General features: G+C 42.6%; 2 protein-coding genes across 2 annotated transcripts; both read left to right on the forward strand.

Moving 5' to 3' along the window:
• The first annotated feature begins 2325 nt into the window (after positions 1 to 2325).
• LOC147880098 (uncharacterized) lies at positions 2326 to 32135 on the forward strand. The gene is made up of 3 exons (XM_087371740.1): positions 2326 to 2928; positions 24757 to 24886; positions 31271 to 32135. Exons 1-3 carry the CDS (start codon positions 2470 to 2472, stop codon positions 31477 to 31479), a joined length of 798 nt encoding a protein of 265 aa, XP_087227866.1. The 5' UTR covers positions 2326 to 2469; the 3' UTR covers positions 31480 to 32135.
• Positions 32136 to 49839: 17704 nt separating this feature from the next.
• On the forward strand, positions 49840 to 52307 carry LOC147880099 (jasmonoyl--L-amino acid synthetase JAR4-like). Its single transcript, XM_087371725.1, has 4 exons — positions 49840 to 50370; positions 50448 to 50552; positions 50670 to 51499; positions 51601 to 52307. Exons 1-4 carry the CDS (start codon positions 50078 to 50080, stop codon positions 52140 to 52142), a joined length of 1770 nt encoding a protein of 589 aa, XP_087227851.1. The 5' UTR covers positions 49840 to 50077; the 3' UTR covers positions 52143 to 52307.
• The last annotated feature ends 19782 nt before the right edge of the window (positions 52308 to 72089 follow it).

The raw sequence follows: 72089 nt of genomic DNA on the forward strand, positions 1-72089 counted from the left end.
TTCTTTGTCTTTGATTGAAGCAGAATATAGGGCACTCATTACAGGTGCATGTGAGGCTATATGGCTCATAAGACTATTGTCAGAAATAGATTACTTTGATGAATCAAAGCAAAAAACAATGTACTGTGATAATCAATCGGCTCAAGCATTGGCCAAGAATCCAATATATAACTCTAGGACAAAGCACATTGATGTCAGAGAGCATTTCATCAGAGAAAGAGTGTTGCTTGGTGACATCACACTGTAGCATTGTGATAGCAAAGAGAATGTTGCAGATATCTTTACCAAACCACTCGGTAAAGAGCTTTTCGAGAAACACCGACTAGCTCTTGGTTTGACGCAGAGAAAGGACATTCCCATTAAAGGGGTGTAATGGAATGTAATGTTCAGTCCTTCTTCGATTCCCCAGAATCATCATCTTGAGGGAAGGCCTACTTCATGATGTTGATCTTGAGGGAAGGTGTTGAGAGTTCATTCTCAACATCATGTGATCATGTGTGCATAGCACCATCATGTGATCATATGTGCATAGCACTAACCCAATAGAGTGCTATAAAGGAAAGGGTTAGATGCCCTAACCCTAACCCTAAATGGGTGTGTATATATTCTACATTTTCAACTAAATCTAGTGTACAATTAGTCATTTGTGGTGTGCTCTCTAGCTGTGCCCTCTCTCCTCATCTCCCCTCTTCATATTTTGTCACACCCTTTACTTAAGCCTTCCCCCCAAGGCAGCCAAAAATCTCTCAGATATCGTTATGAAATCTCTCTCTCTCTCTCTCTCTCTCTCTCTCTCTCTCTCTCAATTTGTTTCATAGAGACTCACAAAGTAATAATACAAAAGAGAACCTCTCAACACTTAGAAAAGAATATCTCAAGTTGCTAGATTTAAAATTTGAGTTGTTTGAATTGAAACAGAGAGTATATATTCCTCTACAAAAAGAGAGTGGAATATTGAAGAATGCTTCACTTGAAGGAGGGCTTGTGCCATGACAATGCAAGGGCTTGTATCCATCACTAAAGGAGGACGACGGAGCTCACACCACACAAGGAGGCTTTGACACCATGTTGGAGGGATGGAGAGAGCAAGAGAAGGAGACTCACACACAAGATGAGTAACTTTACACTACATTGTATTCCAAATAAACTAGAATATATACATGGTTACCTAGTGTTTGTCCCATGAATCCTATCTTTATGGTGTAATTTACACAATTCTCAACAAAAGACAAGAGGGTGTGGGAATAGAGCATAAGGAGGATGACAATTAGAGCCAAGGTGAAGCATGCATATATGCACTCTAGGGTGAAAATCAAACTTCATGGTGTAAAGGTAAAACTTCTTTTAGGCCATCAGAATTGTTCACACGGGCATGGAGGACGCAGCCATAAAAAACATAGGAAATAACGATGGTTGTTTGGGATTTACTAAAGGTGCTCGCCTCTTTTAGACAGTACTTTACCTGTACTCAGTAAAGTTTCAATGTCTCAGGTGAACTTGTTACATGACCAACCTACACCAAGTTCATGAATTGTGAGCTGAATATTAGGGAGCTTGCATGATTCTAATGGTTGTGCCCTTAGAATGGAAGCAATAGTTTAAGGGCCTATGTCCATGCTACTAGTAGTTCTAGGGGATTGCCAGTTTGCACTAGAAGCTGGTTGGTTGGCTGCTCTGGCCCATTATCTCGCACCTTGAATGCAAGTTTGGTCCAAACAAAAATGTGAATTCAAATCCCGGAGTCTCACGCCATACTGAATAACACACGCGTAAACTGCCATGCTGGCAAAATGGGCACTTGGGTGCGTGCATTTTGCCCATGTGGAAAGAGGCCCTAAGGAGACTCATACGACTGGGTTCATGCCACTCGTCGGCCATCCTCTGAAAGGTTGTGTGAAGGGTTACCGTCCTAGTTGGCCCAATAGGAGGGACAGGTCCGAACACTCACACTAAAGATTCGCGTTCGCCGCGACCTATGAAGGCCGTCCACTCCATGGCCAACTCCTCCAACCATGACATGATTGGCTGATTCCATCTGCTTACCGATCACAGAAGTTGGTAAGATAAATTTTTCATCCGATGATCGCCGATGGTGTGAACCACCATAAGCGGCGGCCATCTTGCAATTTTCTTTGAGTGGGAGGGTGGTGTAAATCCACCCTAATTGCAAAGAGCAATCCAAACATGTCAAGTTTACACCCCAACGTCTCCAACATGATAGGTTGGTGAGAGACGGCAGGTGGTGACAAGTGGAGGCCATAGTCTTGTGAACTCACCTAAGTGCAAAGAGAAATCAAAACATGTAATGGTTAGACTCTTCAAAATCAATGAATGGGGGCAATGTAGAGAAGAATATGGGCTATCGCTCCGAGCATGAGGCGTGATCAGGGAGCATCCCTTCTTCTCATCATCACATTCTGGGCGAGGTGTCAATTCTAGTTCAAAATTTTGGCGACAATTTGAGAAGCCATGGCGCGTTTGCGTGCTGTCGCAGCTCTTGGACGCAAAATCTCGCATCTAGCAATTCCCATTTCCCACAAATTTACCCCTCCCGCATTTCTCCTCCCACTTTCCAAATCATTCTCCCAAGCTGCTGCACTTGTCGACGTCGAACAGCCCCTCCCTGACCTCCCTGTTCCTGATCCCAAGTTGGCCGAGATTATCAGGGCTGTCCCGAGAGATGGGGATGGAACTTCCGTTTCAAAACGAGAAAGAAAGGCAGGTCGAGTGCCCGGCGTTGTGTACAGCCAGGAAGATGGCGATAAGGGTGGCAACAAGCAGCTTATTTCTGTGGAGACTAAACAGATGGCCAGACTTCTGAAAAGGGTCGGATACAGTTTTTTCTTGTCTCGTACTTTTGAATTGGAGATTCGACCGACGATGGACTCGGAAGACATCATTTCCAGGGAAAGGGTTATTCCTCGCTGGGTAGGTTACTTTCCCAGCCAGTGTACATTTTCCTGCCAATAGGCAAAGTTCTTTTTTCAAATCAAAGAAAATGCGCAGACTTGCACGTTTTTCATTAGCATTTGTCAATGCAGTAAAGCCCTCGAATTCTAGACGTCCCCTTTTGTAAAACGTGGAAAACAAAAATACTTCTCTTGCTCCATTGTTTGTCCTAGGATGGGCAAAAGGCTGATATTGTGGCATTCTTTCTTTCATATATGTGGCAATTTTCCCGCAGCTTTTTTCTTCCACAAGAACTAATTGTATCTCCTTACGCAAAAGGAAATGTCAATTATTATTATCCCTAAGTGCTAGTCTTTTCATGTCTGGCTTTTTATGAAGTTTCCTGCTTTTGGATGAAAACTCCTTGAAGGTTAATGTGGTTGTAGATGCATGGTTTTTAAAGTGGCTGAATTAGAGAGCATAATTTGTGCAACAATCTACAACCAATGCGGGTGGTTGTTCATGATGTGGTGGGGATGTCGGGTGTTGTATTAATGGTGGTTTTTGTAATACCACAGAGGTCTGTTGTGAAATTCAGTCTCACAAATAGATGTAGCCAGGGATGTACACGAGCTTTTTGATCATCTTCTCCTTTAATGCTAGTGTTAGACTATACCAGAGAAAACTACATGAGTGTAACATCATGGACAGAAAGGTGTACAAAATTTTGCGAAAGAAAGGGAAAAGATCATATTGACATTATGCTGAATTGGACTCTCCAGCGGTTTCTGAGAATAGAATAGATACATATTACAGTACTTCTGATGTCCAGCAGCAATGCATACAACATATGCAATTCCAGAATCCAGGAGATGATGTTGGTATACACTGTTAGTTAGATCGCTACGGTGCAGAGTGAGAAATAGCTAGGTACATGTGGATGAAATTCGTGCAGGACATGAGAGCATGCTTTCTTCCACTGCAGTACCAGGACTGTTTGGAGACCTTCGAGCTGTCCTACGCAGGTTTCTAGGAGGGCGAGATACATGCCAGGTACAAAAAAGAAAACCGTTGCTATCATTGTCAAGTGCAAGGCTATGAGAAGCGAAATAACCGGCACACAAAGAAGCTCCATAAGGAGATGGCGATTCTACTTGGCAAGCAACCTCATCCCCAGCAAAGACAACATTGGCCATCATTGGGGAGATCGGGAATGAGCAGAAGGGGGAGTCTTATGTGTTTCCCATCATGTTTCAGTTCTATGGCCAGATCAGTAGTTAGTTAGGTCTTCATCTTGGTTGATTCCAAAGCAGCCAAGCACGCTCGACTTCTTCTTTCACCTACAGATGCAGACGCCTTGAACGGAGCATTTACCGGGCAATATGCGTTGAAAACAATGTAGGATCGATAAACGAGAGAGCAAGTACAAGGTACAAGAGTTGAAAGATAGCAGCCGTCACGTTCAACTAGAACTAGAGTTTTATGAAAAGAAAAGTACATAATACTTGTAGCTAGACCCTAGGACTAAGTCTCCTAGGTGTCACATAGGACTAAGTGTCCTATGTGGCATAAAAGGCACAAAATAAACTAAGTGCCTATAACTATGCCTACAAGGCACATACCAAGGCCCATAGGGCATCACTAGAACTGGGAGAAGATGGCCTACAAACCCCCCTCCATGGTATGGGCTGAAGTATTGTCTCAGAATACCTGGTATTTTGTGGTCATGGTGGCACATGTTCATCTATCTTAGCCACCTATGAATGTACAAGGTATGTCAGATCATGTAACAAAGGGAACCAAGTGTAAAGCCTGTCGGAAGACTTCGAACTTGGGACGAGGGAGTGCCTTTGTAAACAGATCTGCTATGTTGTCCTGTGTGGGAAGACAGGACAACTCTATGTCTCCTGCTGACAACTGCTCTTGAACATAATGATAGTGAACTTCAATGTGCTTGGTATGCGCATGAAACATTGGGTTACGCGCAATGGCCAAAGCACTCTGGCTGTCAGTGTAGACCATGGTGGAGGATGTCTGGCGAATACCAAGATCTGTAAGTAACTGTCGAAGCTAGACACTCTCTATTGTAGTGGTGAAGGCTGCCTTGTACTCATCCTCACAGCTAGATGTGGCAACTGTTGGTTGCTTCTTGCTAAGCCAAGAGATACATGAATTGCCAAGCAAAAAACAATTGCCGGTATGTGACACTCTGGTGTCGGAACAACCTGCCCAGTCACTATCTGTGTAAGGATGCATGGTAAGTGAACCCTGGTCACCATAGAAGTGGGCTAAATCTTGAGTGCCTCTGAGATATCTGAAGACTCTCTTCACTGCCTGCCAATGCTGTGAATTGGGCATGTGCATGAACCTGCTGAGTTGAGATACTGCATATTGTAAGTCAGGTGTGGTGTGACATAAGTAAATGAGACATCCAACAGCCTGCTGGTAAAGAGTGATATCACATGGTGGGCTCCCATCATGAGCTGAAAATTTGAAGCCAGGGTCCACTGGTGTAGAGATTGGCTTGCAATCCTCAAACTGAAAACGATCAAGGAGCTGTCCAATATACTTGGACTGTGACATCATGATACCCCCCTCAACATGAGCAAACTGAATGCCCAAATAATAGTGAAGTGGTCCCATGTCTGACATTTCAAAAACCTGCTGCAAATCAACCTTGAAAGCTGCAATATGTTGAGTATCTGGGCCCGTGATGAGCATATCATCCACATATAAAATCAGCACTAAAAAATCAGATCCACTCCCACGGACATAAAGAGTGGGTTCTGTGGGGCTATTCGGAAAACCAAGGGATAGTAAGTGTGCATGAATTTTGGCATACCATGCCCTGGGTGCCTGCTTCAAGCCATACAGGGCTTTTCTAAGCCGGCATACCTTGTTTTCAGAATTAACAACCTCAAAGCCAGAAGGTTGTGTGACATAGACTTCTTCCTGCAGATCCCCATGAAGAAAAGCAGTTTTGATGTCAAGCTGGTGCACTTGCCAATGATGATGGGCTGCAATGGATTATGGCAATGACACATCTAATGGTAGTAATCCTGGATGTGGGAGCAAATGTCTCTTCAAAGTCAATGCCTTGTTGTTGGGCATACCCTTTTGCAACAAGACGGGCTTTGTGTTGATCTATACTGCCATCAGATTTCCTTTTTAATTTGTAGACCCACCGGGTACCAATGGCATGCTTGCCGGGAGGGAGATCTACTAATTCCCATGTGTCATTTTTGGCAATGGATTGTAACTCAGCTTTCATTGCATCCATCCACTCTTTGTTGTCAAAAGCATCTTTATGGCACAAAGGCTCTTCATTGCAAGCTGTAGCAAGGAGTCCTCTTGTTTGCTGTCCCTCAATGTATCATGAAGCCATCTGGGAACTTGCCTTTGCTGTCTATTGACAGCTCTTCTTCAATTGGCTGATCATTGCTTGTTGGAGGGTGACACGTCCCAGCACTCCTGAAACCCCTGATCTGCAAAACAACCACACACAACATCAGAACTGAGCAGGCTGCTCACCACCCAACCATGACATCTACGGGATGTGATCCCGAATCAAAAGATGTCCCCTCCGAGCCACGAGTTGAGCTACTGGCACGAACTCCCAATCAGATCCAAACCAGCCTAGTGTCCCATACCACCAGGTGGCGCTGTGAAGCCCTGGATCTGTCACTGGGCCTTGGGCTACGCTAAGATGCAGGCGCGCGTCCGCGACTCAATCGAGGATCAGACCTAGCACCTGGGAACGAGACTTGCTCCCAACTGCACACTGAGAACTGAACCCCTTGGGCCTCTTTTATAGACTCGGGCCCCCCAACAACGAAGTATTGAAAGTACAATTACAAGAGAGTGGGCAGGTAATGACATTGACTGAAATACCTGTCATCGCGACTTGGTTTGCTCCCTTGGCTGCGGTACGTGGACCCGCCTGGAGCTTCGGTCCTAACCAACTTTTGGTTCTTCCGCTTAGGACACTCATTCTTTGTGTGGCCCCGCTCCTCGCAATAGAAGCATCGCCCTTCTTTCTTGAGCCTTAGAGTGCGAAGGAAACGGGCTTTATCATTCTTTCCTGGAGTTAAGCTTTTCCTGGAGGTGTTGTGCATAGACTTCGTCTCCGCAATACCAGTCGTATGCTGAAAGAACTTGCGTTTGTTCTTTCCACTCGTATCGGTAACTGTGGTTGCCTTGGTACCGGCCATGGTATCATCATATATGCGTGCATATGTCATGGCCTCCTGCAACGTTGTGCACTTGTTGTTCTTTATCTGCAACTTGTAGGAGTCTGGCAAACCATCCACGAAGAAACCTAACAAGGTTACTGGATCCATTTTAGTGGCCTTGGTTTGCAGATCCCTAAATCTTTGAAGATAAACTTCAAAGGTCAAGTTTAATTTTGACATATCGAGGGCCTTGAGCTTGCTAACGATATCGTAGTCATCCTCCTTCTTCAGGAACTTCTTCCTGAAGATGCCCTCAAAATCTGTCCAAGTATCAGGCTTAGGCTGGAGTTCTTTCCACCATAGCAAGGCTTTACCTGACATAAACCCTGCTGCAAGCTGGATCTTTTTCTCATCTGGATAGGGGTGGAATTGGAAGTGTACTTGCCACTTGTGTAACCAAGTGTCAACTACCTCCTTTGTTCTTGACTTTTGGTCACCCGGGAAAGGATCTGGAGTTATATTCGGGCCTAGTACTGAAGCCATGGCATCCACATGTGTGAGTGCCTTTACAGTACTAGCCAGAAGAGTGAGAGTTGCTTGTATCCCCTGGAGTTGCTGTGTCAACCCCGATTGATTAACATTGACCTGCTCGAATTTGCCATCAAGAGCAGTCGTAAATTCACTGAAGGCCTTTTTGGTTATCAGGTCGTCATAGAGACCCTGATCCTCCTCTCCCACAGGAGTGTAATCCAAGTCCTGCTCTCCCATGGTGAACTCGGGATTTGGAGCATCAGACATGGCTGAAATCTGATTTGAATACGAACTGAGAGAAATAATTGACTGAAACGAAGCACAGAGGAGGATGGAGCAGAAGAAAACCGTCCCGAATGATGCTGACGGAGGGAGTTGCTGGAACCTGGCGAATCGGAAGCCCACGAATCCCGAGGCCTCTCCGAACCCGCAACCCGGATGCACGCGCTGCTGAAGTGGCTGTACGGCTGCTGACGCAGGCCGTACAGATGCTGACGGAGGCCGTACAGTTGCTGACGTGGCTGTATGGCGTCCGTACAGTCTGCAGGTACAGGTGCACAGACAGGGTTCGCAGCAGCAGATGCAGGGCTGACGCAGCTTGTACGGTGCTGTTGCAGGGCTGGCGCCGGTATTCCATACAGTCCGTACGGTGCTGATGCAGAGCCTTCGATGGCTGTCGCAGGCTGACGCAGGCAGGGTCGGATGAGGCAGGCTGCTCGATGCAGGGCAGCGCTGAAATCGAGGTGCTGCCTCGAAGCTGTAGGCTGGCTTGTGGGTAGGCTGGTACCCTGCCCCCACCTATATAGGGTGCAGGGCAGCCTTATTTGGAAGCTGTGCTTCCAAAAAAGGCCAAGCCCCCCCTAGCTTTGGAGGGGTGCTTTTTCGAAAAAAGCACCCCCTGCGCAGGCTGCACGCAGCCCTATGCGCAGGCTGCTCACAGCCTTCTGTGCAGGCTGTACACAGCCTGTTGCGCAGGCTCTCAAGCCTCTCGTTGCCCCCAGCCTACTCCGTACCATCCCAGGTGCCTCTTCCACGCCTCCCGTGCTGCTCTTTTCCGCCCCTCTCTCCTGCTTTTCTGCTCTCTTTCCCCTTCCTCTAGCCTTCTCTCACAGGCCTTCAGAGATCTCGATTTTTTTTTCTCTCTCCTATTCTTCTTTCTTTTCCAGATATCTCTCCACCCCTTCTATCCCAGGTAGCCAGCAAAAACGCAGCAACAGATTTTCGAAATTTAGGGCATACCTGGAGGAGAAATCCGTCAAAAATTCTCGCATCAGAAGTTCCTACCTCAGGAGCTGGCTCTGATACCAACTGACACGTCCCAGCACTCCTGAAACCCCTGATCTGCAAAACAACCACACACAACATCAGAACTGAGCAGGCTGCTCACCACCCAACCATGACATCTACGGGATGTGATCCCGAATCAGAAGATGTCCCCTCCGAGCCATGAGCTGAGCTACTGGCACGAACTCCCAATCAGATCCAAACCAGCCTGGTGTCCCATACCACCAGGTGGCGCTGTGAAGCCCTGGATCTGTCACTGGGCCTTGGGCTACGCTAAGATGCAGGCGCGCGTCCGCGACTCAATCCAGGATCAGACCTAGCACCTGGGAACGAGATTTGCTCCCAATTGCACACTGAGAACTGAACCCCTTGGGCCTCTTTTATACACTCGGGCCCCCGGCGCCAAAAATAGCGAAGACCTATAAATAGTTCGTACCCTTGCCACTCAACCCGAGAATCAAGCCTGCCTAGCTCTAAGCCTCCCCAGGCTAACCTGAGCTAGCTCTGTGTACCTAGTACACGTCAGATACCAATCCGTGCACATGACAGAGGGCTTGCAGGAGGCTCATGTTGCTGGTCAAAGTCCCCTTTTGAGGAAGGTAGAGGTAACCAAGAGTCAAAGGCATCAAACATGTCAATTTCTGGCTTAGCTTTGCAGTCCACAAGAGGAGAGGCCGAATGTTCAGCAAAGATTACATCTCTACTGACAATAATCTTCCCAGTATTTGGTTGGTATAACCTATACCCTCTGCTCTCTTGGTTGTAACCAATAAATATGCATTTGATTGCCTTGTCATCAAGCTTATGTCTCAGCTGAGATGGTACATGAACATATGCAAGAGACCCAAAAACTCTCATGTGTGAAAGTGAAGGCTTCTTGCCTTTCCATGCTTCATAAGGTGTAACAGTCTTCAATGCCCTTGCAGGTGATCTATTCAGCACATAGTTGGCACACATCACTGTATCAAGCCAAAATTTATTAGGCAAGGACTTGGCCTTAAGCATGCATCTGGCCATCTCCATAGTGGACCTGTTCTTCCTTTCAAGAACAGGATTATGCTGAGGAGTGTAAGGAGGAGTGCATGAGTGAACAATGCCCCGTGAAGACAAAAATGCATCAAACTCCTTTGACATATACTCTCCCCCCCTATCTGTGTTGAGGGTGACAAGCTTGCATCCTGATTCATTCTCAACCATATTCAGCCACCTCTGAAAGCACGAGAACACTTCAGATTTAGCTTTTAAAGCATATACCCAACAATATCTTGTGAAGTCATCAATGAGAGTCATGAAATATTTGTACCCCCCAATGGCATTTGTCCTCATTGGGCCACAGACATCACTGTGTACTCGCTGCAATTTAATTTGTGAGAGTTTTGGACAATTCTTTTGAAAAGGAAACGGATGCATCTTACCCAAAAGACAACTCACACACATGTTTGGAAACTGTGTGAGTTTGAGGTACATCATTTGCCATGTCCTGTGAATGTAACTTGGCAAGAGCTCTATAATTCAGATGACCCATTCTCTCATGCCAAAGATGAGTTTCAGCAAGCTGTGAATCTGAAATAGCAAATGCTTCAATAGAGAGTGCAGCTGAGTGATCATCAAGATGATAAAGGCCCTTTTTCAAAGTGCCAGTGAGAACTATGGCATTGTCATCACGAAGATCATATACTAGGCATCTGTATCCATCAAAAATCACTCTGAAACCTGAAGTGGCAATTGCTGAAATTGAAATCAAGTTGACTTCAATTCCAGGCACAAAGAGAACATTTGTCAAAGTGACAAGATGGCTTGAAATGGTGTGAGTTGCACATCTCCAATTCCTTTCACAGCATAGGAGGCATTATTAGCACATGTGATAGTTCCCCCATGAGGTGCATTAGCTAAGGAATGAAACAACTGTTTGCAAGATGTGACGTGCTTGGAAGGAGCACTATCAAAATACCAAGATTGAGCATCATTAGTAGTAAAGAGTGCATCAACTTTGGAGGGATCAAATCAGCAATGGACAGCCCATGCCCAATCATCCTGAAGAGCATGTGCATGTGAAGCATCTTCTGGCTCGTGAGATTCAATTGCATGTGAGGCATTAACTGTCAATCCTGCTTTCTTTTTCTCCGAAGGAATGCGCTTCCTGCATTCTGAAATGTCATGTCCAGGCTTGTGACAATAGTTGCATCTTTTCTTCTTTGACTTATCCGCTGTATTTTTAGATGCATTGGAGGAATTGCCACTGCCATGCGCACATTTAGGCTTGCCCATGGGCTTGGAAGCCTTGCCTCTTCCTATCTGCTGTGAAGCAATTGCATGATCAGGAATAATAGCTTGTCTATTGGCTCGACTTTGCTCTTCCTGCAAAAGCAATGTAACTAGCTGATCAAAAGAGTAGTGGTCTGGATTACCTATGGCCACTAATCGAAGAGTTGTAGCAAACCCTTGATATGTATCTGGTAGTCCATTCAATGTGGTACTGACAAGCTGAGAATTTGGCACCACCTCATCAATATTGGCAAGTTGTTCCACGAGGTCCTTGACCTTTGTCAGGTATGCATCCAGAGTCACCTTCATTCATACCGACTTCCTGCAATTGCCGTCTTAAATATGCAACATGTGCCTCATTGCGAATCTGATAAAGAGAAGCCAATTCGTCCCAAGCATCCTTTGCTGTCCTGCAAGACCGGATGTGTGGAATAATGATTCTCTTGCATGATAAAGCAATACAGGAATGTGCATTTGCATCTCTGGCATCCCATCTTGATTGTTCCTGAGTTGGGGGAGCAACAGTAGGGGTGCTAGAAGATAAGGCATCAGGAGTAGTACCCTCTGCAGAGGGACCAGCAGTAGAGGCAACCACTATAGCATTGGCTAGCCTCAGATCAACCCCAGAAACAATATTCCAAAAATGCCTTGCAACAAGAATATGTTTCATGAGAAAGGACCACATCGGATAGTTGGTCCCGTCCAACTTATCATCTTCACGAAGAATGCCAAATAGATCATGATTGTTGCTAGCCATTGCAAATGGGATACCCTGAAAAAAAAAAAAGGGAGGACCTGAAAACACAAAAGCCTCAAGGCTATCATGCAAAGAGCTGGCCGTCCAAAAATGACAGCAAATGTCTACAAGTAAATGTTCTGCAAATTTCCAGCCCAAATCAAAGGGTAAATGCAAATTTGACCCAAATGTGACTGTGTCAAGCAATGTTCACTGCAAAAAACAGCAAATCTGGCAAAAGCCCCAAATTTAATGAGGGCAAATAGGCTAAAAAGAGGGCAAATACAGAAAAGCTCCAATTTTTGCTGAGATTTTTGCAAATGTGACCCAATGTATTGTAGTCTGACCCAATGTCCTGCAAATGTGACTCAATGTCCTGCAATTTGACCCAATGTAGTGCAATCAAACAAGGAATTGCAGACCAAGTCCCAAAACTCTAGTGTTCTTGCAAGAAGTTGCAACTAGAGGAGACGAAAGGTATTGAAAGCCCCAAAATTTGCCAAAGTCCTGTATATGACTTCACACGTGCCAAACCTGTACGGAAATCTCGAAACAAGTACGAGCTGTACGGACATCTGTTCTGTACGGGCGGTACAAAGTGCTCTTGTACGGATGTACGGAGTAGGTCCAATGTATGGTGTACGTACAACGTACATAGCATGTACTATGTACGATGTACGGCGCAAGTACAAAGTACGGAGAATGTATGTGGTTGTAGGGAATGTAGGTACGGAGCATAGTATGGAGCGCAGTACGGAGCAGGTACGGAGCAAGTATGGAGCGCAGTACGGAGCAGGTACGTTGTACGAAAAGCTTTTGTACGGCTATATGGAGGATGTATGATAGGGGTAACGTATAGACGTCCATACCAGTGTACGGACTGTACGGATGAAGGTATAGGGAGTAGGTGCAAATTCGGGGGTAGGAGACAAGTCGAACTGAGCTCTGATACCACTGTAGGGTCGATAAACGAGAGAGCAAGTACAAGGTACAAGAGTCGAAAGATAGCAGCCGTCACATCAACTAGAGTTTTATGAAAAGAAAAGTATATAGTACTTGTAGCTAGACCCTAGGACTAAGTGTCCTAGGTGTCACATAGGACTAAGTGTCCTATGTGGCATAAAAGGCACAAAATAAACTAAGTGCCTATAACTATGCCTAGGGCCCATAGGGCATCACTAGAATTGGGAGAAGATGGCCTACAAACAACATGGAGGCAAAATAAGCCATCTTAAAGATTTTTTGGGTGGGTCTATTGCCAGCCACTTAGGATTGCATTGACATAGGTAAAACATATCATCTTGGGAGCCTGTGATGGTAGTAGTTTGAGGTCGGACCCAACTATCAGACTAAGGTTTGGATCTCAGCATTCGAGCCATTGGTGCAAAGTTAATTTATGGGTGTTGAGAGGTTTCTGCACGACCATTCCATCGAGGTGATCAAGGAGCTCCATCAAGATGGTGAAGTTTTCTGATCTATGTCAACAATGTTGCAGTCACAAACCTACAACATGAAGTCTTATTTGCAGGAAATGTTTCACGTCCAGTATGCCATCATCCATGCCATCAGATTGAGCTCATTCCAAAGGCTCTCCACCTAGCAAGCACCCCTGTGGAGGAAGACCTAGTTGGAGTATTCGCCAAGGAACTGCAGACACTAAGGCAAAAACGGTGTTTAATGCTTGATTGACAATGCAAAGCATATCCAATGGGCACAATACTTTGCACACACCTCCACCCAGGTTGTATTGACTTGCGTACAAAGTGGAAGCCCCATCCGATAAGCACTTGTTCGAATAACACACCTAGGACCATGTTTTTTTATGGTTGTGCATGACGCTGAGGCACAAACGGTGTTTAATACTTGATATACCATGCAAATCATATCCGATGGGCACAATACCTTGCATGCACCACAACCTAGGTAGTATTGAGTTTCATGCAAAGTGGCGTGTCCATCCAATAAGTACTTGATCGGATAACACACCTAGAAGCGTGTTTTTTTACGGATGTGCATGACACTAAGGCAAAAATGGTATTTAATGCTCGATCGACGATGCAAAGCATATCCGATGGGCACAATACTTTTCTTGCGCCTCAATCTAGGTGGTATTGACTTTTGTTTAAAGAGGCACACCCATTCGATACGTACATGGTCGGATAATACACCTAAGAGTGTGCTTTTTTACAGATGTGCATATCACTAGGGGACAAACTCCCCATCTTTTTTGTCAAGACAGTTCAGCCAAGACGTGTATGGAATCTGGATTGCGTTGTGAACAAGATGACAGTTAAGAGTTGGTTTTCCATACCCAAGATTGACTACATCTTGGAGCGACTCAATGGAGCCAAGATGTTGTTAAAGATTGATTTGAAAAGTGGGTATAATCAGATTGGCATTCATCGGTCTGCATTGTTGTTTCCTACTAAAACAAAAAATGCTTCCATATCTTGAGGGCATGGATAACTGCAAGGTCATTCACTAAACACCAGGTCTCGACGGGGATCATCTTGCATCCTTCAAATGCAATCGAGTAACCAAGATTGCTCTAATAGCGTAGTCGTTGGTGTTGGTTCTCATATCAAATAGTAGGTCCCATCAATGGGCGGATGCCAAGCACAAAGCTATGGTAAATGCATTCTCCTAGCTAGCCAAAGGTTGTTGTAAATGCTTCCAGAGTGAAGCAGATGGGATGCTTCTTGTTTGTGATGGGTACCGTAACTTTGCCAAGTCTTTAATATGCTTCCTCTAAGCTCGGCAATTTCCCATGAATATGTGGACCTCCTATGCATTTGTGAACACCTCCCAATTCACGATGTGTTTTACCTTCGGAAGGTTTAAGTGAACACTTGTAGAATTGATGATGTATGTACCTCCTCCAAAAAGAAACTGCTTTTCTTGGCATTGATGTACAAGTGGTTGTCCTTTAGAAGTTGTAGGACCTGTCTAACATAATGATCATATTGAACACAATGATCTACGGCATCATGTGCTGAACGACACAAGTGCATCTGTGAAACCAAACACAAACTCGAACCGAGCTTTCTCTTTGGATATTTGGAGAGCAAAGGCTTACAGAGTAGAAGGAAGCATATTTTTCAAATCAATTTCTCTATAATATTCATAGGATCTCCCAGCAAATGTCCATTGATGCATGTGCAAGTTTGTACTGAGGAAAAGGGACAGAATGAAGTCGACAAAACTGTACATCTTGGTGCTGAACCATGATAATCCAAGGGGAGTCCTAACTCCCATAAAAAATATTAGGCCTAGTAAGTGAAAGTGAGCTAAGTGAACCCCAAATAATGAAGAAAGAACGGGTAGGAGGAAAACCTTGCATGGCAATTCTGCTATCCCAGTCCAAATGAACTTGGCACAACTAGTATAAGAAGAAAAGACATCAAGGCAAGCAATGTGAAGAGGATTGCTTGGAGTTGATACTAGATTCTAGCAAGTGGACAACTACCTTGCCCTTACCATGATTCAAAGTGCACATGTTCAACAAGTGACCAAGCTTGTTGCGTTTGAGTCCAGGCTTGGCATTGCCGACTCGATGGTTCTTATGATTGTTCTTTTTCTTAGGTTTCCCATTGTGACCGGCCGCCAAGGTCCAATCTCTTTGTAGAACTTCGTAAAGTGAATCAATTGATCAAGTGTGTCCAATCTGTTTCTCCTAAACCCATTCTAGGAATTTAGTAGTGATCTCTCTGAATTGCTGAATAAAGGCATCGAAGGGCTTCCCACCCTTATTTAGGATTTGGAGCTCTTAAAAATTGTCAAACTCATCCATTCTTTTGTGAACATGCCACAAAATTCATTTCAAGTCTTCCTTTTCTTTGAGGTCATGCCATGAATAGGTTGAATATGATTAGGATAATTTGTTATGGCAAAATGTGCCTCCCACCTATTAATCCAAAAGCAACACAATTCTGTGCACCCTCTTTGTTATCCCTTGAGTATGTTAGAAATTACGGCATCTCATGAGTGAGGGCTTCTATGTGGGTGTGCCCGCCCAGACAAGATTAGGGTTTTCGATTAGTTTAGAGTTTGATTCCGGCTGGATTTGGGGCAGGTTTCTTAAGGTATGGGGCCAAAATGGAGATGCGAAACAAGCCACCAGGATTGGTAAACCTTGGTCGGGTAAACTTGCCTTGGTCACCCAAGTCGGCTGACATGGGTTGGGTCAATCGACCTGACGTGGGTCGGTTGACTGGCTGGTATAGCCCCTTGGGTCAGCCATTTTACTGCCTTGTGTATAGGGCCCTCCTCCCGTATCAATTGTATCCTTTTCTCTCTCACACACACACACACACACACACACACACACACACACACACACACATGCACTCACACGCACGCGCGCACACACACACACACACACATGCACTCACACGCACGCACACACGCACGGTGCTTGTGCACAGTTCCTATGCAATATGTCATGGTTCCTTGCCTCATCTCTGATTTGCACTCTTCCTCTCTCTTGCTTTCTTGTGTTTCACACTTCCCTATTGGCAACGTGTTATGTTTGACATGGTATTAGAGCAAGCTGTTTGTTCGGAGCTTGGACCTAGAGGAGAGACGATTGCAGGCGTCTAGATCGAGGTTGGTTGTTGCTGAATCCAAGATACTGTTGCGGCCCACCCTCAATTGCATCGCCCATGGATGAAACCATTGCTCATGTCTTGATTGTGTGGTGATGGCACAATATTGTGGCATGGACAGCTCGCTGATGATCCTAGGGCAGCCCTTTCTCATGATACTCAAATTGTTCCTGCTTTCTACATTGAGAAATGCAAGCCCCCCCCCCCCCCCCCTACACGTGCCTTACCCAGAGAGGGCTTGTGGGGGGGAGTGCGGGCTGACTACAGCCCCACAACATGGTATTTGGCAAGCAAGGAAGGCTCAAGTTACACAGCTATGAACGAGATGTGTTCAGCAGTTAATTGCTTATGAGGTGCAGAGACTATGGACAGGTTGTGTTCCGAGTCCATTGATTGGGGTTGCTAGACGTGATGCTTTCACCAGGGGATATTGGGCACGGTCTGTGCGACGTGCTTCTGATGGAGAGAGATGCCACCAAAGACCCGAGGTGAGAACATGGAGAAACTATCCACAGCTCATCATTCTTCACCTGGTATTCACTGCACACTGACATGGGAAATCAAAGACATGCTGACCTCTTTTCCGTTCATTGTGGCATTCTGCTTCGAGGATCCAAGCTATTTAGTGCTGTCACCGAGATGAATCCATTATTCCCGGTGCTGGAGGGTCCATGGTTGCATCTTCATCAGCTTTCTTCTTTGGCATATCTGCTCACTATGAGCTGCAAAGAGGGTGTTAGAATCGTGAGTGAGGGCTTTTATGTGGGTGTGCCTGCCCAGATATGAGTAGGATTTCCGATTAGTGTCGGTGATTGACCCTGGGTCGGCCATTTTGTTTCCCTATATGTAGGGCCCTTCTCTCCTATCAATTGTATCTTTTTCACTCACTCACACACACTGCTTGTGCACAGTTCCTATGCAATATATCAGGGCTCCTTGCCTCATCTCTGATTCACATTTTTTCTCTCTTGCTGTCTCGTGTTTCATGCTTCCACATGTGCAACATTTGACAAGTAGACCTCAAAATGTTTGTGGACAATGTGCACATTCAGTTTTGACGAGACACCTTCATGCAGGCTGCTAAGAAGGAATGTTATGTTGTACAAGGCCATCTTATAATACCACATGGGGAGTGGAGCGGGCTTTTCAGATTTTGAGTCTATTGCAGGTACAGAGGGCTCTTGATAAGCAGTCCGATGAAGATAGAGGGGACTGTGGATAAGTACTGTCTAATGCAGGTAGAGGGGACTCTTAGTAATGGCAAGGTAGAGGGGACTGATGGATAAGTATTGTCTAATGCAGGTAGAGGGGACTGTTAATAATTACAAGGTCAGATTTAATGTAAATGAGATTAGTTTGGACTAAGATGAGCCATTTTCTTCCAGGGATTGGATTGCTATCATAATCCAATTCATTTAAAAGACCAGGCTCTTCTTCCATGTCTATGGAATATCACAATCGTGATTATTTAACATGGCATTCTATCTGATCAGATTATTTTGGTAAAGTTGCTTTGTTTAAAACAGCTCTGAAGAAAGCATCTCTTCAGTAGGGAAAAATTCTTGCCAATCGTGACTTCTCACTCTTTATGTGCGACCAACAAAAAAATATGACTCTTGTAGCAAATGGGCAAGCATGCTCGTTGAAGTTTCACGATGTACGTTGAATTCCTTTAAGTAGTCTGAAACCTCATGTCACAGTCCAAGTATATTGGACAGCTCCTTGATCGTTTTCAGTTCGAAGATTGCAAGCCAATCTCTACTCCAGTGGACCCTGGCTTCAAATTTTCAGCTCATGATGGGAGCCCACCATGTGATATCACTCTTTACCAGCAGGCTGTTGAATGCCTCATTTACTTATGTCACACCAGACCTGACTTATAGTATGTAGTATCTCTGCTCAGCAGATTCATGCACATGCCCAGTTCACAGCATTGGCAGGCAGTGAAGAGATTTTTCAGATATCTGAGAGGCACTCAGGATTTAGCCCTCTTCTATGGTGATCAGGGTTCACTTACAATGCATGCTTACACGGATAGTGATTAGGCAGGATGTTCTGACACCAGAGTGTCACATATTGGCAATTGTTTTTTGCTTGGCAATTCATGTATCTCTTGGCTTAGCAAGAAGCAACTAACAGTTGCCACATCTAGCTGTGAGGCTGAGTACAGGGCAGCCTTCACCGCTACAGTAGAGTGTGTTTGGCTTCGAAAGTTACTTACAGATCTTGGTATTCGCCAGACATCCTCCACCGTAGTCTACATTGACAGCCAGAGTGCTTTGGCCATTGCGCGTAACCTAGTGTTTCATGCGCGTACCAAGCACATTGAAGTTCATTATCATTGTGTTTGAGAGCGGTTGTCAGCAGGAGATATAGAGTTGTCCCATCTTCCCATAGAGGACAACATAGCAGATCTGTTTACAAAGGCACTTCCTTGTCCCAAGTTCAAAGTCTTTCGGCAGGCTTTACACTTGGTTCCCTTTGTTACATGATCTGACATACCTTGTACATTCATAGGTGGTTATATCCTTTTGGATGAACATGTGCCACCATGACCACAAAATACCAGGTATTCTAAGACGTTTCCAGAATACTTCAGCCCATATCATGGAGGGGGGTTTGTAGGCCATCTTCTCCCACTTCTAGTGATGCCCTATGGGCCCTAGTAAGTGCCTTGTAGGCATAGTTATAGGCACTTAGTTTATTTTGTGCTTTTTATGCCACTTAGTCCTTTGTGACACCTAGGACACTTAGTCCTAGGGTCTAGGTACAAGTACTATGTACTGCTGTTTTCTATTACACTAGTTGACGTGACGGCTGCTATCCTCAAGACTCTTGTACCTTTTACTTGCTCTCTCTCGTTAATCGATCCTACATCACACAATGTGGAGTGGAATCACAAACTTCTTAAACTTATGTGCATAGGACAGATGTGCAGACTCATCAATAGACAATGAACCAGCTAGATATAGAAGACACCAAAATAATATGTTTCTGTCCAAAGCTATGGACACAATACAAAAGAGATAGATCCAGAGTTCCACCAATGGTGTGGTCCTCCGATCTTACGACAAGGTCCTTCTCCTATTTGCCGATTATCTCTAGACTCAAGCCCGCGTGCTCCACCTCTAGCGTAAGTAGACTTTCCTCTCAAAGATCTCAGCACCTTGCTGCCCTAGTAGACAGCCTAGCCTTCAGCCCCACGTGAGCTCAGTCTGCAGCAACTGTGGCCCTGCTTTGCCTCCTAAGTGTAGGGTCAAAGATCAGGCTGCTGCTGCTCCTGCTGCTCCTATGTTTGCTGACTTGCTGGATGAATTATGAGGCCCAGGGCCTCTCCTTTTATAGCCCCAAGGCCTGCTCAAAATGACCGACTGGTGAAGGGCCTACTAGCTGACTTTTGTCTGCCCTAAAAACCGACCTGGTTGGCTGCCCCTACCAGCCCAACCAGGGCCCTATATAAGGGTCTTTTCTAGGCCCTTTTGCAGCCTTTGTTCCAGGGCATAAAGCCCTCCATTTATTGCAGGATTCAGCCCCCCTGGCTAGCCCATCTCCAGGCCTGATTTGCTGGCTCCAACCAGACTCACCAGCCTCTCAGCCAATGGCCGACCCAGGTGCTGCTGCTCCCTTCGATGGTTGTGCCACCTGTAGGCTCTGTTGCAGGCTGTCCATCTGCACACAGATGCCCTCCACCTAGGCACCTTTGTCTGTGCAATCCCCCGCCAGGTCTGCTGCTCCTGACTGACCTCCTGACCTCCTGTCATGTTAGATCCAGGACTTGCTGTCCTCGCTATCTTGTCCTTGCACAGGTTCCGTCCATTGCAGCCATGCTGGTCTCTTTGATGTGAGGTGCTGCCGATGTGACAGCCCCCTCTCTTTCTTTTCTCTTGGGCACATCCTGCCCTAGGTCTCCCTCACCCATTTGGGATGAGGGTAGTACGCACAGCAGAGGACTGATAGAATAGCCCAGGAGCTCACATAGTGTAGTGTGGGGTGTGGAATCACAAACTTCTTAAACTTACGTGCATAGGATAGATGTGTAGACTCATCAATAGACAATTAACCAGCCAGATATAGAAGACACCAAAATAATATATTTCTGTCCAAAGCTATGGACACAATAGAAAAGAGATAGATCTAGAGTCCCACCAATGGTGTGGTCCTCTGATCTTACCACAAGGTCCTTCTCCTATCTGCCGGTTATCTCTTGACTCGAGCCCGCGTGCTCCACCTCGAGCGTAAGTAGACTTTCCGTCCACAGATCTCAGCACCTTGCTGCCCTAGTAGACAGCCTAGGCTTCAGCCCCACGTGAGCTCAGTCTGCAGCAACTCTGGCCCTGCTTTGCCTCCTGCGTGTAGGGTCAAAGATCAGGCTCCTGCTGCTCCTGTGTTTGCTGACTTGCTGGATGAATTATGAGGCCTAGGGCCTCTCCTTTTATAGGCCCAAGGCCTGTTCAAAATGACCGACTGGTCAAGGGCCTACTAGCCGACTTTTGTCTGCCCTAAAAACCGACCTGGTTGGCTGCCCCTACCAGCCCAACCAGGGCCCTATATAAGGGTCTTTTCTAGGCCCTTTTGCAGCCTTTTTTCCAGGGCATAAAGCCCTCCATTTATTGCAGGATTTAGCCCCCCTGGCTAGCCCATCTCCAGGCCTGATTTGCTGGCTCCAACCAGACCCACCGGCCTCAGCCAATGGCCAACCCAGTTGCTGCTGCTCCCTTCGATGGTTGTGCCACCTGTAGGCTCTGTTGCAGGCTGTCCATCTGAACACAGATGCCCTCCACATAGGCACCTTTGTCTGTGCAATCCCCCGCCATGTCTGCTGCTCCTGACTGACCTCCTGCCAGGTTAGTTCCAGGACTTGCTGTCCCCGCCATCTGCTCCTTCCACAGGTTCCGTCCGTGCAGCCATGCTGGTCTCTTTGATGTGAGGTGCTGCCCATGTGGCAGCCCCCTCTCTTTCTTTTATCTTGGGCACATCCTGCCCTAGGTCTCCCTCCCCCACGCTCTCCTCATATGGGGGCTTATAGATGGGGAGGTGACCTTTCCAATAGAAGGATGATGAGAGGCTGTTTGCTTTGCAAGAGACTATAGAGGGAGGAGAGGAGATTCCAGCCGGACCAGGCCCTCTTGTTATAGGAAGGATGGAGGTTGCAGCTTCAAGCACAGCTCTAGTATATTGGAGTCCCATGGCGAGGCAGATGAGATTGACAGTGATGAGGATGAGGATGATGATGATGAGAAGGAGGACGAGGATGAGGATGAGGCACATGATGAGGATGCAGCTTGAGGCCTGAGCCTCATCAGTTGTGATGCATTTTAGTTTTGTTTCCTGGCTGTGGCAGCCTGCAGGCTAGCAGCCTGGCAGCCCTTTGAGTTTGTTATATGATGTTTTCTAGCTTGCCTTTGATGTTTTGGCGTAATTCCTACAGCCTACAGGCTTCCTTCGCTTTTCTAGTAGCTACTACCTGCTACCTTTGATGATTGATCATGATGTTTTGGTGTCTATCACTGACAGAATCCAGTCCCTGGACTCTTCCATGAATCATAATTCATGACTTTGAAATTAATAAAAGTTTGAAGTTTGAAGTTGAAAGTTTTGTAGCTCTCTCTCAAGTAAATGTGTACAATGTATATTTTCCTAGTTTTTTTTGGGTAAAAGTAGGGTCACGTATGATTCAGCCCCAAGGGCTGAACCATACTCCGATCATGCTTCCGTACCCGTATGACGTATGCATATGGTAACGTATGGAAAAAACTATGGATGCATTACAGCCTTAAGAAGGTATATACATCTTTTTTACAGGGCATCCTTTGGCAATGGACCATGTGACAGCTGGACGTGCTGCTATCTAATGGTCTGTTTTTGCTGCTGCCAAGGCTTGCTGCTGCAGCTTTTCTGTAGGACTGTGTGACTGGACTGCTCGGGCTTCCCAAAATTTCTCAAGATCAAATTGTCTTTTATAGGAATAGGTGTTGAGGTTTGGTTGCCTGATCAAATGACTTACCATGGCTTCATTGTGCCTAGACTGCTCCACGTTTTGAGCATGAAGTAGTCAATGTCTTCTTGTTGCTAGTAGGACTATGGCCGACATAACTTTCCACCTCTAGTTATGATTCATGAAGATACAAAGCCAAAGCCTGTGTATAGGGGTGTGACTTATTACTTCTAACAATGGGATAGAAAACACAGGATATTTTAAAATCGGCATGCAATAAATAGTAATGTATGCATGGTTTTGAGGAGCATGCACATCAACTGATTCTGTCACTGAGACATGCAGACAATGAGTTTGATTCTTTTCAGTGACTGCGGCCTGTAACAATATAGTTCAGTCACATGTTTTGTGCTAGATGCTTGAATGTGATTTTGCTGGACTCAAATGATGGCATGTACTTAAACAACGAGTTACTTCTACCAGATTGAGAATGTTCCCCTTGCCTTGATTATAAAATGCAGCACGTTTGCGAAAGGAGACATGTTTCAAGCAGGTGACTTGCACATAGTCTTCACTGGATAGCCTACCAAACAGTTGGAACGTGGCTGTCGTATTGCTGCACTATGACCTGTCCAAAAGTTGCCAGGTGGTTGACATGTGATGCATTTATTAGTGAGCATGGTGGTGTTTGTAATAAATTCTGCATGTAAAAGTGGACATATGATGATGCATAAGGGTACATCTATACTGGTGCTGATGATTGTGAAAGACAGATGTCTATGCAGCAGTGTCCCCCTATTCATGATGAAAATATTGACATGGCAAGTTTACTGCTTTAGGCTTTGTGATTAGACTTTGGTGAATTCTAGGCCACACGTATGTTGCTTGTGTTCATTATGCTTTTTTGGGGATAAGCGGGGGCTTGTCATTGATGTATGTCTAGCCAAAGCCATGCATAGGAAGGATAGTAGGCTACAAAGATTTACTGCTTGCCTTGCATTATTGACTTTTTGACAAAGAAATGTATGTGAGCGATATGCAGTCTTGGAAATTGGTTTTGTTTTACTACTTTTCAGAGTGTCAAAGGACTCATTACATGTGATTGTAATTTTGAATATTTGAATCTGACATCATGAGTTTATATGTACGTTGGTTTATCTTTGTTCCCTTGTGTTAGCATTAGTTGTTGTAGTTGTTGTTTCTTTCTTCCTTCTCTTGCTTTTCTTCTTCCTTTTTGGGGTTAGGTTGCGGCCTGCTGGTAGTGCAATAATTCTTTCTATCTTAAATGGTGCGTTGCCCTATCAGCTAGATTTAGATGCTTGTTTGGGAGAGACTAAAATGAAATCGTTTAGACTTCACAAGTAGTTGTAGCTTGAATGAAGAGATTTGGACTACTTTTTGATTAGCCTTCTCCTTTAGTGCTAGCCTTCGTCATGGCTGAGTTTGCCCTTCACCTCCGGAGTGCCGACAGAAACTCAGTATGAAGACTTTGTATAAATGGATGGTCAAGTATGTGTGGGTGTGTGGATTTGTATGTGTCAAAGCATATTTTTATACTATGGTCTACATCCACTGTTGGGCGCTGATGACGTCAGTGGGGATGTCATAGTAGCTAGTCCTTGCTATGCGTGATGGAGTTTATGGTTTTCAATCTTATGAGTGACTATTGTGAGATTGAAACTGCACTATGTTGTGTTTTTAGAGGATGAGTTTGGGAATGTTCCTGGATTCATCTAGGTATATGTGCTATGGTGGAAATTTGACCTAATTTAACTCTCTCTCTCTTTCTCTCTCTCTCTCTCTCGTTATGATTATGGCAATTTGTCTTTATCATGGCTTAGAGGCTCCATCCTTTCAGCTCATTGTATCAGGTTGTTTCAGTCTCATAGATTTTTCAATCTTTCGACGACTTTAAATAAACTCTCTCTCTCTCTCTCTCTCTCTCTCTCTCTCTCTCCACATTTTTTAATCTTATTATTATTTATTCTTTGAAAATTTCTCATTTATTCATAATTTGTCTAAGGTGACTTACAAATTCTCTTCTTTCGTTTGTTCTTTCGATTGTTCTATAAAGTTACAATTTGTAAGATTGGATATGTTCTAGTATTATGAAGGTATATGTATATCATGATTTTCTCTTGGTTGTTATTCTAGATCAGGTGTTTTTGGCACACTAGGGATGTTTTGTTGGACATTTGGCATTTTGTTCTTCTCTTTGTGAATAGAACGAACTGAAAAGAATGGGGGGTGGGGATTCAAATTTATAAATGTACATTTATGGGGGCATATTTTATGCTATTGGTTGTCTCTAACTGCCAACTTTTACATGTGTCCTTGAAGGTTCACTTGCATGCGGGAACGGATGCAATCCTGAATGCTACATTCATACGGGCTCCTCCTGAAGCAGTGATAAAAGTTGATGTTCCCCTTGTATTTCGTGGAGAAGATGCATGCCCTGGAATACGGAAAGGTGCTTACTTTGTCTTTAAGCTTTTGATCTAAGTTGTTTGAAGGAGCATATTTTGAGATATTTGCAAATTATCGTGCCCATCAGATGTGGTTTGTATGTTTGATGATGCACAATGGTAAAAAAACATGCCTCAAGGTGTAATATTCAAATCTGCACATATCTGATGGTGAGAATCCTCTTTGCACGCATGTTAAACCCACCTATGTTGAGTCATGTGCAAAGTATCATGTGCATGAGATGTGGTTTGTATGCTAGATCATGCATTAAACCATGTTTATCACCTAGTGTCATACACAATCATCAAAAAACATGCCTCGAGGTGTGTTATTCAAACCTGCATGTATTTGATGGGCATAGTGCTTTGCACACATGTCAATACCATCTATATTGAGGCACGTGCAAACTATCATGCCCATTGGATATGGTTTGCATGGTCGATCACACATCAAATTATGTTTCTCACCTAGTGTGATGCACAATCAACTCACCCCGAGGTGTGTTATAAAAACCTGCATGTATCCGATGGGCATCCCCTATTTTAATTGTGTCAATCCCACCTATGTTGAGGCCTATGAAAAGCATTGTGCCCATAAGATGTGGTTTGTATGGTCGATCATGCATTAAACCATGTTTTCCACCTAGTGTCAAGCATAATCACCAAAAAACACACTTCCAAGTGTGTTATTTGAAGGTGCACATGTCCGATGGATAGACCGCTCTGCACCCATGTCAATGCCAGCTATTTTGAGGCACGTGAAAAGTATCATGCCCATCCTATGGGGTTTGTATGGTAGATTATGCATTAAACCATGTTTTTCATTTAGAGTCATGCATAATCATCAAAAGCATGGCTCGAGGTGTGTTATTTGAATCTGGACGTATCTAATGGGCATCCCTCTTTGCACGCAAATCAATCCCACCTATGTTGAGGCACGTGAAAAGTATAGTGCCCATAGAATATGGTTCATATGGTCAATTATGCATTAAACCATGTTTTTCACTTTGTGTGCTCCACAATCGTCCAAAAACACACTCGGAGGTATATTATTCAAAGGTGCACATATCCGATGGGCATACCATATTGATGTGTATCAATATCACCTATTGTGAGGCACGTACAATGTAGCATTCCCATTGGATGTGGTTTTTATGGTCGACCACACATTAAACCATGTTTTTCACCTAGTGTCATGCACAATCATCAAAAAACATGCCTCGAGGTGTGTTATTTAAACCTGCACTTATCTGATGGGCATGCCCCTTTGCAGGCATGTCAATATCACCTATGTTGAGGCACGTGTTAATGGGCTTCTGGATACATTGAGAGACAGCAAACAAGATCAGCCTTTTGCTGCCTGGACAAGATCAGGGAATAGACAGCATGGTCACTTTCTTGAGTTTACACTCCTTTAAAGATGCTTTTGACAGCAAAGAGTGGATGGATGCAATGAATCTATTGCCAAAATGACACATGGGAATTAGTAGATCTCCCACCTGGCAAGCATGCCATTGGAACACGGTGGGTCTACAAATTAAAAAGGAAATCTGATGGCAGCATAGATCGATACAAAGCCCGTCTTGTTGCAAAAGGGTATGCCCAACAACAAGGCATTGACTTTGAGGAGACATTTGCTCCCACATCCAGGATTACTACCATTCGATGTGTCATTGACATTGCAGCCCATCATCATTGGCAAGTGCACCAACTTGACATCAAGACCGCTTTTCTTCATGGGAATCTGCAGGAAGAAGTTTATGTCACACAACCTCCTGGCTTTGAGGTTGTTAATTCTGAAAATAAGGTATGCCGGCTTAGAAAAGCCCTTTATGGTTTGAAGCAGGCACCCAGGGCATGGTATGCCAAAATTCATGCACACTTACTATCCCTTGGTTTTCAGAATAGTCCCTCAGGATCCACTCTTTATTTCCGTGGGAGTGGATCTGATTTTTTAGTGCTGATTTTATATGTGGACGATATGCTTATCACGGGCCCAGATACTCAGCAAATTGCAGCTTCAAGGCTGATTTGCAGCAGATTTTTGACATGTCAGACATGGGACGGCTCCATTATTATTTGGGCATTCAGTTTGCTCATGTTGAGGGGGGTATCGTGATGTCTCAGTCCAAGTATATTGGACAGCTCCTTGATCGTTTTCAGTTTGAGGATTGCAAGCCAATCTCTACTCCAGTGGACCCTGGCTTCAAATTCTCAGCTCATGATGGGAGCCCACCATGTGATATCACTCTTTATCAGCAGGCTGTTGGATGCCTTATTTATTTATGTCATACCAGACCTGACTTGCAGTATGCAGTATCTCAGCTCAGCAGATTCATGCACATGCCCAGTTCACAGCATTGGCAGGTAGTGAAGAGAGTCTTCAGATATCTCAGAGACACTCAGGATTTAGCCCTCTTCTACGGTGATCAGGGTTCACTTACCATGCATGCTTACACGGATAGTGACTAGGCAGGATGTTCCGACACCAGAGTGTCACATACTGGCAATTGTTTTTTGCTTGGCAATTCATGTATTTCTTGGCTCAGCAAGAAGCAACCGACAGTTGCCACTTCTAGCTGTGAGGCTGAGTACAGGGCAGCTTTCACCGCTACAGTAGAGTGTGTTTGGCTTCGAAAGTTACTTACAGATCTTGGTATTTGCCAGACATCCTCCACTATTGTCTACACTGACAGCCAAAGTGCTTTGGCTATTGCGCGTAACCTAGTGTTCCATGCGCGTACCAAGCATATTGAAGTTCACTATCATTATGTTCGGGAGCGGTTGTTGGCAGGAGACATAGAGTTGTCCTATCTTCTCACAGAGGACAACATCGCAGATATGTTTACAAAGGCACTTCCTCGTCCCAAGTTCGAAGTCTTCCGACAGGTTTTACACTTGGTTCCCTTTGTTACATGATCTGACATTCCTTGTACATTCATAGGTGGCTATATCCTTTTGGATGAACATGTGCCACCATGACAAAAACCTACCAGGTATTTTGAGACGTTTCCAGAGTACTTCAGCCCATCCCATGGAGGGGGGTTTGTAGGCCATCTTCTGATGGTTCTAGTGATGTCCTATAGGCCATGGTATGTGCCTTGTAGGCATAAGTGTAGGCACTTATAGTGTTAGTGCCTTTTAGGCCACATAGGACATTTAGTCCTATGTGACACTTAGGACACTTAGTCCTAGGTCTAGGTACAAGTACTATGTACTTGTGTATTTTCTATCTATCTAAGATTTTGACGTGATGGCTACTCTCCGACTCCTTCGTACCTGCACTTTCTCTATATTATGTATAAAAAATAAATTTTTATACATAAATTGTATCATATTGCCGTTTCTTCCGTTTCCGTTTCGGTGGGGGCCGGAAACTCCGTTTCTTCCGTTTCGGCTGGCAACTATGCAATGAACCAAAATGCCCCAGTTTTTGACAGTTCTAGAAAGCAAAAAGTTAAAAGAGTTGACTGAATCTGGAAATGCAAGCTGTAAATAGAAAATGGGAGCTGAACTGGAACTGTTTGGCTATATTGAGGCTGCAAGGTCAAACCTGAGCTCAACCAATTGGTGTAGAGATCCGTACAATACGGATAGAGTGACGAAATGTGGAAGCAGATTTGGAGTTGCAAGTAGGTTGTGGACTGATTGGAGCTGCTGGATGGAGCTGAAAACGCAGCAGGCTGGCCGCAAGACTAGCAGAAGTAGTTGCAGCTTCTTTGGAAAAGTAAACAGCTGTAGACTTTTTGAAGAAGAAACTATATTAGCATCAGAGGGAAGAGAAGTCCATTTGGTAGTAGCCACATGAAAACCTGAAGTAGCTCCTCCACTAGTGGATGTGGAAGTAGGGTATTGGAACGTAAAATGGTGGTATCCACGCTGTCCCCTTCCATCTTGACATTGTCCAAGTGCTTGCACAAAAAGGCAACTCTAGCCTCATTCCGAATTTGATAAACATTGGCCAATGTCCCATGCAGCCTTTGCTGTCCTGCAAGGCTGAAGATGGAGAGTAATGAACTACTTCACAGACAAGGCAATCAAGGCGTGTGCTTGCGCATCTCTCTGATCTCATTGGATTTGATCCTACGTGGGAGGCATTGCGGAAGCAATGGTAGATGATCGAGATGTAGCAACGGTGGCACCACCCGAAGAAGTGGGTGTAGTGGCAGTGGCTGCCTGAGAGGCAGGTCTAACCTTTGGGCAGAACCCAAGAAACAGTTGTGGGACTGTAGGCACTGGTTGCAGGTGAGTTGCAAAAGCCGAAAACTCAGCAGGTTGGTCGCAAGACTAGCCGAAGTAGTTGCAGTTGCTTTGGAAAAGTAAATGGCTGGGCAGAACCCAAGAAACAGTTGTGGGACTGTAGGCACTGGTTGCAGGTGAGTTGCAACTGAAGTCGGCCTGGGCGGAAGTGACCCGAGCTGAGTGGCACATGTGCAAGCAAGGGGGGGGAGCAGGCAGGAGCAAGAATCCACTGTGAACCACTGTTGGATGGAGTGGAATGGAAGGAAACCCGGGATGCGATGGAGTTGAGAAGCAATCGAGTGTACTTGCATATGGATAGAGTGAAAGTACAAGTAAGTGGCCATATAGCTCCAAGTACACCTAGATATTCTCCTTAGTCTATGCTGCTGCTTGTGCTGGCTTTTGTCCAGGCCTTTTCCCAGTCTTTTGGCCCTATATATGGCCCCATGGTAGGCCTGTTCCAAGCCCCACAGCCAGCCCTAACTGTGGGCCAACAGTCAGCCCATGCTGCATTCTAGATTAGGATTTGACATTTGTGCCCTTGTAATTTTTTTAAAATGAAAATATGTTTTTATGATGTGTTGCCTATTAGTTACCTTTGAAAGTTGTGTGTGGAAGGGTGGGCTGGGTGCAGGGGAAGGTCTTTAGATTTGCTCATTTGGGATAGACTAAAATGAATTGCTTGTAGCTTACATGCACTTGCATTTTTTTGGGTGTGCTGGCCTATCAAATACCTTGTTTTAGCTCTTTTTCCTTAGACCTATTCATTTGGGAGATACAAACAAAAAGCTCTTAGCTTGAGTGGGAGTTGTATCTTAATGAAGAGAAGGTGAACTACTTTGTGACTTAGCCTTCTCTCTAAGCGCTAGCCTTTGTCACAAATTTTTCTTGTGAGGGTTGAGATGGCCCTCTCTTAGCTTTCTTTTGCCCTTTCTTTCATGATCCCGAGCAACGTTTAACTGGAGTAGGTGATTACCTGAAGGAGGTTTTTTGAAGCGATCCCAAGGTTTCCATCTCGGCAAGTTTCGCTTTGCAAAGCAGTGCTACTGATCTATAGCTTTTTCTTGTTGTTTCTGGCACCAGGCTCAGTGTAGGGTAGAGAGACATGGTCTTTTAGATTAAGGATGTAGGACTTCCTTGGTTTGTGCCTTTCCCAATTGACATGCTAAACTCTCTTTTCCTTCTTAGCAATCACATAGTGGACTCTATTCCTTCAAACCCATGGAAACTGCTGAAGTGCAAATGGATTACCTCCAGGTCAAGTTTGTTGTGTTTTTCATTGGAATATACAAAAGTAGGTGCCCTGATGTTTCTTAGGGACTTTCCCATAGCACCATGGAGGACTGTCGCCAGGGTACAACCTGGCAGATTTGGGAAGTAGATCAAGATAGGGCTCCCTCTTATCTGCTTGTAAGGAGAAAATTTCAGCGTTAATTATAATAGTATGTTCCCTATGTCAACGGAATCTCAAAATTCATGCATAGGGACAATTGAGTATTGCAGAGGGAATCAAGAGGGCTGAAAGGAGAGGGGAGGAGAGTGGGATTAAACTAAGGTTTTGGCCGTTGCCTCTTTCCTTTGCTTGCCGTGCCACCTCAACCTCAGCCTCGGCCTTACACTCGTGGCGACTCGCCACCTTGCCTCACTGTCAGACTCACCCTCTGTCCCCCCGACCCCTCGCCCCGTCTCTCTCATTTTTATCTGGGTGCTATCTCCCCCCGTCTCTCTTTCTCTCTCTCTTTTCTCTGGGTGCTGCCTTCCCTCTTTCTCCTTCTGCAGCTGGGCATCTCTTTCTCTCTCTCTGACCATAGCCCCATCTGCTGTCTGGAAGGGCCGTGTGACTGATGCAAGTAGATTGCCCATGTTCCACTGAAATCCTTTAAGAGATCTGCGATGATTTCAAAGTTAGAACCTTGTACCTTTCTGAATGGTTAGTTTTGTTGATCTGCCTACATTGCTTCTGAGGTGAGCTACCAAGCTTCCCTCATTTCCCCACACCAGTTCTGAATCTGCTGGTGCATATAGTTAGCATTTCCACTCAAGCTCCTCTGTGATCCAATAAAGTGGTTAATTAATGAAGCATATTATCATAGTCACTGTTTCTTACCATGTTTGCTTGTTCTGATTCGTGCACTTTTATTTGGCAGGTGGCTATCTGAATACCATCAAAAGAGTTGTGAGGTTCCGTTGTCCAGCCGATCACATCCCACCATACATAGAAGTCAATCTTGGTGATTTACAGATAAAGGATAAGGTTCTTATGCGTGACTTGAAGGTTCATCCCTCAGTTAAATTGGTTAGCCCAGATGGCTCTCTACCTGTCTGCAAAATCATGGGTACACGTGGCTCAGCATAATGACGCACTTGTTTGGGGGGGATATTCCTCTCTTTATGAAAGCCTGTACCACACAAAGGACAGATAAACATTGCAGGCTTGGTTTGCTAGAGATCAGCAAGCTGTCGGAAACAAATCCGACAATTCAGTTCCGGGTTGCTAAACATTTTAGACATGCAAGGACAGTTCATCTGCCCCCTGTTTAATGTGATTCTGTGCTGTTCAGGATCCAGGAACAGTTTGTCTTTCTTTTTAGACCTGGGCTTACTGTGGTTGTAAAAAGATGCAAGATTCTACAATTTTTGGGTCTGCAAGCTGGCTTCAGACTGCACTCAAAAAAGGCGTCTGAATCATCGTAGCCACATCATGATTTTGTAGATGTGCTGCATTTTTTTGCTAATGAGTTGTGCCAAGGGTTGTCTTTTACTAATGAATATGGGCCAAGCCAAATCACAAGCATTCAATTCCGAGTATGAGGCCTTTAGAGTGTGATGCCAGAGTGGATGGAGCTTCTAATCCTGAAAATGTTGCTTGATGATTCAAAAAGTATCTGTGAGCCTAAAGCTTTTTGCTCCTCAAAAGATTCACATTTTCTTTCAATAAACCATGCTGAGAAGGTTTGTTCAAACAAAAGCAAAATTCATTTTATAGCTACTGGCATCACCCTTAGGCTGCAACGACCAGTTACGGTCTCAAATCAAATGACTGAAGACTTGACAGGGAACTCTCACTTTCTGGTGCAGGAGGGATATAGTGAATAGGAGTAGACATAATTTTCTCTAAAATGGGCTATCCTAATTGCATGCCATAAGACAATTATATTTCTTCTGGTGATCTTTAATAACTTCCATGGTTTGTTTGTCGGACTTTGTCCATCCAGTTTTACTGGAGTTTCTAGAGATCTTGTGCTCCGATTGTTTTGTTGTTACTTGCTGCTAAGGTCAGATGAGGGGGTTGCAGAATTGAACCAAATCATATCGTTGTGTGGGCAAGGTACCCTGAGAAGCTTTTGTTTCATTCTGAGATTCTACTACTCCCTGGGCAGTTATATGGCAGATTCATAGTTGTCAGTCTTATTTTTCTGCATCAATATGTTCCTGTAGTGATGACCTATATATGTAGTTGATTACTTTTCAATTTGTATGGGCATCCTGCCCACTAATAAGATGGTCTCCTTTAGAGAGAAGGAAAGAAAAAAATGTATTTACATCTTCAAGATTTCGAAATAGCCATGAGATCGAAGTTGAATATCATAATGTGAGGTATGAAAAGGGAGAGCTAAATGCCACAAGTGAACCAGACTCAAACTTGGAAAACTAAACAAATGAATGAAACATATTTAGAGGTGTGCCATAATCCATTAAGGAGATTGTGACCCAGGCATTTAATTTTCTATGAAAGGGCAATGAAGTGAGGTTTGCTTGAAAAAATGTGATAATCAATTGAATGGAAGATAAGGCAAAACCTTCACACATGGAGAAGTGTTGGAGGCCAGGTCTCATTACGTATGATGCATGAATTTGTTGAATACAAGCTTAGGTATATGGTGGCAAATACAATGGCGTGTGCACATGGTGTTATTTTGTTGTTCGTGTTTTCTTGAAGGCAAGTTTGAGGGAGTGTTTGCCGAATTGCCTACTATCAGTTGTGTAGAAGCCTATGTCATGGTAGGACTTGTGAGCAAGAACTCAGTTTGTTAACAAAAATTGATGCTTTCAGCTAGGTTTATCAATCAATAATTGCAATATCTAGGGCATTGACAGAATGAATTGTTTCAATAATGTCTATAACTTGATAATTTGTATCATTTGTCTTTGGAATGCCATAAATCATGAGTACACTTAATGCTTACCGAGACACATGGATTTTGTGAAGGTGGAATTTTGAAATTTATGGCATATAAGGAAATCCCTTCGATGGTAGATAAGTACTGTGAGAGAGAGAGAGAGAGAGAGAGAGAGAGAGAGAGAGAGAGAGAGAGATTATTAATGTCTACGAAAGATTAATGGTCTATGGAACTTAAAAAATCATGAGTACACTTAGTGCTTACCATGTCGATTTTGTGAAGATTGAATTTTGAAATTTATGGCATATAAGGAAATTCCTTTGATGGTAGATAAGTACTGTGTGTGTGTGTGTGTGTGTGTGTGTGTGTGTGAGAGAGAGAGAGAGAGAGAGAGAGAGAGATAGAGAGAGAGATTATTAACGTCTACAAAAGATTGAACGGTCTATGAAGATGACTCTTTGAGTCGCACAACAGCACAAGAAATTCTAAACAAGTACACCAATGGCATACCCGTGTTTTGCATCACGCTTCTTGAGCCACTTCTTGAAATGAATGCCCCAAAGACCGGCGAGGTTTAATTAATTGCATTATTTTTTAAAATATTTTCTTTTGGAGGCCTACTTGGGCTTCCAAGTATCATTGGGGTTGACTAGGAGGAGAAGCACTCTTCTTAACATAAGAACAAGCCGACGAAGCAGACATGCCTAATAAAATAAATTTACGTCAACCAATGGGTCTTAAATACCCACACAAAAGAAAAGCAAAACTAACCACATCTATAAAATATAATTAGAATGGGAAAAATAATCGTGTTGGACTACAATCATTCTACTTTTGCAACATCTAAAACTTAATCAATCCTATTGGGTGGGGTATTGAGAGAGTTCACGCTTAACATCATGTGATCATGTGTGCATAGCACCATCATGTGATCATATGTGCATAGCACTAACCCAATAGAGTGCTATAAAGGAAAGGGTAGAATCCTTAACCCTAACCTTAAATGAGTTTGTATAGATTCCTTATATATTCTATTTTTTCAACTAAATCTAGTGTACAATTAGTCATTTGTGGTGTGCTCTCTAGCTGTGGCCCTCTCTCCTCATCTTGACTCTTCTCTCCTCTCTTCATATTTTGTCATGGTATTAGAGCATGGTTCTACCTTCCGCTGAGGCGCCATCCTTCTTGTGAGAGTGATTGATTGAGAGATTGAGTGTTCTTTCGCTTCCATTGAGTGAGAAAATTTCGTCCATTGGTCGTGCTGAGGCGCCATCCTTCTTGTGAGAGTGTGATTGATTGAGAGATCAAGAGATTGAGTGTTCTTTTACTAACGTTGAGTGATAGAGAAAATTCCATCCATTGGTCAGAGAATTCCGTCCATGAGAGTTTGAGAGATTTTTGTTAATCTCATTCCATTTGATTCATTGTTCTTTGAGAGATTTTCGTCATTTGAGATATTTCCGTTCACATGAGAGAGAGATGCTCCTTCTTCTTGAGAGATTTCTATTTGTCTTGAGAGATTTGTGAGCGCTTTGAGAGAAAAATAGGGAGAGCTTTCGGAGAGAAAATTCTCTCTTTGAAAGATTCTTAAGAGAGAAAGTTAGTGGTTCTTATAGAAAAAAAGTTAGTCGAGATTGTTGAGAGAGAGAGATCTCTAGTCTTTTACTCAATGAGAGAGAAAGCAATCAAGCTCCAACCATGACTCAGACTCACAGCTGTTCTCTTCAATGCCTCTTCAACACCCATAGCCAATCTATGCCATAGCACCTTTAGTGCGAGGTCCTGTAAAAACGGCAGCTTATGCTCAGTTCATTCAACAACTAGCTTGACAACAGGCTGCACCAGTCCTTCTACACTTACTACGTACAGCTCCGCCAATGATTGCCTTTAGTGCATCTTTGGCTCCAGCGATGTCTTTCTTGCACTACATCAACTCCTCGCTCCAGCCATGGGCTAGCTCCAACCAGCCGATGGCCAAGCTCCCGTGACTCCAAGCCCCAGTCAACAACAATCGTCGGTAGCATCTCTTCACCTCCATAGCTCCAAGCAGTTGGGGCTTGGAGCATTGATAGAGTTGGGAGCCAGCCATTGGCTCGCTATTACATGGGAATTGTTGGCGTCTGATGCATGCGCAAGGGACTCTATCAGCGGCAATTATCACCAACTACAGCACTTGCAAGTCACAGCATCTTCAATAGTGCCACAGCTCAACGCGAGCGGCTCCTCTGAAATCTCCTGCCAGCTCCCACGCTCAAGTAGCCCACAAAGGCTAGCAGCAGCAATAGCTCTAAGGCCAATGCCTCTCTAAGGCCAACGACTCCAAGCGTGTCTCCTAATGCGGCTCCATCAGCACTCCCATAGTAACGAGCAGCGACCTCGAGCAACAAACGATGGGCTGACTGCATCGACCTCTCCAACTAAGGCAATAAAGCTTAGCCTCCACCACCGACGGCTCCCACAGCCAACCTTCGACAAACACGTGCAACGATCCTACTCCAGCAAACCTAAATGGTCGACAACGAGCCTTGCAAGGCTCCCAGTAGCTTCCAACGCTTCATCACACAAGACAGCCTACGCTTAGCATCTCCTCCACAAGTGCTAAATGATGCTCCTTGGCTTCATGCAAAGGCCACACTGCTCATGACCACGATCTCCGCGCAATGCCAGCTACACACAGAGATCCAAAAGAAGTCGAAATCTATAAGATTTCGTTAGAAACTCTTTAGATTCTGGCTTCCTAGCAATCTACATGTGGCACATCCTATCTACATGCCACGTTAGCATCAGGCTACTCATATGTCAAGTCATCTTATTTGCCACGTGGTAGATAAGCATCTCAATCCTTGACACGTGGCACGATTGCCACATCAGCTTATCCACATGTCACGTCACCACTATTTGCCACATCAACAGTCCAGTTAGCAAGAGCCATGTCATCAGTCAAAGTCGACACTACCACATCATCATTGCCAACTTAAGTACCATGTCATTTGCCACATCATCAGTGCCATGTCACCTTTGCTGACATCATCAAAAACTGCCACATCATTTGTGCCACGTGGCACACTGGACCTTTGCAGGCACACACAGTGCTCCATAATCACTGCATGTGACCACTCCTGCCACCTCAACACAGGGCTCCACTGGCACATCTCTTGCTAGGCATAGTGCCACATCATCACTGCATGTGACTTACAGTGACCATCATTGAGCACCATTTGCACTCCTTTTGCCCCTCCACATAGATCAAGTCGTATCTCTTGATCCAAGAAGAATTTGAGGGCGCTCCAAAAAGGAAAGTCGCTCGATTTTTCATGCTCTATGTGGTTGTCACATCACGTGCACATTTCGGTGCAAGTTACACTCACATTTGAGCCTCGCCGCTTGTCGCAACAATACCACTTCCTTCACGCACATTCATCGACTCATTTGACCTAGCACTTAAAAAGAACAAAAGAAAATGAATTATTTGTTGTTCTTTCATTGATTGACGGTTGGTATAAATCTAGATCAGAGTAGACTAGGTCGTCATAGAGGGGACGCTTTGAATTTCCCTAAGTTGCCAATCGAAGCCATGCCCAAAATTTTTGACTAGTACCTACTCGGAGTCAGTCCATACACTCACATACGGTTTCACATCATTACATTACCTGAAACCTTACGTTCATCAGTTCAGTGAGCAGATTTCAGAGAGTACAGAGGCACTGCAGATTGTTTCAATGGGCAGATAGCACTTGATTTCACACACACATGCCACCATTGTAAAGCCTATTCGGCTATCTCATGGCATCGTGCACATCATTTCAGCCTTGTAAAGCCTCTTGGCTATTCTCGGCATTATTTGCCACAAGTCTTGTAATGCAGATCATATTTTATATATTGCAGTTCTATCTTCACTGCCGTGACGATTCAGAGATTTCACTTGGCACAGTCAGTGTATTTGCAGTTGATTTATATAGAGATTTTCACGACACTTTTTGAGTACATTTCTTGCACCATGTCTATGACTAGAAACCTCAATCTGGAGGCATCTGCTAAGTTAGACAACTCCAATTACGGTACATGGAAATACCGAATGGAGACCATTCTTGTACTTTAGGACAAATGGGAGTACGTTGATGTGTCTACACCTAGACCATTGGACGATCCAGCCACTAATAGCTCTACTCTACCTATTGTCACAACACCACCAATGGGATCTACAACTACATAACCGGTTTTCACACCTATAGCTGATCGTGCCATTGCTTGAGCTCAGGCAGAATGGGATAAGAAAGACAAGTACGCCTATCATTTGATCAAGAAGAATGTGCAAGATGTCATGCTAGGACAGATCAACACAGTCAAAACATCGAAAGAAGCATGGGATATGTTTGCAGGTCTCTACGAGTCCAAGAATACATCTAGGATTCTCACCATGAGAAACCAAATCAACCAGAGTTTCAGCAACAGCAGTGAAACCAGTCATGCTTATGTATGCATAAAAGACTACAACAATCAACTTGTAGAGCAACAGGAGAGACCACGAACCCCTAAAAATGGTTAAAGTAATCCTTAATGGACTAGGAGAGGGATACGAGAATCTAGTTTGGGTTATGTACCGCATTTGAGTTTCTCTGATTTTGAATTTTGTGAGCATTGTCTCTATGGGAAGCAGACTAAATCAGCCCATAAAAGAAGGGGAAAGAAAGAGTTTGAAATGCTTGATTTGGTGCATTCAGACGTATGTGGTCCCATGCCTACACGGTCATTAGGCGGGGCTGAATACTATGTGACGTTCATTGATGATGCAACTAGGAAAGTGTGGGCTTATGCTATAGCTCGGAAGAGTGATGTGTTCCAGGTATTTCAGAAATGGCTGGCCTTGGTTGAGAATCAGTCAGGTAGAACGCTTAAATGCCTATGGACTGACAATGGTGGAGAGTATCTCTCTCATGACTTTCAGCATTTCTATGATACACGTGGGATTAAGAGGGAGCTCACATCCCCTCGTACTCCAGAGCAAAATCCAGTTGCAGAAAAGATGAATCGTACCATTCAAGAAAGGTTGCAATGCATGCTTTCCAATGCAAGTCTTTCTGGTGGTTTTTTGGGTTGAGGCAATGAAGACTGCAGTGCATGTGATCAATAGATCACCTAGTAAGAGTTTGGATGGTGGTATTCCTGAAGAGGCATGGAGTGGCAAGAAGCCCTCTTACTCTCATTTGCATATATTTGGGTGTGAGGCATATGCACATGTGCCAAAAGAGCTTCGAAAGAAGCTAGATCCTAAGACTAGGAAATGCATCTTTCTAGGTTATGGTGAAAGTGGAGAGATGGGCTATCGTCTCTGGGATCTAGAAGCAAAGAAGATCATACGCAGCCATGATGTGGTCTTCAATGAGAAAAAGATGCATAAGGCACCCATGAGGGATGTGGAAATGAGAAATATAACTTTCCAGGATGTGAATCCACCTACATATGTTGATAGACAGCAAGTTGTCCATGCACCAAATGTGCAAGAAATGGTACAACCAAGTACTCCCACAGGTATACAATCAAGGGTAGATGATGGATCATCTATTGGTGGAAATGATGAGCCAAATGTGGCTGATATGCAAGTGGGACAGCAAGCTGAAATGCCCTTGAGAAGATCATCTAGAGTGTCTAGACCGCCTGATAGGTTTGTTCCAGGGGTAGACTATGTGATGCTTACTGATTGCGGGGAGCCTTCTTGCTACAGAGAGGCTATGATGTGTGAGGATAAACGCAAGTGGGAGTATGCTATGCAATCAGAGATGAGTTCACTTATGAAGAATAAGACTTGGGACTTGGTTTCTTTGCCACATGGAAAGAAAGCATTGCCATGTAAATGGGTCTACAAAATGAAGGTCACAGGTGATGATGTGCCTAGGTACAAGGCCCGTTTGGTTGCTAAAGGGTTCAAGCAAGAGAAGGGTGTGGACTTTGATGAGATATTCTCTCCGGTTGTGAAGATGACCACACTTAGATGCATGCTTGGACTAGTGGCAATAGAGGATATGGAGCTTATGCAGATGGATGTCAAGACAGCTTTCTTACATGGGGATTTGCATGAGGAAATTTACATGGTTCAGCTGGAAGGCTTTGAAGAAAAGGGCAAAGAGCATTTAGTTTGCAAGTTGAAGAAGAGTCTCTATGGTCTTAAGCAAGCACCTAGAGAATGGTATCAGAAGTTTGATGCTTTCATTCGGTCCCAGGGTTTTAGAAGGAGTGAAATTGATCACTGCCTCTACACTAAAAGGGCTAAGGATAATAGCCTGATAATCTTGGCACTATATGTGGATGATATGCTATTGGCCAGCAAGAATACTTATGAGCTAGATGCATTAAAGGCCAAGTTGCATGAGGCCTTTGATATGAAGGATTTGGGACTTGCAGGTCATATTCTTGGTATGCGCATCACGCGTGATCGGAGTAGGAAACTCCTTTGGCTTTCACAAAAATAGTATGTTACAAAAGTATTGCAGCATTTCAATATGGAGGGGGGGAAGGCAGTGAGTACTCCATTGCCTCCATATGTGAAACTGAGTCACACAGATAGTCCCAAATCAGATGAGGAAAGGGCCATGATGGCCAAGGTTCCTTATGCATCAGCAGTTGGGAGTCTTATGTATGCTATGATAGCTACTAGACTAGACATTGCATTTGCAGTGGGAGTTGTTAGCCGGTATATGGCTAATCCAGGAAAGAGGCATTGGGAGGCAGTTAAGTGCATCATGAGGTACATGAAGGGTACCAAGGAGATGTGCATTTGCTTTGGTAAAGGAGACATGCGTGTACTTGGGTACATAGATTCAGACTATGCAGGGCATGTGGATAGTAGGAGATCCACTTCTGGTTATGTGTTCACCTTTGCAGGTGGTGCAGTGTGGTGGATGTCTCGTGCACAGAAGTGCATTGCTTTGTCTACCACAGAGGCTGAGTATGTTGCAGCCACAGAGGGTTGCAAGGAGGCTATATGGCTTGATCGGTTAATGGGAGATTTGGGGATTCATACAAGTGTACCAACATTGCATAGTGATTCCATGAGTGCTATTCAGCTAGCACTATTCAGCTAGCACGGAATCCGGTCTTTCATGCAAATACCAAACACATTGAGGTCAGGTACCATTTCATCAGGGAGGTACTTGAGGACAAGCGCATAGAGCTTGTCAAGGTTCATACAGATGATAACCCTGCAGATATGCTGACGAAGAGTCTACCTAGTCAGCGGTTTGAGTATTGTCGTGTATTGATGGGCATTGGATAGTATGCTCACTGGTTGTTCTCCCTTAAAGGCACATTGTCCTTTAAGTGGGAGGTTGTGGGGGTTAAAGGTCACTGTGCCTTAACCCCGGTTATGTACAATACTCAAACACATATATAAATGAATGAAAAAGAAGATTAGGGTGGTTCTGCACCCACCAAATTTGTGTGGCTCTCTGTCTCTCTCTCTCCTTCTTCCATTCTTGCTTCTGTTGAGAGCACTCTCATCATGTTTGCTATTCAAGGATCTATTGTGTCAGAATTACTTGCCCTTTGTGTGAATATAGTTTACATAGTTGCCACTCTGGAAAGCTAGGCAAGGTTGTTGAAACCCACAAGAGATTTCTTCCCATGGGATCATCGATATCATGTACATCTAATATTTGGAAATATGGAGGATTTTGATATTCCTATAGTCATGAAATCTAGGGATTGGTTGAGATTTTGGATGGTTTCTAGCTTCTCAACACCTCCACTCAGCATGAGAAAACTCTCTCGATTTTTAACAATTCCTTATTGGAAACATTTGAATGTCAAGTATGTTTTGGATCCCATGCATATACTATTCAAGAATGTGACTAAAAGTATATGGAAGAATATGATTGGTGATAGGGATGTATCAAAAACCCAAAAAGGCTTGAAGAAGATGGGAATGAAGAGGCGGCTTCCATCTAACCATAAGAGGATGCTTGGTGATGTTATTAATGGCACCATGGGTGCTTACCAAATTAGAGGAGAAATATGTGAAATGTATTATTGCCACTATGAAATCCCAATAGGGTATATGTATTCCTTGAAGGGTTCATTTAATATAGAGGAAACATAGCACTGTCGCAAGTCATATGATGGGCACATGCTATTATAGGTCTCTTATCGGTTTCAATATTTTATTTTATCCTTTTTCTTGCATTTGAATTTATATAAGGCTTATAATTGTTGATATTGACCTTAGTATTCATGTACACAATACTATGTACTCTAAATTGCTTTACAAGATTGTTTAGTTGAACATGTAAAAAAATCCATCAATAAACTAAGTGCTTTGTGGGATATGATGTTATTGTTATATGAGAGTATAATGTTATTTATATATTGGAAATTTTCCACCTACATTAGCTAATACATATCTTATAAATGTAGGTGGATATCCTCCAAATAAATAAATAATATTCCATTAAGTCGATGGGGAAAAGTTTTGCTTACACAATATGGTTCAGAGAGTACATAAGATAACTACCATGGATACAACCTGTTTAGCTAGTACAACTGTGATAAACTAGAAGAAAATAAATGGAGATCATCCATCCTCCGTACATCATTTTATAGACTAAGGGATCTATAAGTTTATCTTGTAGACACTTGTGCATCTAAGGAGCTCTTCACTTCTACTTTGAGCTTCTCTTGGATCTCTCCCTTGAGCTTCTTATGCATCTTTTCAATTTGAAAAGATATTGATTCATCATCTAAAACTAATTGGGGAGTCGGCTTGGCAAGCCCCTATCATCACTCTCTTCTCTAGACCTTGAAATTTGTGCTTCAGCCCATGATTGTCCTCGTTGAGAAGGATAATCTACTATTGGAGATCAAGAAGTATGGCATCATTTTGCCTAGTATTAGGTAGAGGTGATGCCATCGTTTGTACCACTCATTGCTGCATCTCTAGTTTCCTACCACTCATTGAACAAAAGATGGTGGTCTACTAGAACCCCGCCTTCTTTCAACACTCATGATGGCCAAATGGCACATATTTTGTCTTTGAATAAGAACAAAAAATGTATACTATCTTCTAAGGAATAAACACTTCTTTTTTACTTGAAAGTGATACGAGAAAACCTCATAATGTTATCATTGGTTCTTTGTCAATGAGAAAACCAATCATAAGATTTGGGTCACCACATGTAGAATGACTCAAGGGACCTTCTAAGGTGCATTATCAGTGAGATCAGCTTCATGTAAGGTCCAAGCTAAGGCAAGCTAGCCATGGAGTTTAGCCACATAGCCTGGAGTAAGAGAGAGCTAGAGGGGCTTTCTATTAATGGTATTTTCCCTCATCCCTTGGTCTTATTAAGCCAAAAATTAGTTGAATGCTAAGTTGGGAATACTTGGATAAGTTTGGTAAAAAATGCAAGAATAAAATTGTAAGTCCTAGCGATATATATATATATATATATAAAGGATGATGCCCTCTTAGGGAGGATCAATATAAATGAGCACTAATTTCTATAACATTAATCACATTGATAGATGTGAAAGGTTTAATAAACCCAAGAGCTATTAGCCTCACATGAGAGCTTTTGATTGATCTATGATTATTGATTGCAGCAACACGTGGTAGATGAAAAATCTAGGAAGAGTTATGGCAAAAAGGTTGCTAAAACCCATTGATTAGCATACTTCCCCATAATGATGCTAATATGAGGATGACCACAATGACGTACAAGATATTCAGGATGATGCTTGAATGTGAATTATTTTTTATTAAAGTGTCATAAACTAAGGCTTGGTGATTAGGACCGACTTTTTAGAAAGTGGGAGGGAACATTGAGCATACGGTACTATAAACCAGGCCTTTACCCCTCAATACGGGTTAAATTTACCCTTACAAGTGGAACTCATAATTAAATATTCACCATGGGTCAAGTTTGCAATAATACAAATTGGATTGGGCATCCTTCATCCATTGAGCTGCTAGTATATTTTGAGAGATATGATGACCATGCCATAAGGAAGGGAATGTAATGGCCATGGCCCAAGTGTGGCAAAAGAAGTAATATATAGAGCTATGATCTCGCAAAGTTTATTGAGGGCTATTAGAGAAGTGTTTGTAAAATGCTACACCAAATCTCCACCAAATAAGTCCTAAGGCTTTGGGAGACAATAAAGCCATGCTTACCAATGGAGATAAAGATGTGGGAACTACTTGACAAGTCACAAATTCGCATGTGATGGAGGACTATGGTGATGCCCCATGAACACTTATGGATGATAAGACATTCTAAAGAAATATAGCAACTTCACAGGACCATCGAGACTTTATTTTGGAGACATATAATAAGTAATGCCTTTTCTCAATGCTTATATGATTTCCAAGACCTTGTATGGGTAGTTGGTATTGTCACCAAGAATGCCATGAAATAGATTTTAGTGGAAGATGTAGCCTAAGAGTTACGAGCATGGGAACTCATTTTTAATTTATGCCCCATGAACATAAATGGATAATAAGGCATTCCAAAGAAATACAAGAACTTCACAAGACCATGGAGAATTTATTTGGAGACATATAATAAGTAATGCCTTTTCTCAATATTGGGAAATGCTTATATGATTTCCAAGACCTTTTATGAGTAGTTGGTATTGTCACCAAAAATGCCATGAAATAGATCCAAGTCGAAGATGTAGCCTAAGAGTTACGAGCATGGGGACCCATTTTTAATTTATGCCCCATGAACGTAACATGAACGTAAATGGATAATAAGACATTCCAAAGAAATACAGCAACTTCACAGAATCATGGAGAATTTATTTGGAGACGTATAATAAGTAATGCCTTTTCTCAATATTGGGAAATGCTTATATGATTTCCAAGACCTTGAATGAGTAGTTGGTATTGTCAGCAAGAATGCCATGAAATAGATCCAAGTGGAAGATGTAGCCTAAGAGTTACGAGCATGGGAACCCTTTTTAATGTAAAATTTTGAAAGACTAAAGAATGATTTTATTAAAAGATGAGCATTGGATCTAGGGATTACATTTAGACCATTCATTTGAACACAATGAAGTAGACTTTAAGGTATATAACTCGCAGTTTCTCCCTAATTCCTCCCAATTTCCTGCCCAACCATGTCTACCAAAACCATTGTTTCAAGACCATGGGTTACTAAAACCATGTGTGGAAACCATGAATTCCCATAGCTTTAGACTAAAACCATGTTCCAAAAGGATAGGCTCCCAACCACATGAGGAGGTAACTATTAGTTCAACTGGTTCTATTCTAACTATGTGAGTCTTATATAAGGGTGTGCACTAAGCTATCCATGTACCTAGACACTTTAAAAAGAGCTTACTCCACCTAGGAGCCTTCTCTACCATGTGTCTCTTGCTTGTATGACTTTCTTTCTCTAAGCACCATCTTTCTCTCTCCTCCCCATGCCCTTTTATCACAAAAATGCTGCTTGGATGTTTCCAAAGACATTCTCGCCCTCTTCTTGCACCATTTCCATGTGTTGAGTTGGTTAGACTAGCTCTTAGAGGAGATGTAACACAAGAAATTGGGGGTTTCATGAATTTTAATCCAAAATTTTTATATTTTGCATGTTGAATCTTATTTTGTGTACTAGATGATCATAGAAACATTCTATTGCTGAGTTTTTGTGTCCTTTTTTCCCTTTTTGGCTTCAAGAAGTATGAAATGACTTCTAGAAAAGCATATCTTAAGACCATGCAATGGTCTTGAGTGCTTCAAGTGTGGACATGCTAGGATGCATGTATAAGGATGTCACGTACAAAGCCTTGATCTATTCATAAAGGGCTTGAATTGAATGTAGTGTAAAGTCCCCTTGGAGTGAGTTCCCCACATTTGGGCCCCATATCATGTGCCACGAGTTGTTCTATTGCTCGCATGTGTTTCATGATTTTCTTCAACTATATTTTGCAATTGGCAAGTGATCAATCACTTGTTGAATTGTTATCTAAAGGGAAATATCAATACATCATGAAATCCTACCCATGCGTATCAATATGAATATATGTGTGATAATGATTATGATGCTTACTTAAGCAATGAGATTATGAATAGATTATTTTGCATAGTGATCATTAATAATTCATACAAGCTAGATCCGTTTAATTAAGGACTACTAACATAGATTTTGATTCACATCCACCTCGAACAACTAGTTAGTAGCATAAGGTATTAGACTACAAGAGAAGTTGTGCTTGTGATTGGATTCTAACTCTTTTATGAGTTAGGCACATAGAGTGATTATAGGTGAGATGGAATTGGAAGAGGCAAATTGGTCTTTCTTCTTCCACAATGGCATGAAGGGTCATCAAATCTGTAACCTTGGTATTTTATGAGTACGAGGTAGTAGCCAAGTCTATAACCTTGGTATTCTGTAGGTTACATTCTATGATTAACCAAGTAGTAGCCAAGTCTCTTCTCCCTTCTACATAGGTTTTACATCCACTTGCTTGAGTAGTGGCCTTTCCAAGGGACACAAGTACGAAGATCCTCCCAAGACTATAAAAGGAAAAGGTTCAAATTTTCTTCATAATTGAGCAATAGAGTGAGGAAATTGAAAAATTTGAATGCCTCATCCATTGTATTTGGATTCTAGACAAGGGACGAATTACCATGAAATTTCCTCCCCTCAAAGTGACTTAGCCATGGACATGCCACTAAGAGGCACATGATAGACGAGTGATAGACCGAACCCTCGTACATAGACCATGTCCCCATAGTGCACTTGATGAGAGAATTACTTCTGGAGATATGGAATATGTGTCATGATAATATGTCAAGAGTAGGTAGTCATGGCACTAAGAGGCACATGATAGGAAAACTTATCATGCATGGACCATGCTCCAATTGCCTCCTTGATGAGAGGACTCCTTTTGGATGTATAACATCATGTTCTTTAACAAAGTGACTTTCTCCGAACTCTTTTACCTTTGTTTGTTCCTCAGTTTTTCTATTTCCACAATCTTCCTAGAGGGAATCCCTCATTAGGTAGGTGGTGTATCAGTAAGACACATCATTCTGGTGTCCACATGATGACAAGGAGACTTCCTTTCTAAAAGATGTGGTATGATCATTAAATGTTATACATACTCTTTGGTTGAGTATTCCTATGAACTTCTATCCTTAGGGATAAATTATATGGATGATTACTGAACATTACAACTATTAAAAAAAAGTACAAATGCCAATCCTTTCATAGGTAAGCTTGTTGCCATCCATAAGAATTTAGGTAATGCTGAAGAGAAGTCTTCTTGTTTGCAAAAGAGACATGTGTACTGGTATACTATATCATTCATTACTCCAAGGATGGTATTAAGCTAATAATGGCCATTTTCAAAGGATTGCACCACCACAAATGGAAGACATAGATCGCAACATGATGGACTCAAGGACATTGCAATTGTATAAGGACAAGATCATAAAGGGTGTGGGTCTCAAGGGGTTGACCTGATAGAATGTTAGTTTATCATATGCATTTAAAAGGAGGGACTTTTACTTTAAAAAAGGATGGACTTTAAATTTTCACTTCAAGAAAAGATATTACAATATTATGACCATATTATGGCAACTTAAATTCAACTTTGCGAAAAATTATATTGGTTCATAAGTACACATAATTGGCCAACATTCAAAAACTTACTCAACATGCTTTTATGTATTTTAGCTTAGATTTATTCTTTGCAAGGCCCTGATCTAGTGCCCCAGGCACCCCCTTGCAGAGAAGGACCAGATTGGCACCATATGCTCAAATCGTACATGGATAACAAGAAGTCTAAGCTAACTGCTTTTAATGAAGCGAAAGTAGATGGATAGCAAGAAGATTGCGCTAACTACTTTTAATTAATGTAATAGTAGATGGATAGCAAGAAGTCTAACCTAACTAAGCATTTTGAAGTCTTTTAAACACGAACGACCTTCTTAGCAAAGTTAACTTGACAAATTCAAACGAACAAGGTGGCAAAACCACTATGGCATTGCTTTTAATGAAGCTTTCAATGAAAGGAAGGGTAGATGGATAGCAAAACGATTATGCTAACTAAACATTTTAAAGTCATTTAAAATACTAATAGCCTCCTTAACAAAGTCAACTTGACCAAAGACAAACTAAAAACATAAAGTGCTTTGCAAAAAAAAGCCAACCATTTTCCATAGTCCCTTAGTAAGGCAAAAAACATGAAAGATCCTTTGGACCAAAAAACCAATAGTAGGGAAAACAATGTAACATAAACTAAAAATGAGAACTATAGGAGAATCTTTCAAAGATTCCCTTCTTTTCATGTGAATTTTACATATTTTTTAAAAGGATGGCCATTTTGCACAATGTCTTTTGACAAAAGACATAAAAATTATATTTTTTTGAAAAACTTTCGACAATGGTTTTTCAGAAAACAGGCATGAAAACCTTTACTTAGAATAAAAATCCACATAAAATATAATAATGTCTCAAAACCATTACTATATGGACCTATGCATCCAATGCAAATAAAAGGGCCATGGCATGACATATTTCAAAAGTCCAATATGCTAGAAATTACATTGCTTCACAAATAAAGTTGTAAGAGCCTTCCTCCTCCAAACTATCCACTAGAACATTCTCCGAGTCAACCTAGCCAAGTTGAGATGCCACTCTCTTTCTTGCATAACGTGTCTTGGCTTTAACTTGTGCACTGTATCCAATCAATGTCTTTGGAATCTTTTGGAATAATGTTATGTATTGTGTCGCCTTTGGCAATTACCCTGCTTGTCTCAATTGAAATGCATATACCAAAATATCTAACCCAATTACTTAGTCAATGATGTCATCTACCAAGCTCTACCTTGCTTGCTTTATGCAACCAAGCTATATGCTTAGTTAATGATATCATTGATCGAGTGAGCCAAAACCTTTGAAAGCTCTAAATTATTTGCAAAAAAATTCAAACTTTTTGTAGATACATATTTTGGTACTTTTGACATCAGAAATGAGCTTGGAAGGCCTCAAAACCCTAAAAACAACTGCAAACATGGGTACCTTCTGATGATTTTTTGAAAAAGCCCAAAGAAAAAAGCATGCGCCCACGTGTTAGGTCGATGATATCATCGACCTGGCACGCGTTTGATCAATGATATCATGGTTGATGGCGATGATATCATGGTTGATGGCGATGATATCATCGATCAAACGCACGCCAGGTTGATGATATCATTGACCGAGAGTCGGGTGTATGCTTTCCCATCTAGGATTTTCAAAAACTCATCAGAAGGTATCCATGTTTACAGTTGTTTTTAGGGTTTGGGGTCTTCCAAGATCATTTATAATGTCAAAAGTACCAAAATATGAATCTATAAAAAATTTACTTTTTTTCTCAAATAATTTAAAAGTTTTGGCTCACTCGAATAAAAGTTTTCTATATGTGATTTAAAAAGTGGGTGAAAAGTCTCGTTTGGACAATAATGAGTAGAGCATGCTATTAGGTGTAACAAGTTAAGATAATAAAAGTTATTTTTTGATAAAAATACAAAGGGTACGGGAAGGTAAAATCTTTAAGACTTTGAGAATATAGAAAAAATTTGAAAAATATTTTACGATATAGTGGAGGCCCTTTTTAATTTATAGGCATGATGTTTGGAAAATGTATGAATTCTGTAAGTTTTTAGTTTTTAACTACGCAAAATATAGCTTTTTTCTTAAAAAGTTATAATTTTAATGAAATTTTGAAGGAATCTTAAAATGGGTACCAATGTTACATATGTGAAATAGATGTTACGATGTTGGAAAAGAAGGTGAGGGACCACATGCCACCTTGTCATCGAATTTTCCATTCCCCCCCATATGAAAAGCGATCAGAAAGACATTTCTCACGGTTTAGGCAGTTGTACTTGCTAGCAGCGACCTTGACAATTTTGTTTTGAAGATGTCCCCGATTTCCTGCCATATATTTACCCCCTTCAAGGCCTTATGACATGGGAGGGGTTTCATAGGCAATTCTTTCTTCCATATATATGCAGGTGGGTTTTTTTAAAGAATTTGGTGGGAGTTAGGTGGCAAGCTTTAATTTCTAACCTTTCCCCCTAACCATTTGACCCAGGTATCTTTGTGGGGAAAGACTTAAGGACTCGTCATTATGACATGCAAATATGTCACTTGTAAGAAAATTTATTTATTTATTTTTTTGGTGCGCTACCCAGTCCCCATCTGCGTGGAGAAATTTTGTGCGCAGTGGAAGAAATTGCGTGCACTGCATGCGAAGAATCTTCGTGAGTGCACTGCATGCGAAGAATCTTCGTGAGTGCTTCGGAGCGATCAGGAGGATACAATGGAAAGGAACGATGGAGGTCGAAGGTTCAACGCGTGGGGAAGGATGGAACGGAAAGGAACGATGGAGGAAGGTTCAACGAACGAGGAAGAGTATGGTGCTGCAGAGCAGTCCCCAGGTGTGTGGTGGTGAGACGATCGGAGCGCTGAACGGGTGGAAAATGAGGGTGGCAAATTGAACGGGTGGAAAATGAGGGTGGCAAATGGCTACAGAGACTTAGAGTGACTGCGTAGCCACAATTCTCTACAAATACCAACCTGCATGGTTTCCTTTCCTACGTAACATACCTTCTTTCACACTCTCCGCTCTTCATCCCTCCCTCCACCTCTCTTTCTCCTCGCTCTTGGGCTTTCATCCTTCGTACAGTCTCTTCCTGCACGCGGGGACGAGGTGATATTGGATATAGGAGAGCCTAGGAGAGTGTCGCGCTGCTCTGAAGCAAGACGGAGCATTTTTATCCTCCCATTACCACTGCAATCCCCCCCTCTCTCCATCTCTCATCGTTGCTGCCCCTCCATCCACACTTCCAACATGCCCGGCCTCTTTAACCCTCCCCCCCATGAAGCCGTCATCGCCCAATTCGAAGACATCACCCGCAACGCTGGCCATGTCCAAGAGCAGGTCCTACTCTCCATCCTGCAGCGCAATGCCTGCACCGAGTACCTCACGAACTGTGGCCTCAATAGCCGCACCGATGCTCAGTCCTTCAAACACTGCGTGCCTCTTGTTACCCATTCAGACTTGCAGCCATATTTCCAGAGAATCGTGGATGGCGATCGGTCCCCAATCCTCACAGGAGACGCTATCCTGGCACTCTCCCTAAGGTGAATTTAAGTTGCTGCGCTTGCAATTTTCAATATTTCCAGCCGCTTTCTCTAATCTAGCAGCTCCCTGAACGTAGCTCTGGAACTACATCGGACGGACGGCAGAAATTCCTTCTCCTTTACAAGGAGATTTTGGAGGCTACTGTCTACCTTTCCCAGATCAGCGCAGCATACAGAGCGCGGTAAGAACAAGACTGGGGTTGTTTGATTCGTATCATGAAAGATGTAGGCTAAATCTTCTCTTTTCGTAACATGAAAAATGTACGCTAACTTGGTCGATACCGTCCAATGCATTGCAGGGCTTTCCCTCTCAGACCCGGTGGAAGGATTCTTGAGCTAGTTTTCTGTGGGCAACTCTCCAAGAGTAAGGGCGGCTTGATATCTGGGACGGCAACCACACATCTGTTTAAGAGCGAAGAATTCAAACTGACACAGATGTCCGCAAACGTCCACGCATGTAGCCCTGATGAAGTGGTCAATGGGTCCAACAATCGTGAATCCATGTATTGCCATCTCCTCTGCGGTCTTCTGTATTGGGAAGACGTGGAATTCGTGACTTCCGTTTTCGCGTATACCCTCGTGGAGGCTTTCCGCACCTTTGAGCTAGAGTGGGAAAATCTCTGCGATAATATTCGTAGCGGCCAGCTGAGTACGTGGATCACGGACCCAGAGCTCAGGAGTGCAATGAGCAAACTTTTACGACCTGATCCAGAGCTTGCTGAAATGCTCCTTGAGAAGTTCTCGGAGCTCGATAACTGGTATGGAGTCATATCAGAGATCTGGCCGAACTGTAAGTATGTCTACTCCATCATAACTGGTTCAATGGGGCACTATCTGAAAAGATTGCAGCACTACGCCGGGAAAGTGCCCCTTGTGAGTGCGAATTACGGTGCTTCCGAATGCTGGATCGCAGTCAATCCAAACCCCAGATCGGATCCGAGCAACGTTTCGTTCACGGTGGTACCAAGCTTGGGCTACTTCGAGTTTATCCCACTTGTGCGGTCGAAGACTGGACAAATAGACGAAGGGATGCCTTCCACATTGACAGCGTTCGAAGAGCTGGATATAGTAGGCCTTACTGAAGTGCAGATCGGCCAAGAATACGAAATCGTCATCACGACTTATGGTGGTATGAAGTCCGACTCTCCCCAACGCTCTGGTCTCCTTTGATAGCGGGGTTGTTCATTATTCTTCTATTGATTCTGAAATCGTTAACATTATTTGGAACAGGTCTGTATCGGTATCGGCTGGGCGATATTGTGAGAGTAACCGGATTTTTCAACTCGTCCCCGCAGCTTGCCTACGTTTGCAGGACGAACGTGCTGCTGACCATTAACATTGATAAGAACACCGAAAAAGATCTGCAAATGGTAGTTGACAACGCTGCCAAACTGCTTGCAGATTCAAACGCAGAATTGGTTGATTTCACGAGCCATGCACACGCGTCAATTTTGCCGGGTCACTATGTGATTTTTTGGGAACTGAGCAATGACAGCCGATTGGCCGAAAGCACTCTGCAGAAATGTGCTTCAACCATGGACCATTCGTTTGTCGATCCTGGATACGTAGGCTCCAGAAAGATGCGCACGATAGGACCGCTCGAACTGTGCATCGTAAGGCCTGGGACTTTCCGTTTTCTCTTGGACAGATATTTGACAAGAGGGACGCCTATGACTCAGTACAAAACACCTCGATGTGTTTGCTCCGAGGAACTCCTGAACATTCTTCGGAGTTCTGTATCGAGTGCTTTCTTTAGCTTGGCTTATGAATGAGCCCTCGAATCATTCACATTGCTCCTTCAGACTGGCCACAATACACTTTCTTCCTGCTATAAGCGTTAATTACACCATTGCAAAAGTAAGTTCTTCACGTTGCGAGACGAGAGGATCAACTACAAGAGTATCATAATGTGCGGGAGGAGTACGATAATCGATTGTGCGCATTGTTAATAAAGAGACCAACTTTCCTTCTTTTTATTTCCTCGAATGGAATATGTACAAAAACTGAGTTTGAAAAATCTGAAACATCAACTAACCAAGATTTCGCAGAAAGCAGTTCGTGCATATAGTAATACGTAGCAACCAGCAATATTGGAACCCAATTCTATATTTGAAGAAATCAAACACCAAATTGAGAGAAAATCGGAACTTCAATGACGTTTTCCATGGTCATACAAATTAGTTTCCCAATTGTAAAACTTTCATATGAGCATGCACTCCCTCGGAAGTTTTTAATCTATGGAGGTTTCGGCCTAAGGATAGATATGGGGGGGTTATTTGTCGTTTGTACATGTGGCCTATTTGACGTTTGTACATGTGGCCTATCCATCCCGCCCATGTAGCGTTTGATCCGCTGCCCTTCCTAAAATTATGCGATATGGTGGGTCCATGAGGTCGCTACGGTTGAGGTATTATTGTAGTGGCTGACCATGGCTCAAGGCGCATGCATGGATGCCATATTGGAATTGTGCATGGCCATATTGGAAGTAAGACCGATTAAGGTCTTTCTCTCTCTCTCTCTCTCTCTCTCTCTCACACACACACACACACGGTGATACGAGAGGACATACCTCTTCTTAACACCGTCATGAAAAAACACCTATATCATGCACACAATTCATACAATCAATACACGTTCTATTCGTAGCAATGCTACTATGTGATTTCTATATGGTATCAGATGTAAATCATGGGCCCAAATATGCCACACTTTCTGCATCCTCTCGTGGGCCTATACATCCTCCTCGCAGATGCGGGAGATATTTTTGCAGAAAACTTTGTCCTATGATGGCCCACAATCAACGGGCGAAATCCAATTGTAGAAATCTTTGACCTCGAAAGGGCGAAATAGCCCAAAGAAGATGTAAACAACATCAATGTCCCTCAACGTAGGGCAAAAAGAAGAATATGACCTGCGTCAAGGCAAACTCCTGGCCACGACAGGAAAATCAGATGAAGATCTGCTTAGCCCCACCGATGGGTACAAACACAAAGGGCACAAAGACCTAGGCAAAGGTGAGCTCCTGCCAAGTGAAGAAGCAACAAATTGCAAAATCCGATAGATAAACAGAGACAACGAACATGGAGAAGATATTCGACGAAAGACAAGATGGAATTCGTGTGATGATGACGTTCCAGTAAGCCACGGGTCATACCGAAGGTCAAGAAGAACACAACGCTTCTTCTTTGCCTTATGATTCACACCCCCTTTCATCCAGGTGAAGAGAGCCATTACTTTTGAATCTGCAAAAAGCCAAGCAATAAGACACGAAGCGGCAAATTGGCATGACGATCCCCAACTAGATCGAAATGGCGATTAAGCCAACGCCGGAAGCTAAATTTGAATCTGATGAAGATGAAACTTCTGAAGACGAACAAGCCGACCAAGAGCAGGATGATCAAGATGTAGCTAATGAAGGCCAAGATGAAGAAACCTCAGACGGAGACCAACAAGATTGTGAAGAAGAAGCAAACGGTGAACAAAAGGGAGACAAGTCGAAAGACGCGATGAGGGCGATATGGATGACGATATCAACGAAGACCCTGACGACAGTAGCGAAGACCGGGATCAACCGACCTAGATGGAGATTCAGATGAAGACCATGATCGAGATCAAGAGGATGACAACCATGGTGGTGCTAAAGAAGATCAACCCGCAGATTAGCAAGCAATAGAAAATTATCAAGATCACGAAGAGGATGGTGACGTAGATGAAGATGATGATGATGACCAAGATAGGAGATAGTGTCCAGAAGTCAATACAGAACTGGATGATGGATAGAGGGCTACGAACCATTACTATTTTAAATTCACTTGAGGGGGAATGAGGTGTACCAATTTCATGAAAGAGTATTCAGTTTCAAAGCAGGTTTATTGAAGCCAATGATCTGAATGAAGACGGAGACCAAGTCAATAATGCTTCTCATCATTCACGCAACTTTAGATCCTGGCTAAATGCATTGCATACTTGTACATATTCATAGCATATACATGTCGCACCTCAAGGTGTTTGGATCCGCTCCATATGTGCATGTCCTCGATCCAAATGATGGAAACTTGACTCAAAAGTCAAACAGTATGTCTTCATTGAGTATGGCCACCCTTTCAGAGCCAAGTCATATCGGCTGTTCAATCCTCACACCAAGGCAGTCCTCTATTCTTGGAATGTGATCTTTCGAGAACAAGGCCCCGTGGATCTCAGAGGTTCTTTGCAAGACATTCTAGCGGATGCTTTCAAGCTTCAAGCCAACTCTAGAGATGACGAAGACAATGACTGCTCAGTGCAATGTCAACCCCTCTGAATGGCACCACTTGTCCACATGTTGACCATGCAACCGATGATGCCTCACGTGGCCCCCACAAAGATCCAAACAAAGGCCACACATCCTCGATCTCCAAGTTTCTCACTCCAGACGCAATCGACTCCAACTGCCAAACCTCAGGTCTACCAAGGCACATTGCTTTTTGACCCACTCTCCATTGGTAACTCTAACCCTCATTCCTCCCACCCTTAGTTGCAGCTTCCCCCCTTCGGCTTCCCCCCTCGTTTTTGAGGCATGAACTAGGTTTCAGAATCATTGTGAGGGTTGGAAAGCTAGGAAAACTAATTGTAGGATGGTGACCATATGGTTGTTGGAAAACTGTGTTCTGAGATGAACGAACGTGTGAAATGTTTAGAGCCAAAACGGATGAAACGACAATTTTGATATGTTTGGATTGTAATGATAGGGCATGCCAAACCTTTCATGGGCATACACAATGAAAACACATACCTTGCTAATGAGCCATACAATTGATTCCACCATTTGGATAAAAAGTTATATATGAGATAAGTACAAAAATATTTATGACATCTAAGTTGGGAATTGCAAAAAATTGAGAATTTGCAAAAATTCTAACAAAATTGAGAATTTATAATCATATTGAGTTTGAAATAGGAACACAATATTGGAAAAGGGTGTTGAATCCATCAGGTAGTCCAAGTTCCAAGGTTAGGGTCCACTTACCTGCCACCATCCAAACCAACCATTTGTTAGAACAATATAGTTGAATTTGGGCAGACAGGTAATGCATGTATTAATCCCTGGCTTGTTGTTATCACTTTACCTAAGAACTTGAATAGACCTTTTGGATTCTAAGAGAAAAGTGAATTAACTTCTAAGTCCGCTAGAAAACTTAAAAGGAGTTAAGACCGATAAAAAGGATTTTTTCAGAGAGAGGAAGAAATGGTTAGGGTGATTAAATAAAATGTACATAAAATTAATTGAATGGAAAAGACAAAAACAAGGGGGGTAGTCCACACCACCTTTACCAACACAACTATTTTAAGAATTAAATAAATATAAAGGATTCGTCAACAAGGGGGGTATTCCACACCCTTAGAAAAATTCCACATGCATTACTAAAATTAAATGACAATAGGGATTAATTGAATGAACATAAATGTCATCAAAGATTTTTCTATATCTATAAAAAGATAGAGTGAAAATTTTAGAATTTATTGTTAAGTAAAGCTAAGAACCCTCACAAAGAGGGACAAAGACAAGTTAAAATTAAAAAATACCTATGTTTAAGCTAGCTTAAAGGAGACTAAGCAATAAGGGTTCTAAATAAATGTAAAAGAAATGATAAAGGAAGGCTAGATTAATTAGAATAAGGTCATTAATTGAGAGATAAAGCAAACTTAATATAATCAATTAATTAAATTCAATTAAAAAAATAAAAAAATGGGGCACCTAGGGGGGTAAAAAGTGATAGTTAAGTAAAATAAAATTGAGCAACTAAGAGTAAGTTCTCACTAGAACAAAAAAAGAAAAGCAAGCTACTAAATATAGAGAAATCTATGAAAAAAATAAAGGATAAACATAAAAAATTAGTCAACAAATGATTGAAACATTTGGAGGAAGAAATGAGTAAGCCTACTAAATTATTTGAGAGGAATCAAGCAATTAAAGCAATCTTTAATAGGGAATAAAGGGGAAATAAACAAGAAAAAATAAGAAAATTTTAACACAAAGTTAACAAAGTGTTATACATATTATATATACATATATAAGTCGGATCAGATACATGCCATATGGTAGCAGAAATATAGCTTGTGAACTTAAAATGAATATAATTATTATTAGAAAAAATAACCAAAGTAAAAAATAGTGTGTAAATATATATAACCAAATAACTTATATTTATATTTACATTTATATCTATATATTTATATATTTATAAAGCTGAACATAGGGAGGAAGCTATGTAGACTAAGGGTGAACACTCATAGAGCTAAGTGTTTGTGGGAGCGGGGAAACAAAAGGTACCATGCAGGACAAGTTAGAATGTGGAAGTAACCAAGGTAGACATAGGGAGGAAGCTATGTAGACTAAGGGTGAACACTCATAGAGCTAAGTGTTTATGGGAGTGGGGAAACAAAAGATACCATGCAGGACAAGTTAGCATGTGGAAGTAATCAAAGTAGGGAAGAAGCATGAGAGGTAGACCAAAAGAATTCCCATCCTACCAAGACAAAAGTTATCTGCTTTTGAGACCTTCTATTAAAGTTTCCACTCTTGGAACTTCTTATTGCCACAAAAATAAAAACATGAGGACTTGCAAATGTACCTTAGAGGGAGAGAAATGAATGCACTAGGATACAGAAAGAAGCAATGAAAGCAAGAAATGTACCGGTGAAACAATGCAACATGGATAAAAATAACTACGGAGAGCTTTTTAGTTTGTAATACGCCCAACAAATGCACATGACCAAGGATATTTTTCATCGAAACATGAATGTGAAGAGCAACCTTTTAGTTAAGAGGCTAGATGGCACCAAAGATTGTCATTTAAGAAGAGCTCCTTATGAAGTAAACACAATAAAACCAAATGCCAAAGTAGGCACCACACAATACCAATAGCCTCACAAAGTAGAAGCCAGGTAGGACCCATCGAGTTGAGATCAAGTGCCAAGAAAATCAGGAGAACAAACGTATAGACAAAGAACAGTGAGCAAGAGAATGAGCCAATCAAGTGGTTGGCGGAAGGAAAAAATTGCAAGGTGGTGCAATGGAAGGCAGAGGACTAAAGGTAGTGGAGACCAGTCAAGCAAGGTGATGCTCCCATCCCTAGCCATGCCAAGATGGTAAGGATCAAGTTGCCAAAGAACAACCCACCATGGTAAGCACACGTGATAAATAAGAAAGAAATAGCCATTACTAACTAGGTTGGCCACCAAAGGGAAGAAGAAGTTTACGTCAATTAATTCCACGTGCCATTCATGTGGTGATAGTGTGATAGCAACACGAAAATGCTACGTAGTGCAGGGAGGAAGGATCTCATATAAGCGCCACTCACAACTACGGGACGGAAGTAAAGCAAGGAGCCAATGTGGTGAAAGTAAAAAGAAGGTCGCTGTTACGTAAACAGCCACCGTCGAGGTGCACCAAGTAAGTGCAGAGGGAGCCACAAGCAACTGGGATGGCAAGAGAGTATAAAACGAGCAATAATACGAAGACCTAAACAAAAGAGTATGAGCAAGAAGGCATGGCCATGAGGAGCTGGCCATGAAGGGTCGATGAAGAGAATTTACATGATAGGAAGAGTGGCCAAGCATGTCGATGTAATAAGCATGAGTGAGAAGCGCCCAAGCTTGGAAGTCAACGCGGTTGTAGATCCGGTAATCATAAGTGCTTTTGCAAACAAGCTGGCCGTCGACCGCACAGTAAGAGCACTTGCTTATGAAGAGCAAGCAAGGTATGGGTGTTTCACGTAAGCTTGGAGCATGAAGGAACCAACGTGAAAGCATCATGACACCCGTGAGTACCTGAGCTTGTTGAGAGGTTGTGAGGGAAGCTAGCGAGTGGATGCTCCATAGAGTAGAGGGGAGTTGCAAGGTAAAGTCTTGAAATGCCATCGAGTCATGAAGTTTCCATGAAGCAAGTTTGCTAGGGAGCTGAGGGTAGCACGACAATGCACGACCATTTGCCCTAGTCAAGAATTTCCTTTAAGTAAATCTAAAAGACTCGTGTGAGGTATTGTAACAGTTTCCAAGAAAAGGCAGTGAAGAAACCATCACGTTTGGGGTCTAGGTTAGGCTAAACAAGTTGGTAAGCATGTAAGGGTATAATTAGAGGAACCCCCCTTGTTTTTTATATAAAAAGAATAGGTTTAGCATGAGAGTGCTCTCAACGGAAGCAAGAACGGAAGAAGGAGAGAGAGAGAGAGAGAGAGACAGAGAGCCACAAGTTTTGGTGGGTGCAGAACCACCCTAATCTTCTTTTTCATTCATAACCAGTGAGCATACTATCCAATGCCCATCAATACATGACAATACTCAAACCGTTGACTAGGTAGACTCTTCGTCAGCATATCTGCAGGGTTATCATCTGTATGAACCTTGACAAGCTCTATGCACTTGTCCTCAAGTACCTCCTTGATGAAATGGTACCTGACCTCAATGTGTTTGGTCTTTGCATGAAAGATCGGATTCCGTGCTAGCTGAATAGCACTCATGGAATCACTATGCAATGTCGGTACACCTGTATGAATCCCCAAATCTCCCACTAGCCGATCAAGCCATATAGCCTCCTTGCAACCCTCTGTGGCTGCAACATACTCAGCCTCTGTGGTAGACAAAGCAATGCACTTCTGTGTGCGAGACATCCACGACACTACACCACCTGCAAAGGTGAACACATAACCAGAAGTGGATCTCCTACTATCCACATGCCCTGCATAGTCTGAATCTGTGTACCCAAGTACACGCATGTCTCCTCTACCAAAGCAGATGCACATCTCCTTGGTACCCTTCATGTACCTCATGATGCACTTAACTACCTCCCAATGCCTCTTTCCTGGATTAGCCATATACCGGCTAATAACTCCCACGCAAATGCAATGGCTGGTCTAGTAGCTATCATAGCATACATAAGACTCCCAACCGCTGATGCATAAGGAACCTTGGCCATCATGGCCCTCTCCTCATCTGATTTGGGACTATCTGTATGACTCAGTTTCACATATATGGAGGCAATGGAGTACTCACTGCCTTCCCCCCCTCCATATTGAAACGCTGCAATACTTTTGTAACATACTGCTTCTATGAAAGCCAAAGGAGTTTCCTACTCCGATCACGCGTGATGCGCATACCAAGAATATGACCTGCAAGTCCCAAATCCTTCATATCAAAGGCCTCATGCAACTTGGCCTTTAATGCATCTAGCTCATAAGTATTCTTGCTAGCCAATAGCATATCATCCACATATAGTGCCAAGATTATTAGGCTATTATCCTTAGCCCTTTTAGTGTAGAGGCAGTGATCAATTTCACTCCTTCTAAAACCCTGGGACCGAATGAAAGCATCAAAGTTCTGATACCATTCTCTAGGCACTTGCTTAAGACCATAGAGACTCTTCTTCAGCTTGCAAACTAAATTCTCTTTGCCCTTTTCTTCAAAGCCTTCCGGCTGCACCATGTAAATTTCCTCATGCAAATCCCCATGCAAGAAAGCTGTCTTGACATCCATCTGCATAAGCTCCGTATCCTCTAATGCCACTAGTCCAAGCATGCATCTAAGTGTGGTCATCTTCACAACCGGAGAGAATATCTCATCAAAGTCCACACCCTTCTCTTGCTTGAACCCTTTAGCAACCAAACGGGCCTTGTACCTAGGCACATCATCACCTGTGACCTTCATTTTGTAGACCCATTTACATGGCAATGCTTTCTTTCCATGTGGCAAAGAAACCAAGTCCCAAGTCTTATTCTTCATAAGTGAACTCATCTCTGATTGCATAGCATACTCCCACTTGCATTGATCCTCGTGCATCATAGCCTCTTTGTAGCAAGAAAGCTCCCCGCAATCAGTAAGCATCACATAGTCTACCCCTGGAATAAACTTATCAGGCGGTCTAGACACTCTAGAAGATCTTCTCAAGGGCATTTCAGCTTGCTGTCTGACCTGCATATCAGCCACATTTGGCTCATCATTTCCACCAATACATGATCCATCATCTACCCTTGATTGTATACCTATGGGAGTACTTGGTGGTACCATTTCTTGCACATTTGGTGCATGGAAAACTTGCTGTCTATCAACATATGCAGGTGGATTCACATCCTGGAAAGTGACTCTCCTCATTTCCACATCCCTCATGGGTGCCTTATGCATCTTCTTCTCATTGAAGACCACATCATGGCTGCGTATGATCTTCTTTACTTCTGGATCCCAGAGACGATAGCCCATCTCTCCACTTTCACCATAACCCAGAAAGATGCATTTCCTAGACTTAGGATCTAGCTTCTTTCGAAGCTCTTTTGGCACATGTGCATATGCCTCACACCCAAATATATGCAAATGAGAGTAAGAGGGCTTCTTGCCACTCCATGCCTCTTCAGGAATACCACCATCCAAACTCTTACTAGGTGATCTATTGATCACATGCACTGCAGTCTTCATTGCCTCAGCCCAAAAACCACCAAAAAGACTTGCATTGGAAAGCATGCATTGCAACCTTTCTTGAATGGTACGGTTCATCTTTTCTGCAACTGGATTTTTCTCTGGAGTACGAGGGGATGTGAGCTCCCTCTTAATTCCACGTGTATCACAGAAATGCTGAAAGTCATGAGAGAGATACTCTCCACCATTGTCAGTCCGTAGGCATTTAAGCGTTCTACCTGACTGATTCTCAACCAAGGCTAGCCATTTCTGAAATACCTGGAACACATCACTCTTCCGAGCTATAGCATAATCCCACACTTTCCTAGTTGCATCATCAATGAATGTCACATAGTATTCAGCCCCGCCTAATGATCGTGTAGGCATGGGACCACATACGTCTGAATGCACCAAATCAAGCATTTCAAACTCTTTCTTTCCCCTTCTTTTATGGGCTGATTTAGTCTGCTTCCCATAGAGACAATGCTCACAAAATTCAAAATCAGAGAAACTCAAATGCGGTACATAACCCAAACGGCATAAGAGTTTCATTCCATTCTGGCTCATGTGCCCCAACTTGCAATGCCACAAAGAAGTGCTTGGCTACTCGGTTATTGCAACAACATGATCAAATACCCCTCATACATGTAAGGGATACAAAGTCCCACACTTGGCACCCCTGGCCAAAAGCATAGAACCCTTCTGAATTTTCCAACTCTGAAAGCCAAAAGTGGTGTGAAAACCAGCATCATCTAGCTGACCCACTGAAATAAGACTCTTGGTCAGCTTAGGCACATGTCTCACATGTTTCAAAACAAATGTAGACCCATTTGCAAAAGAAAACTTTATGTCACCTGCTCCCACTATGTCACATGCATAGTCATTTCCAAGATGCACACAACCTGTCTTTCCACTGTCATAAGTGGAGAACCATTCCCTATGGGGAGTAACATGGAATGAAGCACCAGAATCCAAAATCCAATCCTGGGAATACGCATCATCTGAAGTGGTAAGCAACTCTGCAGATAAACTAGACATGAAGAGAACGTCATTGTCACTATCATGTGTGACTGCATTGATCTCCTCGATCTTCACTTTTCCTTTGTCCTCCCTTGGACTCTCTTCCTTTTGATTTGCACCCCAATTTGCATTCTTTTTCTTATCCTTTTGCTCTCTTTTTATCTTATAGCAATCCTTTTTCATATGGCCCTTCTTGCCACAGTGGTAACACTCAATGTTCCGTGCCCTGGATTTGCTACGAGACTTCCCTCTTTCTTGGGACTTCCCCCTGAACTGTGATCTGCCCCTTTGCACATTTAAGGCTGCATCCTGCTTGTTGCCATCCATAGACTTCCGTCTAATCTCCTCGGCCAACAAGCTACCCACAACATCATCAAATTTCAGTACTTCACCAGGTGCAGAGTTACTGACAGCTGTACGGAAGGTATCCCATGAGGATGGCAATGAACATAAGAGAAATATTGCCTTAGTCTCCACATCAAAATTCATCTTCTGAGCCTGAAGCTGGCTAAAAATAATATTGAATTCATTCAAGTGAGAAGCAATGGAGACTCCTTCCTTCATCTGTAGCTCAAACAACCTCTTCATGAGGTAAACTTTATTAGAGGCAGTTTCCTTCTCATAAGTGGCACACAGTTTCTTCCACAAATCTTCCGCTGTCTGCTCATTTACTATCGTGAAATAAACTGACTCTGCAAGATGAAGTCTAATAGTAGACTTTGCTAATGCATCCAACTCATTCCAATCATCCTCAGACATATTTGCAGCAATCCCTGCCAAGGGTTTAATCTGCTTCTTTTGAATAAGCACATCCCTTATTTGTTCTTTCCACAAAGAAAAGTTTGTCCCATCAAACTTTTTAATGCTGAAAAACTCCTTTTCAGACATGGAAGAGGATGCCATGATGCAAATGAGATTAAATCCCAAATGCTAGTGCCTACAAGAGAGAATCACACCAAATACCAGGTGCACCCAAATGTGTATGCCACAATAGAGTGAAATATCACCAAAACTCGTGTCTCAAAGCATCTGACTCATGTGCATATACTATGCATCCATATGAGCAAATCTGGCCCAAAAGAAAATGCCAACTGCAATGGCAATCCAAAATGCCAATAAGTGCTAAATGACTCAAGCATAAACACTATCCATTGGCATATGCATTAATAATATCTCATCAAGAGAGCATAGCACTATCAGTGCATCACCTGCAATGTGTCAAAGCTGTCCCTCAGCATAAAATAGCATCTGCTTACTCACATGTGGGATATCTCCTCCATGCCATGTGGCAGCTTGCCCTTTGCTTCATACCTTTGCTCTATATGTGCTCATGGCACCACAACTCTCAACACCTAGATCCTCATCATGTGTTGCAAGGGAGACCAAGTTTTGTAGCGTAAGGACTCTGTGGAGCCAATTGTTTGTCCAAAGGGAGATGGTGAGTGGCACCGCATTGAATGCATTCATGGCACATGCAAGCATTGTAGTTTGAAGCTAAAGAAGAGGCGATTTCATGTCTATCCAAATGAAATGAGGGAAAATAGCCTTGTGGCTCTAAAATGGAGGAGATTTGAAAAATCAAATTGATGTTGAAGGATCCGATAAAACGAGATGGCTACTATCGTATAAGAGCAGAAGTTCAAGATGTGCCTTGCCAATTTTCACCGTGACACTATTATCACTATCATAGATTTTGCGGAAAAATATTCATTTCAAGAACAATATGAGATACAAAGTGCTCATTGGTACAACAAGTAGATAAAAATTCTTGTGTGCATATCACGTATAATCATTTGCTTGATAGTTTTATGACTGACGCCAATCTGCTTATAGGAATTCAGGCTAGTACAGAAGTCTAGGTCGGCGCAATGCACATACCATTTCTACATTTGTGCAGCATGCTTTTCTACTAATGGCTGAAAAAAGTTCCCCATGTGGAAAATATAAAACAACATTGGGTGTGGTTAGATGGTGCTGCCTCTCAATTTAAAATCAACCTCTAGATTTTACTTTATCTCAAGGTTCAAATCTTGGATGATATGGAATTTCTTTGGGTCTAGAAATGATGTGGATTCAGCTGGTCTAGAAATGATGTGGAATTTCTTTAGGCCTAGCCATGGCAAAGGTGAACATGATGGATGTGGTGCTGTTATTAAGCAAGATCTATTTAAACACCAATTAACATGGCCTCAAGAAAAGCTCTATGATGCCCACAATGGTATAACATGGCTTACAACCAACCTCTCCATAGGGGAGCATTCAACATACAGTAAACAAAGTGTTAAGAATAGTGTAGTGTGAAAAGTGTTCCATGAATTGAAAGTGGATGAAGTGGAAAGGAGAAGTTGGCAAGATTGTGAGAAAATTAAAGGATTTCGTAGTTCGCACAGCATATGGGATTTTCAAACAACCACCTGATTAAAAAAGGAAAACTTTACAGTTCAAGTTTTCCCTCTACGTTCAGATGGAATAACAAACAATGGAGAGACAAACAATGACTTGCCATAGTTTGGGGAGAGTTTCGATGACCTCATTGATTGTCTAGAGAAGGGGAACATTGCCTCTAGGGAGAACCAGGTGGATGACCCATACTTTGTGTTGCAGTGCACAAAACCTAAGCACAAGGTTGAGAAAGCATAAATAAAGATAATTGGGTAACAACATATAGAAGTGGGATGTAGTAGTTGTAGCTTTTTGGTACAAAAAAACATTCAAGAGAGGCCACAATTACATTCTGTTACATAAGCATTCTCAAACTTTTGTGTACTCTCATCTAATAAGAGCTATTAAGTTCTAGATGCAACCTGTGCCACAATTAAAGAAGGGCAAGAGTGTCTTCAAAATGGATTTAGACATGCATCATGGGGTGTTTTGGAGTAGTGGATGAGGACGACTAACACAGTACTAAGAAACTGTAGTCTCATGCAAGGAAATAGTATTCCACTTATCCTGAAAAAAGGAACATGTATTTGAGACTGCTTCTTTTAGTAAATCCCAAACAACCACAGTTCTTGTTTTTGTAAATCCCAAACAACCACCATGCTTGTTTTAGTAAATCCCATAACTAATGCACAAATCCTAAATGAATGAAATTTATGCCATTCATCTTGTAATAAGAGAAGCAAACCACCATGGTGGTGGCAATTAGTACCTGGTGTGCAACTAACCACCGTGTTGGTGACTACTTATCCTGCACTACCACTATGCTATCCTAAAATGGATCATATTGTTGCATCTTTTGGCAAGCTAGAAAGCTTGACTCCACCATCTAAACTAATTTGAGCTTGGGTATACATCTACAGTATTTTGTCTCTTCTACTACTTCTCCAAAAAGTATTCTTGCAAACTACCTCCTGGAATGTCTAGTGCCTTTTCAATCATGCTTTTAGTGATTTGAATCTTTTGATCTTGATAGACTATGTGTCCCTCCTTCATGTTCACCTCCTGTACCAACCTGGTGAAGTTGGTGAGAGCATCCAAATTGGGCTTTTGAAGAGTTAGTCATATGTCACAATTTCAAGATCAGGGGAGGAAAGGCTTTTGCACTGTGCTGCAGAGGGGGAGAAAAGATTGTGTGAGGAGCTCTCAGATTGTGCAGAGGGGAAGGAAAGATTATGTGAGGAGCTTTCAAACTATGCAGATACATTTTGGAGCTTGGTGTGTCCAAGGGAGTCCATTATGACAGGGGATAAAAGTTGCAGCAAGAGTGCAAGGGAGAAAGTTCGAGGGGGATAGAAGACAAAACAGTGAAGGAAATGGAATAGTGAAGCCTTAAGTTTGCAGCCCAAGTGCAAGGGATAAAGAAATAGTCGAGAGGGATAGAAGATGAACCAGTGAAGGGAATGGAATAGTGGAGGCTTAAGTTTTGTAGCCCGACTACAAAGGAGAAAGAAACAGTTGAGATAGATATAAGATGAAATAGTGAAGGGAATGGAATTGTCAAGATGAGAGCCACGACAGTGGTTGGCACAAATTTTGATTAATTCAAGGCGGCATTACTACCTTGCATAATAATGAGTGATTAGGCTTCATGATTTACAATAGTGGTAATTATTGCCACCTTCCACCAAGGGTGGTGGCTAAGATTTCACTGAGGTGGCATTTGCCTTCATGATTACCAGCTGGTGGCGGCTAAGATTCCACCGGGCTGGTAGTTAATTACCGACCACTAGAGTGGCCTACAATTACTCACCTACTAGTTACCACCATCAGGATTACATGATTAGTAGAGTGCAGTTAATTACCAGTCACTAGGCTTGCATGCTCAATAGAGTGCAACTAATTACCAGCTAAGTACCAAGTCAGTGGCATCTACATCATGATTACAAGCCACATCAGTGGTGAATTAACTGCTACTGCTATCAGTGGTGACTAAGGTTCCATCGAGGTGGCATTTGGGGTGACATCTAAGATTCCATTAAACTGATAGTTAATTACCAGCCACCGTAGTGGCCTACAATTAAAATGGCTCATGATTATTTGGATGGCACTCAGATGGCACCACGAGGCAACACCCTCCTTGGATTTTAGCTAATTAAGGCGGTGATTTAAAAAATATGGCTCATGATTATTTGGATCGCACACTAGGCAACATGCTCATCTTTTTACTTTGGCCATCTAGTCACCGCGGTGGGTCGAACTTTGATTAATATAAGGTCCATGGCATTTGGCTACTTTACTCTCATCCACCTCAGCTCTGATACTTTGGTCCATGCACCCTCCTCCATGCTCCCTTCTCCAACTCTCATCCACTCATCTGCTCCCCTGCTCATCCACTCCATTGCTCACCCACTCTTTTCACCATGCCTCTAATTGCTATCACCCCTCAATGAAACGTGATTCCAATCTTGTATGCCTTCTCGTATAAGGTCATTGTGTTGCACTCATTAGGATTTGAAATGCTCACTCTTATGGAATCTCTTCATTCCCTAGATCAATTCTCCCCACATCTACATGTCACCACCTTGAATGGATGCACACCTATGGTCTCTATATGATTGTGCTCTATGGATTCCCTAGAGATGTTGACAAAGGGCCAAGGATTTTCATAGTAGCAAAGTTCTCTTGACTTGTTGGAAGGGGCGTATCCTGAGTCCTGCATTTGTGTAATGTGCACGGTCTTTGGCCTCTCCATCGTCTCGTCCATCGGCTCCCTAAAAAATTCAAATGTAGCAACAAGCTGGGTTGGCCTTTCTTGCTCCCCGCAATCAGTAAGCATCACATAGTCTACCCCTGGAACAAACCTATCAGGTGGTCTAGACACTCTAGATGATCTTCTCAAGGGCATTTCAACTTGTTGTCCCACTTGCATATCAGCCACATTTGGCTCATCATTTCCACCAATAGATGATCCATCATCTACCCTTGATTGTATACCTGTGGGAGTACTTGGTTGTACCATTTCTTGCACATTTGGTACATGGACAGCTTGCTGTCTATCAACATATGCAGGTGGATTCACATCCTAGAAAGTGATTCTCCTCATTTCCACATCCCTCATGGGTGCCTTATGCATCTCAACCTTTCTGCCATCTGTGGCAGCAACCCCTTCTCTTGGGCTCTCCTCTACCATCTCACACAGAACGCACTCCTCTGCATAAGATCTGTAACTCCTCTATCAAAGGTGCCATGTACACGTCCATGTTTTTGGCCTTGTACTTTCTATGAGTATCAGGTAGCAATCAGCAATACTGAGCTGTACAAATATCCTCTTGCTATCAGCAATCGAAAATACTGAGTTGTACAAATATCCTCTTGCTCAATGGGGCTCATAACCACTCAATAATGGCTAGATGTAATCTTTTGGCCTCTAAGGCTTTCAACAATCTTTTGGCTTGCTAGATGTAATCTTTTGGCCTTTAAGACTCTCAGCCATTGTTGAGGTTTTCATAAGTGTATTGTAATCTCTTTTGTTCAATTTTTGCTCCATGAGGCTTTTAGTATAAATTGTTGTTAATTTTTTTTATGAACTGCTTAGCAATGGCTGAGTGGTTATCCTCACTAGATGTAATCTTTTGGCCTCTAAGGCTCTTGGCAATGGCTGAGTTTTTATAAATGTAAGATCTTTTGTTCAATCTTTGCTCCACGAGGCTCTTAGTATAAATTGTTGTTGATTTCTATATAAACTATTATTGGATGTAGATGTAATCTCTTTTGCTCAATTTTTACTTGATGAATTGTAGTTGATTATCTGGATGGTACCACTAGGCATCCAATCACCACAGTGGCTCAAATTTTGGCTTGAATGGTTTTTGGATGGCACCATTAGGCCTCTAGTCACCATCGTGGCTCGAAATACTTTTGCCCTCATTTAGGATTTATTGCTACAAGGACTAAAATACCAGTACAATTGGACTGCATTTTCCTTAATTAGGACCAAAAGAGCACTACAATCGCTCCAACAACCACCGTGGTAGTTGCATGGAGTTACATGTAGAAAAATACAATTAAAATGTTAGAAAATGCAATTGAAAATATGAACCTTGAGGGGTCCCCTATAGGGTCAAGGGCCATATCGACATGCATTATACAATATCCAAGATGCCATTGGACAAATGTGGCATGTCGATATGGCCCTTGCCCCTAGAGGGGACCCCTGAAGGGCCATATCAACAATTTCATTTTGGTTGGTTTCACAAGGAAATACATTTTCCTAATTGGTGCACTAATATATAACTCCATGGACCAGCAAGGTGGTTGTCATAGATCCTTCTTTTTTTTGTTATTTGTTTGTTCATTATCATCACTATTTGCCAAAAATTCATTTCCTTTTTGTCTCTATTGCGTGTCCATTCAAACAATTCAGAAACGGCAAACAATTTTTGCCATCAAAAATTTGGATTTTTGCAACGGGAAAGAACATAATATTGACATGTTGAAGAAGGAAACAAGGCCACAAAATGAGAAGTAAATGCAAGAATGGCCATTTGTGTCCCCAAAAAAAATGTAGCCTCTATTCATGTTGCTTCAAAAGATGTTTGTCTTCTCGTCTTTAGGTAGAGAGAAGAATTTCCTACTTTGCTTGAAGATGTGAGCTCATCTAATTGATTGACTCCATGATTAATAGCAGTCGCGATGCAGACATTAGGATGAATGGAAACATCAAAGTGAGGTAGCAACATCATGCACAGAGAACTCATCAGAGAAGCAAGGATGTCGAGGTGATTCTGTGATTGCACAGAGAAAGAATCAAAAGAGACGACGACCATGAAAAAATATTCATGCATTTTAAGCCAAAGACTACAATGCACAGGGCAGAGTTGCACTATGCAAAGTAGGGCACAACTGCACTACGTGAAGGGCAAAGCTATTGTTGTCAAGCTTTGTGGTGTTTAGAATGATAGATTGCATCTCATTATTACCCTAGTGTGGCATCATGATGCTGGAAGATTTTTCGTCGAGAGCACGGGTCTTCCCCAAATTCAAAATCTCACCTTGGAGCATGTTGAGTTGTCGCTCCAAAATGGCCCCAAAAATAGTTCTATGATTGGCTACACCCAAGCAAAGATTTACCCATTCCCAATGTTGTTTTATGGACAAACAAGGCCTTACAATGTCCCTACATGAACTACTCTATTAGCAAGACATAGCAAGATGGGTCTAACAAACAAAGATATGCTTTTGCAATGAGCATAGAAAACCTTTTCTTTAAAAGTATGAGAATTTTGGTGTAGCAGGTACTTGCTTCAAGCTGATTTCACATGCAAAAAGCATAGTTGAGAGGGTCAAATTGCAAGTAAGAAATGCACAACTACACACTAACATTGAGAGAATCCTACAACCGCAAATTTGATATTGTGACTTCACTTGCTTGCATACATCTACTGACCACAAAGAATGGCTTAAGAAAAACCTTTTCACTATGATCTAACGATTAGGTCCTCCAACATTCTTTGTGACTTTTTTTACAGCTAAAAAGTTGTGGTGACCCTTGGTTGAGTGTTTGCACACATTGCATGATAGCTCTCATGGACCTATGGCATTGAATACATCACAAGACCTTCAAAATCTCATTTGGTCTAACCTAGTGTCCATAGCATGATACTATTTGCATAGGTTCCAAGCCATGAAAACCTTGCTTAGAATGAGTGGACTAATGGTCACCCCTAAGGAGGTTCCCCTTAAGGTACTAGAATCCCTTGTTGAGGAACCATCGTCTTAAGGTACCGATTGATAAGGTAGGCTAGTACTATGAAAGTGATGATACAATGTTGTACTCCCTATCAGCTAGCAAAAGAAGGATGCTATGATAATGTTGGATGGAGGAGTAGGGGTAAGCATGTTCACCAAACAATGTTGGACAAAGTGAGAATGGACCCAAATGGACAAAGTGAGAATGGAGCACTGGCTCAGCTAGTAGGAGTGCTCAGAGATATTAAAATCAAGACTTTCAATCTCGTACCATTGAGTCATTAAAGCTGACTTGATAGAGTTAAACCTATATATATAGCTGGTTTTTAAGACCTTCTTTGAATTTGAGTATTCATGCCATCGTGGTCTATTTTTAAAGGGATTTTGTAAAACTTAGAATTTTGCTAAAATTAGTCATACCTCCATCTCTCACAATAAGTGGTCCACCAGACTTTCCCACATCAACCCTGGTTGAGTGTGTCACTAGAAAGGAAGCTCTAGACTATAATATACTGAATGTCATTCTTGTGAATGTCATATCGGCCTTCACATTCTAGGTGGTGGTAGGTGGGGGGTGTGCTGATTCTGGCATGCTTGCTGAAACATATGTATTATGTGCTCCAGTGGACAAAGGGCAATGGATTCACACCAGGGATGATTTTTTCATGTTATTTTCATTAAGAAGTGAAACTTTTATATTGGTGTCAAAAGTTTGTAGCACCCTCACCAAAATGCCCAAAAGAGGGACTGAGACTATGAAGGGAACTTTGTCAATAAAACTTTTGACCGTTCACATTTATGGTTGGGGTGCAATGTATGTGGTAATTATGACGCATTTCATTGTTATGGAGATTATGAGCACTTATATTATCATTGTGGATTTTATGTGACTGATTATTGTGGATCTCATGATCGATTATGTTATAATTCAAGGAGCTTATGATCGCTTACATTTATTGTTTGTGGAGCATTGCATGTGGGCTGTAAATCCCATTTTAATATTAATTGTATCATGCCTTCATAATTAGAAAATAAGATTCTTAAGAAGTGGTATTAAGAACATTATGCTTGTCCAAGGGAGCCACACAGATTAATTTTATACACTTGAAAATTATCTCCACATGGAGCCAACAATGCATAGGTTTTAGAGAGCCCTTGCTCTTCCATTCCTCATCACTAACTCATCGATGAAAGGCATGTTATTGCACAAAATAGGGCATGGAGAACACTAGTCAATACCTTATCTCATACCGATCTTGTCAAAGAGTAGGCCCCGCTCACCTAGCTTTGCTCACCTGAAGTATTAAAATCTTCAAAAAAACTATGACCACTCGCCTAGGTCCACTCGCCTAAACATTCTCCCTATTTGACTTAGAGGAAGGATATTCCCATTAAAGGAGTGTGATGGAATTTAATGTTCTGTGCTTCTTCCATTCCCCATAATCATCATCTTTAAGAAAGGTGTTGAGGATTCATCTCAACATCATGTTTGATATTACGCATAGCACTAACCAAAAGAGTGCTAAAATGCACAAGGGTTGGAAACCCTAATCCTAAATGGATTTGTATATATTCATTATTTTCAACTAAATCTAGTGTAGAGCTAGTCATTTGTGATGTGTTGTCTAGTTGTGACCTCTCTCTTTATCTCCACCCTTCTCCTCTCCTCTCTGCATATTTGTTCAACGTCTCAGATTTCCAATAGGCACTAGGGGTGAAAGGGCTATGGTTTTTGTGGCTAGTGTAGAACTTGTAGACTAGTGCCTTTGTTTCTCGTAAAAGGACTAGCCCATTGGATGGATTTCTAGAAAGCATCATCAATGGCTTGGAGTGTGGTGGAGGGGTGTAGTGTTTGGTTGTCAGCCCTTGCCTTTAGCACCTCCATTTTTTCATGTCCTAGGCTAGGATGGCTATGGATTGAGACAACAAGAATTTCCACCTACAACATGGCAAACCACAATTACTTCACAAACCATTAATGGACAAACTGAGAAAAAGTTCAACTTTTATATATGTATCTACTATTTTTCCATCGTGGACATGTACTTTGAAGTTCATGTCAAAGTCTCTTTGCCATTGTCAGATTGTGGATAATGGATGTACCAGAAATGCTCTTTAACTACATTAGTAGGTTGCAATGTCATTTG

This window comes from Dipteris shenzhenensis, chromosome 33, assembly GCF_047967505.1.
Source record: "Dipteris shenzhenensis isolate YYH24624 ecotype China chromosome 33, Dip_SZ_1.0, whole genome shotgun sequence".
NCBI classification, from domain to species: Eukaryota; Viridiplantae; Streptophyta; class Polypodiopsida; order Gleicheniales; family Dipteridaceae; genus Dipteris; species Dipteris shenzhenensis.

Excerpts from the sequence above, each read along its gene's own strand:
- LOC147880099 (XM_087371725.1), top strand. The coding sequence starts at position 50,078 with ATGCCCGGCCTCTTTAACCCTCCCCCCCATGAAGCCGTCATCGCCCAA. Across the intron at positions 50,371-50,447 it reads ATCCTGGCACTCTCCCTAAG|CTCTGGAACTACATCGGACG; the intron begins GTGAATTTAAGT and ends CCCTGAACGTAG. Across the intron at positions 50,553-50,669 it reads AGCGCAGCATACAGAGCGCG|GGCTTTCCCTCTCAGACCCG; the intron begins GTAAGAACAAGA and ends AATGCATTGCAG.
- LOC147880098 (XM_087371740.1), top strand. The coding sequence starts at position 2,470 with ATGGCGCGTTTGCGTGCTGTCGCAGCTCTTGGACGCAAAATCTCGCAT. Across the intron at positions 2,929-24,756 it reads AAAGGGTTATTCCTCGCTGG|GTTCACTTGCATGCGGGAAC; the intron begins GTAGGTTACTTT and ends GTGTCCTTGAAG. Across the intron at positions 24,887-31,270 it reads ATGCCCTGGAATACGGAAAG|GTGGCTATCTGAATACCATC; the intron begins GTGCTTACTTTG and ends TTTATTTGGCAG.